At 40.0% G+C, this 72089-nt stretch overlaps 1 long non-coding RNA gene across 2 annotated transcripts; it reads left to right on the top strand.

The window, feature by feature from the left end:
* Nucleotides 1-28835: 28835 nt before the first annotated feature.
* On the top strand, nucleotides 28836-66608 carry LOC138314123 (uncharacterized). 2 transcript variants are annotated; one of them, XR_011207335.1, is made up of 4 exons: nucleotides 28836-29120; nucleotides 49350-49499; nucleotides 53802-56200; nucleotides 66357-66608. It is a non-coding gene; the product is annotated as an uncharacterized lncRNA (long non-coding RNA). The 2 variants fall into 2 exon arrangements; XR_011207336.1 differs by lacking the exon at nucleotides 66357-66608 and adding an exon at nucleotides 59217-59663.
* Nucleotides 66609-72089: the final 5481 nt, after the last annotated feature.

Genomic DNA, 72089 nt, shown 5'->3' with positions numbered 1-72089 from the left:
TATTCTGCTGGGCTATTCCATTGACGTAACAGTTATAGTAGCGTGAAGCCTAGTATTCTGCTGGGCTATTTCATTGACGTTACACTTATAGTAGCGTGAAGCCAGTATTCTGCTGGGCTATTCCATTGACTTACATGTATCAATTATACGATTGTGAAGACAGTATTCTGCTGGACTTTTCCATCGGCGTAACAGTTTAAGTAGCGTGAAGCCAGTATTCTGCTGGGCTAATCCATTGACGTAACAGTTTTAGTAGCTTGAAGCCAGTATTTTGCTGGGCTATTTAATTGACGAAACAGTGTTAGTAGCGTGAAGCCAGTATTCTGCTGGGCTATTCCATTGACTTACATGTATCAATTATAGGAGATTTCAGAAAAGATGGCGATGACGTCACACAAAGGTACATCCGGGCGCTCAAAGGTACAACTCTTATATCTGTACACATAAACATTGTGTGAACACAGCCGCTTGTGATGTTTGTTTACATTTTATTGTAATAAATAGTACGCCAATCCGAGAACTATTGCGTTATTTACATTTCAAAAAGTGTAAATAAAAATATTTTACAATAATATACAAATTTAAACATATAGTATTCATATATTTTACTCTGTTTATACTCCATTTTCTACCGCTACGAGAACACACGGTCGCCATTACGTATAAACATTGACAGATATATTGCAAATATCAACTTGAAATTTCAAATTAGATTCAAAGTCCCTCAAAAAATAATTATAAGCAATTACTGTTTTCAAAGTATTTCTTGATAAAACACTTTACGATGTGTGATTAGTGCAAAATTAAACATTTGCTTTCGTAGATTACCCCAAGCCCACGGCAGCCATTACAGTACAGCCGAGAACCCGAATTTCGTCCATTTTCAGTGTCATTAAATTACGTATTTTGGTTATTTTTTTGTCATCAATTTTGGGATTTAGTTTATAACATACAAATGAGTCAGTTTGTAGGTTCTTTTTATCATATTTTTAAACAAAACTTTGAGTATTTAGGATTCTCGAAGCCGTGCTCAATGTATCGGCATTTACAGTACTACGATCTGTAATTTATATCAATTTAAATGAAGTCTACCTAATATGTATTCCAATTATCTAAAAGTAATACCACTTCAGTTTGAGACTTAACATAGCAGTCCATGGCATAAAAGCGGCTGAAAATAAAATATTGAAAATGAAATCTGCAGCATGAAATTCACCATATTATTTTACGAGATCGGCAGCCATACGTGTACGTGTAAAACAGTAGTTTAATTACTATTCGTAATTTTGTTATGATACAAGAGTATTCCATTAAAACAACATGTACATATTAATTAAATAACGAATATATATCTTAAACAAGTACTTTTTGAGATAAAAGTGTTGGTATTTATAAATATGATTTATTTCCCCAACAATGCTGTGGCCTGCGGTGATCTACCAGCGACGAAGCCATACACGAGCGGCCGTAGTCTGGTCAGTTGGTTCACGTTTTGTTTATATCATATCGTATTGTGAACAGTTTTTCATGTATAACAGAAACATTATACATTGAAATAGATCATACACCTTTTCACAACCTGAATTTATACGTATGAACAAAATCAGGTAGGCCTACGTGTGATGGCCCGGCAGCGCTTCGATAGGTGGCTTCGACACTAAAATTTAGCAATAAACAAATGAAAAAATAAAAATGTTAACATCCGTAACCTGTGAAACAATAAGAAACCATTTCAAAATCAGAATTTGCAAGTATGAAAGTATAAACTTTTGTCAAAGTATCGATTATGAAGCAGGGATGTACGTATTTGTTATTGTTTTTATCAGTCGCCATACTGTGTTTGTACCTTTGAGGACCCGGATGTAAACTTTCTGTGACGTCACGCCATCTTTTCTGAAACCTCCTATAAGAGTGTCAAGCCAGTATTCTGCTGGGCTATTCCATTGACGTGACAGTTATAGTAGCGTGAAGCCAGTATTCTGCTGGGTTACTGGGTTATTCCATTGACGTAACAGTTATAGTAGCGTGAAGCCAGTATTCTGCTGGGTTACTGGGCTATTCCATTGACGTAACAGTGTTAGTAGCGTGAAGCCAGTATTCCGCTGGGCTATTTCATTGGCCTTACAGTTTTAGTAGCGTGAAGCCAATATTCTGCTGGGCTATTGGGCTATTCCATTGACGTTACATTTTTAGTAGCGTGAAGTCAGTATTCTGCTTAGACTGGTTCCCTTCCCTTAGTTCTCTACTCTCCGCCAGGCTGCGCTCCGCTCAGTGAAGCGTACGCAAGGGAGGTAACTGAGGCGGGAACCAGTCTATATTCTGCTGGACTTTTCCATAACGTTACTTTTATTGTAGCGTGGACCCAGTATTCTGTTGGGCTATTCCATTGACGTAACAGTTATAGTAGCGGGAAGCCAGTATTCTGCTGGGCTTTTCCATAACGTTACTTTTATTGTAGCGTGGAGCCAGTATTCTGCTGGGCTATTCCATTGACGTAACAGTTATAGTAGCGTGAAGCCAGTATTCTGCTGGGCTATTCCATTATAACATTTTCTAGTGCTTCACGCAGTGTATAGTACATGTGCTGTATTTTATATAGCATAACCACAACACTTTAATAAATATCTAATCTACTTACTCCAATTGTGACTCTCTTTTATAATGCTGTCTCACTAGGCCGTGCTGTCTAAGACAGAGAGCGCCACACTCCACCCGACCATATCATACTGACAACGGAAACACTAGTCGTCCCTCTCCAATTACGCTGAACCCAAAGAAGAGGCAGGAATACCACTTTTATAAGATACGGGATGTCTCATCCAGGGAGCAGAAACCAGATATCAATGGAGACGTTAATCATTAAGGTCAACGAAACCCAAATCCAAAATGTGTTTTTTTCATGAAAACAAACACCTGATATTGCAGTTTTGTATACTCCAAAAGTTTCACTAAATACACACTCTTTATATTACAGTTTGTATACTCCGAATACATGTATTACACTGAAAACACGGTCCTGATATTACAGTTTGTATACTCAAAATATTACACTGAAAACACACTCCTGATGATAAAGTTTGCATACTCTAAATATAACACTGAAAAACGCACTCCTGATATTACAGTTTGTATACTCCAAATATTACACTGAAAACACACTCCTGATATTACAGTTTTTGTATACTCCAAATATTACACTGAAAACACACTCCTGATATTACAGTTTGTATACTCTAAATATAACACTGGAAACACACTCCTGATATTACAGTTTGCAACTCCAAATATTACACTGAAAACACACTCCTGATATTACAGTTTGTAAACTCTAAATATAACACTAAAACACACTCCTGATGATAAAGTTTGCATACTCTAAATATTACACTGAAAACACACTCCTGATATTACAGTTTGTATACTCCAAATATTACACTGAAAACACACTCCTGATATTACAGTTTGTATACTCCAAATATAACACTGGAAACACACTCCTGATATTACAGTTTTCTATACTCCAAATATTACACTGAAAACAAGCTCCTGATATTACAGTTTGTATACTCCAAATATTACACTAAATACAAGCTCCTGATATTACAGTTTTGTATTCTCAAAATATTACACTAAATACAAACTCCTGATATTACAGTTTGTATACTTCAAATGTTACACTGAAAACACACTCCTGATATTACAGTTTTGTATACTCCAAATATTACACTGAAAACACACTCCTGATATTACAGTTTTGTATACTCCAAATATTACACTGAAAACAAACTCCTGATATTACAGTTTGTATACTCTAAATATAACACTGGAAACACATTCCTGATATTACAGTTTGTATACTCCAAATATTACACTAAATACAAACTCCTGATATTACAGTTTTGTATACTCCAAATATTACACTGAAAACACACTCCTGATATTACAGTTTTGTATATTCCAAGTGTAATGCTGAAAACATATATTTCGTGTTACAGTTATTGTAACCTCCAAGACGTATGCTCTTAATGTCCCGCTGAAAACATACTCTGATGTCATGTGTTTGTTATATACTTCATATGTATTTCGAAATGGATAATACGGGTAATACACTATCTGTTTGACAAACGCTTGATAATATTCCCGGTGTCAATAGGGCCGAGTGGTTAATATGATGACATATAACCACAAGTCGTCCACCAATTGATCGCGAGTTCGAAACCAATTTTTATTTATTTTTTTGTCTCCATAATGAAGAATACATAATAATACAACATAATACATTAAATAGCAAAATACAGGTACAAATTATATAACATTTACTGAGAATAAAATAAACCCATTCTCAGTAAATTAGATAATTAAATTACATTATATATAATAATAATAATAATAATAATAATAATAATAAGAGCGCAGCTCTCTGCGCGGCCGAAGGCCGCGTAGAGCGAAGTTCTACTAACCATAACACGTGAGTGAGCATATAGAATCCAATACATTCCAGTACCCCTTGGACTTTGAAATCGTGTCCCGCGGGAAAAGTCTCGCGCCTCCATGCAGGCAGCCATGTTTTAATTCTCGTTATCAGCACGACGAGATTTGAAATTTTCTCTATAGACAAAACGTGTCATCAGGTTACACTTTGAAATTACTGTTATTAGTTTTAGATAATTACACAAAGACAATAACTACACAATAAATGTACTGGTCAAAATGATATACTGTCTGTGTGTTGTCAAGCGCATAGACTGGTTCCCTTCCCTTAGTTCTCTACTCTCCGCCAGGCTGCGCTCCGCTCACTAGGGACCGGTAGCGGGTAACCATGATGATTTTTTTGATTGGTCAATCTACATATCCGGTTCGCCTGCATCACTTTTTTTAGGCGTGGGAAACCCCTTTACGCACGAAGCGACGGATCTTAACGTAAAGAATAAATAATTTATTTGAACGATATATAAACAAAAGTAAATAAGATCTTAAGTTTTGAAATCATTTCGTGCTAACAGAGTTTAGAGTGTTCATAGGAACGACGTTAATGACATTATTTTCTCTTAACGGAAGTAACCGTCTCCATGATGACATATCATGCGCAGAAATGATGCGCACTACTCTGGAGTTGGAATTCCCACGCAATATGGCTACTCGCTACCGGTCCTCAGTGAAGCGTACGCAAGGGAGGTAACTGAGGCGGGAACCAGTCTATCAAGCGCACGGCACCGCCAACCGTGACGTCAGGAAGCTTGGTGCCAAAGATGACGGCACATATTTCCCGCGTATTTTTGATACATGGCATGTTGCCAAGTTTTCCGCCTTTGAGAGATTACAGTGGACTATTTCTTTCTGACCTGTTATGGTGGCTGATTACGGCCATCTCGTGTTGTTGTGTTGTCGCCTTGTCGTGTTGTCGCCTTGTCGAGTTGTCGCGGTCTCAAACTGCGACAACCCGAGATTTAACAGTTAAAATGTCGACTTGTCGCGTTTTCGAACCGCGACAAGTCGACAACACGACAAGACGACAAGTCGACAACACGACAAGTCGACATTTCAAACACGCTAATTAGCGCGTACAGAATCTCGTGTTGTCGCGGTAAAATGTCGACTTGTCGTGTTGTCGATTGTCGACTTGTCGTGTTGTCGCCTTTTCGTGTTGTCGACTTGTCGTGTTGTCGAGTTGTCGACTTGTCGCCTTCCTGTTACACATGCGCAAATCATATGAAATAACCACTATCTTTGAATATAGAAAACTGAAGTCATTGCTTGTGAATATTTGGTGTGTTTGTAAGATATTCGATGTTCAAAATTGTTAAAAAATTATATTTTTCCCCATTGATAACTCTTTTGAAATGTATTATACTTAACGGAAATCATAATATTAAATTTATTGAATATTAACAAAACAAAGGATATTGTCAGAACACAGAACAAAAATGTTTGTACAATGAACAGTAACAGAGAGGACAAATGTACATGTATATTAACTTAATATTGTAAAATCTCCTTTACAAAATATTGTGTTATTAATCGGTTAAAACTTATTATTCAATTTGAAGAATTGAAGAGAACACGGATGATAAGACGAAATATTATCTATTATTACTAATTACTGTAATAGGTTATGTGTGCAGTACATCAAACAATAACCTTAATTTAAGATCTAATAAAGAATTTGATTTAAAACGATAAGAAAAAATCATTAAAACTTTCATTTAGTCCAAAGCGTTATAGAACAGATAAGGTGTTGTGCCCCATCTTTCTGGTAAATAGTTCATCTATTTTGATCATCTGCATGCATCACAACGTATATAATGTTAATATTCTTATTTATAAAATTTGTTTATTGTAATACAGCAAGATTTAACCCTCGAAAGTTTGATTGTGCATTTTGACTACAGTAATTCATACAATAGTAATCAAATGCTGTAGCATAGATACTTCCAGTAGACATTTAATATAATGGAACTCTTGCAAAAGAAAAGTACACAATTAGTATTTCTGGGTCTAGAAATTCCTAATACATAAAACGTGTTCATTTTACGAAATGAATATCATAATTATATAATAATCTTTCTCAAAGCGATCAATTTGTGGTTAAGAGAGGCTTGGCTAATTATGATACATCCAAGTATAATTGACCTGTGTTAATATGGTCCGAGTGCAAAGTCAATAAAAAGCAACTCAAGTTACATTACGCAAACATTGAGTTCTTCAGGGTGGTGTCCTATGGTCGATGTTTTTTCTTGTAAGTAACATGCACATTAGAGAATGCTTTGATACTTGCCAAAGAAAATAATATCTAGTATAAAAAATAAGGACCTCAGTTTCGGTTCATATGGTGTTATACCGCCCTGGTATAATTTAAAATAATGACCTCGGGCTACGGTCTGGGTTATTATCTATTCTACCAGGGCGGGACAACAACATATATACATCCTTATGCATGTATATCTGCAGTGCTTTTATCTTTATATTCGGTAATTCCTGTGTTATATTTGATACATTTACCATTATGCTCCGTCGTTATATCGAGATATTCGATGCCTTTTCCTTTATATTATGTAGCTAAAATTAAACTTTATATTCGGTACAAATTTCTTTAAATTCTGTACACAGCTTCTTTATATGATGTGCAACCTTCTTTATATAATGTGCAAACATTTATATAATGAAGATCAAATCCGGCTTATAATATTTGCATAATTTTTCGGCTGATTTCGTCTTAGTGACAGCACTTTGAATAGTTGTTTTTTTGTAGGATTTTGAAAAGGAATGTAGAATGTCCCCTGACTTGACAGTCGTGGTGTCCCCTGACTTGACAGACGTGGTGTCCCCTGACTTGACAGACGTGGTGTCCCCTGACTTGACAGTCGTGGTGTCCCCTGACTTGACAGTCGTGGTGTCCCCTGACTTGACAGACGTGGTGTCCCCTGACTTGACAGACGTGGTGTCCCCTGACTTGACAGACGTGGTGTCCCCTGACTTGACAGACGTGGTGTCCCCTGACTTGACAGACGTGGTGTCCCCTGACTTGACAGTCGTGGTGTGGTGTCCCTTGAGACTGGTGACAGACAGACGTGGTGTCCCAGTCTGACTTGACTTGACAGACGTGGTGTCCCCTGACTTGACAGTCGTGGTGTCCCCTGACTTGACAGACGTGGTGTCCCCTGACTTGACAGACGTGGTGTCCCCTGACTTGACAGACGTGGTGTCCCCTGACTTGACAGTCGTGGTGTCCCCTGACTTGACAGACGTGGTGTCCCCTGACTTGACAGACGTGGTGTCCCCTGACTTGACAGACGTGGTGTCCCCTGACTTGACAGTCGTGGTGTCCCCTGACTTGACAGACGTGGTGTCCCCTGACTTGACAGACGTGGTGTCCCCTGACTTGACAGACGTGGTGTGACGACAGTCGTGGTGTCCCCTGACTTTGACAGTCGTGGTGTCCCCTGACTTGACAGTCGTGGTGTCCCCTGACTTGACAGTCGTGGTGTCCCCTGACTTGACAGTCGTGGTGTCCCCTGACTTGACAGACGTGGTGTCCCCTGACTTGACAGTCGTGGTGTCCCCTGACTTGACAGTCGTGGTGTCCCCTGACTTGACAGACGTGGTGTCCCCTGACTTGACAGTCGTGGTGTCCCCTGACTTGACAGTCGTGGTGTCCCCTGACTTGACAGTCGTGGTGTCCCCTGACTTGACAGTCGTGGTGTCCCCTGACTTGACAGACGTGGTGTCCCCTGACTTGACAGTCGTGGTGTCCCCTGACTTGACAGACGTGGTGTCCCCTGACTTGACAGACGTGGTGTCCCCTGACTTGTCCCCTGACTTGACAGACGTGGTGTCCCCTGACTGACTTGACAGACGTGGTGTCCTCCAGACGTGACTTGACAGACGTGGTGTCCCCTGACAGACGTTGACAGTCGTGGTGTCCCCTGACTTGACAGTCGTGGTGTCCCCTGACTTGACAGTCGTGGTGTCCCCTGACTTGACAGTCGTGGTGTCCCCTGACTTGACAGTCGTGGTGTCCCCTGACTTGACAGTCGTGGTGTCCCCTGACTTGACAGTCGTGGTGTCCCCTGACTTGACAGACGTGGTGTCCCCTGACTTGACAGACGTGGTGTCCCCTGACTTGACAGACGTGGTGTCCCCTGACTTGACAGACGTGGTGTCCCCTGACTTGACAGTCGTGGTGTCCCCTGACTTGACAGTCGTGGTGTCCCCTGACTTGACAGTCGTGGTGTCTCCTGACTTGACAGTCGTGGTGTCCCCTGACTTGACAGACGTGGTGTCCCCTGACTTGACAGTCGTGGTGTCCCCTGACTTGACAGTCGTGGTGTCCCCTCCCTGACTTGACAGACGTGGTGTCCCCTGACTTGACAGTCGTGGTGTCCCCTGACTTGACAGACGTGGTGTCCCCTGACTTGACAGTCGTGGTGTCCCCTGACTTGACAGACGTGGTGTCCCCTGACTTGACAGACGTGGTGTCCCCTGACTTGACAGTCGTGGTGTCCCCTGACTTGACAGACGTGGTGTCCCCTGACTTGACAGTCGTGGTGTCCCCTGACTTGACAGTCGTGGTGTCCCTGACTGACAGACGTGACAGACTCGTGGTGTCCCCTGACTTGACAGTGGTGGTGTCCCCTGACTTGACAGACGTGGTGTCCCCTGACTTGACAGACGTGGTGTCCCCTGACTTGACAGACGTGGTGTCCCCTGACTTGACAGACGTGGTGTCCCCTGACTTGACAGACGTGTGGTGTCCCCTGACTTGACAGTCGTGGTGTCCCCCTGACTTGACAGACGTGGTGTCCCCTGACTTGGTGTCAGACGTGACAGTGTGTGTCCCTGACTTGACAGTCGTGGTGTCCCCTGACTTGACAGTCGTGGTGTCCCCTGACTTGACAGTCGTGGTGTCCCCTGACTTGACAGACGTGGTGTCCCCTGACTTGACAGTCGTGGTGTCCCCTGACTTGACAGTCGTGGTGTCCCCTGACTTGACAGACGTGGTGTCCCCTGACTTGACAGACGTGGTGTCCCCTGACTTGACAGACGTGGTGTCCCCTGACCCCTGACCCTGACTTGACAGTCGTGGTGTCCCCCTGACTTGACAGACGTGGTGTCCCCTGACTGACTTGACAGACAGACGTGGTGTCCCCTGACTTTGACAGACGTGGTGTGTCCCCTGACTTGACAGTCGTGGTGTCCCCTGACTTGACAGACGTGGTGGTGTCCCCTGACTTGACAGACGTGGTGTCCCCTGACTTGACAGTCGTGGTGTCCCCTGACTTGACAGACGTGGTGTCCCCTGACTTGACAGTCGTGGTGTCCCCTGACTTGACAGACGTGGTGTCCCCTGACTTGACAGTCGTGGTGTCCCCTGACTTGACAGTCGTGGTGTCCCCTGACTTGACAGTCGTGGTGTCCCCTGACTTGACAGACGTGGTGTCCCCTGACTTGACAGACGTGGTGTCCCCTGACTTGACAGTCGTGGTGTCCCCTGTGTCCCCTGACTTGACAGTCGTGGTGTCCCCTGACTTGACAGTCGTGGTGTCCTCTGACTTGACAGACGTGGTGTCCCCTGACTTGACAGACGTGGTGTCCCCTGACTTGACAGACGTGGTGTCCCCTGACTTGACAGACGTGGTGTCCCCTGACTTGACAGACGTGGTGTCCCCTGACTTGACAGACGTGGTGTCCCCTGACTTGACAGACGTGGTGTCCCCTGACTTGACAGTCGTGGTGTCCCCTGACTTGACAGTCGTGGTGTCCCCTGACTTGACAGACGTGGTGTCCCCTGACTTGACAGACGTGGTGTCCCCTGACAGTCTTGACAGACGACGTGTGTCCCCCTGACTGACTTGACAGACGTGGTGTCCCCTGACTTGACAGTGTGTGTGTCCCCTGACTTGACAGTCGTGGTGTCCCCTGACTTGACAGACGTCGTGGTGTCAGTCGTGGTGTCCCCTGACTTGACAGTCGTGGTGTCCCCTGACTTGACAGACGTGACACTCGTGGTGGTGTCCCCTGACTTGACAGACGTGGTGTCCCCTGACTTGACAGACGTGGTGTCCCCTGACTTGACAGTCGTGGTGTCCCCTGACTTGACAGACGTGGTGTCCCCTGACTTGACAGACGTGGTGTCCCCTGACTTGACAGACGTGGTGTCCCCTGACTTGACAGACGTGGTGTCCCCTGACTTGACAGTCGTGGTGTCCCCTGACTTGACAGTCGTGGTGTCCCCTGACTTGACAGACGTGGTGTCCCCTGACTTGACAGTCGTGGTGTCCCCTGACTTGACAGACGTGGTGTCCCCTGACTTGACAGACGTGGTGTCCCCTGACTTGACACTCGACAGTTGTAGTGCCCCTGATTTGACAGATGTGGTGTCCCCTGACTTGACAGTCGTGGTGTCCCCTGACTTGACAGACGTGGTGTCCCCTGACCAGACGTGACCTGACTGACTTGACAGACGTGGTGTCCCCTGACTTGACAGTCGTGGTGTCCCTGACAGACTTGACAGTCGTGGTGTCCCCTGACTTGACAGACGTGGTGTCCCCCAGTCGTGACTTGACAGTCGTGGTGTCCCCTGACTTGACAGACGTGGTGTCCCCTGACTTGACAGACGTGGTGTCCCCTGACTTGACAGACGTGGTGTCCCCTGACTTGACAGTCGTGGTGTCCCCTGACTTGACAGACGTGGTGTCCCCTGACTTGACAGACGTGGTGTCCCCTGACCTGACCCCTGACTTGACAGTCGTGGTGTGGTGTCCCCTGACTTGACAGTCGTGGTGTCCCCTGACTTGACAGTCGTGGTGTCCCCTGACTTGACAGACGTGGTGTCCCCTGACTTGACAGTCGTGGTGTCCCCTGACTTGACAGTCGTGGTGTCCCCTGACTTGACAGTCGTGGTGTCCCCTGACTTGACAGTCGTGGTGTCCCCTGACTTGACAGTCGTGGTGTCCCCTGACTTGACAGACGTGGTGTCCCCTGACTTGACAGACGTGGTGTCCCCTGACTTGACAGTCGTGGTGTCCCCTGACTTGACAGATGTGGTGTCCCCTGACTTGACAGTCGTGGTGTCCCCTGACTTGACTTGACTTGACAGACGTGGTGTCCCCTGACTTGACAGACGTGGTGTCCCCTGACTTGACAGACGTGGTCCCCTGTCCAGACTGGTGACTTGACAGACGTGGTGTCCCCCCTGACTTGACAGACGTGGTGTCCCCTGACTTGACAGACGACTGGTGTGTCCCCTGACTTGACAGACGTGGTGTCCCCTGACTTGACAGACGTGGTGTCCCCTGACTTGACAGTCGTGGTGTCCCCTGACTTGACAGTCGTGGTGTCCCCTGACTTGACAGTCGTGTCGTGTCGTGTGTCCCCTGACTTGACAGTCGTGGTGTCCCCTGACTTGACTTGACCCCTGACGTTCCCCTGACTTGACAGTCGTGGTGTCCCCTGACTTGACAGACGTGGTGTCCCCTGACTTGACAGACGTGGTGTCCCCTGACGTGGTGTCCCCTGACTTTGACAGACGTGGTGTCCCCTGACTTGACAGACTGACGTGGTGTCCCCTGACTTGACAGACGTGGTGTCCCCTGACTTGACAGTCGTGGTGTCCCCTGACTTGACAGTCGTGGTGTCCCCTGACTTGACAGACGTGGTGTCCCCTGACTTGACAGACGTGGTGTCCCCTGACTTGACAGACGTGGTGTCCCCTGACTTGACAGACGTGGTGTCCCCTGACTTGACAGACGTGGTGTCCCCTGACTTGACAGACGTGGTGTCCCCTGACTTGACAGACAGGTCGACTGGTGTCCCCCCTGACTTGACAGTCGTGGTGTCCCCTGACCCCTGACTTGACAGTCGTGGTGTCCCCTGACTTGACAGACGTGGTGTCCCCTGACTTGACAGTCGTGGTGTCCCCTGACTTGACAGACGTGGTGTCCCCTGACTTGACAGACGTGGTGTCCCCTGACTTGACAGACGTGGTGTCCCCTGACTTGACAGACGTGGTGTCCCCTGACTTGACAGACGTGGTGTCCCCTGACTTGACAGTCGTGGTGTCCCCTGACTTGACAGACGTGGTGTCTCCTGACTTGACAGTCGTGGTGTCCTCTGACCTGACAGTCGTGGTGTCCCCTGACTTGACAGTGGTGGTGTCCCCTGACTTGACAGACGTGGTGTCCCCTGACTTGACAGTCGTGGTGTCCCCTGACTTGACAGTCGTGGTGTCCCCTGACTTGACAGACGTGGTGTCCCCTGACTTGACAGACGTGGTGTCCCCTGACTTGACAGACGTGGTGTCCCCTGACTTGACAGACGTGGTGTCCCCTGACTTGACAGACGTGGTGTCCCCTGACTTGACAGTCGTGGTGTCCCCTGACTTGACAGACGTGGTGTCCCCTTGACACTGGTGTGACAGACTTGACAGTGTGTGTCCCCTGACTTGACAGACGTGGTGTCCCCTGACTTGACAGACGTGGTGTCCCCTGACTTGACAGTCGTGGTGTCCCCTGACTTGACAGACGTGGTGTCCCCTGACTTGACAGACGTGGTGTCCCCTGACTTGACAGTCGTGGTGTCCCCTGACTTGACAGACGTGGTGTCCCCTGACTTGACAGACGTGGTGTCCCCTGACTTGACAGACGTGGTGTCCCCTGACTTGACAGTCGTGGTGTCCCCTGACTTGACAGTCGTGGTGTCCCCTGACTTGACAGTCGTTGACAGTCGTGGTGTCCCCTGACTTGACTTGACAGTCGTGGTGTCCCCTTGACAGACGTGGTGTCCCCTGACTTGACAGTCGTGGTGTCCCTGACTGACAGACGTGGTGTCCCCTGACTGACAGACGTGGTGTGTCCCTGACTTGACAGTCGTGGTGTGTCCTGACTGACTTGACAGTCGTGGTGTCCCCTGACTTGACAGACGTGGTGTCCCCTCCTTGACAGACTTGACAGACGTGGTGTCCCCTGACTTGACAGACGTGGTGTCCCCTGACTTGACAGACGTGGTGTCCCCTGACTTGACACTCGACAGTTGTAGTGCCCCTGATTTGACAGACGTTGACAGACGTGGTGTCCCCTGACTTGACAGACGTGGTGTCCCCTGACTTGACAGTCGTGGTGTCCCTTTTTACTTGACAGTCGTGGTGTCCCCTGACTTGACAGTCGTAGTGTGTGACTTGACCCCTGACTTGTACAGACGTGGTGTCCCCTGACTTGACACTCGTGGTGTCCCCTGACTTGACAGACGTGGTGTCCCCCTGACTTGACAGACCGGTGTCCCCTGACTTGACAGACGTGGTGTGACCCCCCTGACTTGACAGTCGTGGTGTCCCCTGACTTGACAGACGTGGTGTCCCCTGACTTGACAGTCGTGGTGTCCCCTGACTTGACAGTCGTGGTGTCCCCTGACTTGACAGACGTGGTGTCCCCTGACTTGACAGACGTGGTGTCCCCTGACTTGACAGACGTGGTGTCCCCTGACTTGACAGTCGTGGTGTCCCCTGACTTGACAGACGTGGTGTCCCCTGACTTGACAGTCGTGGTGTCCCCTGACTTGACAGACGTGGTGTCCCCTGACTTGACAGACGTGGTGTCCCCTGACTTGACAGACGTGGTGTCCCCTGACTTGACAGTCGTGGTGTCCCCTGACTTGACAGACGTGGTGTCCCCTGACTTGACAGACGTGGTGTCCCCTGACTTGACAGACGTGGTGTCCCCTGACTTGACAGACGTGGTGTCCCCTGACTTGACAGACGTGGTGTCCCCTGACTTGACAGACGTGGTGTCCCCTGACTTGACAGTCGTGGTGTCCCCTGACTTGACAGACGTGGTGTCCCCTGACTTGACAGTCGTGGTGTCCCCTGACTTGACAGTCGTGGTGTCCCCTGACTTGACAGACGTGGTGTCCCCTGACTTGACAGTCGTGGTGTCCCCTGACTTGACAGACGTGGTCTATTGAAATATTACCCTAGTACATTCATATATATAACTGTTGCACAAACATAACTCTCGAATTCTGTTATCGCCATTCCTAATATAAGCGACCCTTCTGTGCTGGTATTTAAATTACGTAAACACCTCGATTTGAATTGAAATTTGGTATTGTTATCATCGTAACAAATACCTCATTTAAATACTTTAGGTGCTTGTATGTATATTATGGAGAATACGGCACTACAAAACTTTTTCTATAGTCATTTTGTTCGTCCGTGTAGATAATGTTAATTTAATTGTTCTCAGACTGAGGAATTGCTATATAACACTGAGGTAACGTAGAAAATAAAAAGGAATTGTTGTTACCAACTGCATGCAAAGTTTGTACTATTTGGTGTTCCCTTCCGAGTACCAGTGGATAGTGTTACAAAACTATAATTATGGGATATTATTAATTTTTTTCTTAATGATTTTTATGATTTTATTTTCGACGATTTAACGTTGATCAGATATTCAGTAATTGTTACTATATATTTATTCCATGCAATACAAGAATGCATGTATTATATATCTGCGTATGGATCAGTTATGTTGTGTTCTGCGTATGGTTGTGTTGTTGTGTTTTTTTGTGGTTGTGTGTTTTTGTGTTGTGTGGTGTTGATGTGTGTTGTTTTGCTGTTGTGTGATTTTGTGTTGTGTGGTGTGGTGTGTGTTGTGTGTTGCTCGTGGGGATTGTGTTGTTGTGTTGTTATTGTGTATGTGTTGTTGTGTGTGTGGTTGGCGTCATGTTATTTTGTAGTATGTCATTGGTTTGTTGTTGTGTGCTGTGTGGCTGTGTTTGTGTTGTGTTGTGTGGTGTTGTGTTGTGTTTGTTGCCTGTGTGGTGTTGTGTTGTGTGGTGTTGTGTTGTTGTGGTTGTGTTGTGTGGTGTTGTGTTGTTGTGTTGTGCTATTGTGTTATGTTGTGTTGTTATGTTTGTGTGGTTGTTATGGTGTTTGTTGTATGTTCATTTGGTTGTAGTTGTGTGTGTGCTGTGTGGCTGTGTTTTGTGAGTTGTGTTGTGTGGTGTTGTGTTGTGTGAGTGTTGTGTTGTGTGGTGTTGTGTTTGTGTGGTGTGTTTGTGTTATTTGTGTGTTGTGTTGTATTGTTTATGTGTGGTTGTGTCATGGTTATGGTTGTGTTGTATGTCATTGGGTTTGTTGTTGTAGTGTCTGTGTGGGGGTTGTTTTGTTTGTTTGTGTTTGTGGTTGTTTGGGTTGTGTGTGTGTGTGGTGTGTTGTTGTGTTGTGTGGTTGGTGGTGTTGTTGGGGTTGTGTGGTGTTTGTGTTGTGTGGTGTTGTGTTTGGGTGTTGTGTGTATTTGTGGGAGTTGTGTCATGTTATTTGGCGTTGTATGTCATGTGGTTTTGTTGTTGTGTGCTGTGTGGCTGTGTTTTGTGTTGTGTTGTTTTGTTTAGTGTGTTTGTGTTGTTGTTCCGTGTTTTGTGTAAATGTGTGTGATGTTTTTGTGTGTGTTGTTGTTTGTGTTGTATTGTGTGGTGTGTTGTTGGTTGTTGGATGTTGTTGTATTGTTGTTGCGTGGTTGTGTGTTGTGGTGTACTTGGTTGTGTTGTGTCGTGTTGTGTTATGTGATGTTGTGTTTAGTGTGATGCGTTGTTGTGTTGTGTGATGTTATGTTGTGTGATGTTATGTTGTTTGATGTTGTATTGTGTGATGTTGTGTTATTTTGTTGTGTTTTGTTGTGTGATGTGATGTGTTGTTGTGTGGTGTTGTGTAGTATTGTTGTATTGTGTAGTGTTGTTGTGTTGTTTGTGTGTTGCTGTGCTGTGTGATGCTGTGTGGTTTCGTGGTGTTGTGGTGTCGTATTGTGTTGTTTTATAAAAACGAGTTCATGTGGGGTCACTTTTCAACGGGGTCTATTTTCAACGGGTCGGTGTAAAAAGTGCGCTGAAAGTTCAGTTTTCAACGGTTTTCGGGGTCATTTTTCAACGTTGAAAAATGACCTAAGGTCAGTTTTCAACGGGGGTCCATTTTCAACGTTACACCGGCTTTTATCAATTACTTTGTTTATATTTACATTCATTAACCCTGAAAATATAGGTATAGAACACAAATTAGGACTCTTCATCATTCAGTTTTCAAAATACATGAATTAAGCGTTTGTTATTTTTTTGGCGGTCATTTTGAAAAATGGTCGGCATGGCCGTCAGCAGCAAGATCCGCTTGGGGTCGCGTTCTCAAATACCTTGTATTAGGTCATAGTCATGGTGTACCAAATTTCATACTTTTATCACAAAGTGACGATTTTATGCTCAACCTCTGGACAATAAAGTCATTTTATAATTCGATTTTTCTCCAGTGATATCATAAAAAATTGTATTTAAATATCAGTAACGTGTACAATACTACTTAGTACAAACTTGTTCAATACAATGCTACTACAGATGAGATGTATGCATGACCAGGAATGATTAATGCTTTTACTGGACCAGTAGCCTTTGTTTCGCGTCTCCTTTTCTGCTTCACGAGTGAGTATTTTAAAAAATAATTTATTGTTGTTTTGTGGGATGTGAAGAAACTTCTGTCTTCATTTTAAATGATCGCTAGCCAAGGGTGGTCTACGTAACTGAAACCCTTGGCTAATAATGTGTTACGAGACTCACGACTATTCGATTTTTAGGTCATCTGACCTATTATCAACATGCACCGTCCGTCGTCGTGCGCCGTCCGCCGTCCGTAAACTTTTCATTCAAACGACTTCTTCTCAATAACCGGAAAGCCCAGGGTACTCATATTCGGCCTGTAGGTTGCTTGGATAGAGGGCTACCAAGTGCGTTCAAATGAATGACCTTGACCTTCATTCAAGGTCACAGGGGTCAAAAAGGCTAAAATCTTTAAACGACTTCTTCTCAAGAACAAGACGGCCCAGAGTACTGATATTGGGTCATTAGGATGCTGGGATGGATGGCTACCAAGTTTGTTCAAATAAATGACCTTGACCTTCATTCAAGGTCACAGGGGTCAAATAGGCTATAATCATTTAAACAACATCTTGTGAATAATGAAGAGGTTTAGAGACCTGATATTAGGCCTGTGACATGCTGGGATGAAGGGCTACCAAATTTGTTCAAATGAATGACCTTAACCTTTATTCAAGGTCACAGTGGTCAAAAAGGCTAAAGCTTCAAACGACTTCTTCTCAAGAACCAGACGGCCCAGGGTACTGATATTTGGCCCGTAGGATGCTGAGATGAAAGGCTACCAAGTTTGTGCAAATAAATGACCTTGACCTTCATTCAAGGTCACATAGGTCAAATAGGCTATAATCATTTAAACAACATCTTGTGAATAATGAAGAGGTTTAGAGACCTGATATTAGGCCTGTGGCATGCTGGGATGAAGGGCTTCCAAGTTAGTTTAAATGAATGACCTTAACCTTCATTCAAGGTCACGTCAAATAGGCTTAAATATTTAAATGACATCTCAAGAACCAGAACGCCCAGGGTACTGATATTGGGCATGTAGCAAGCTGGGATGAAGGGCTACCAAGTTTGTTCAAATGAATTACCTTGACCTTCAATCAAGGTCACAGGGGTCAAATAGGCTAAAATCTTTAAACGACTATGTTGTATTGTACTAATAGTCAGATGGCCGTTTAAAAGGCCCATGGGCCTCTTGTATTACCAACGCTAACATAATTATCATAAGTACACCACGTGATAGAATACTGGATTCTGATTGGCTACACACATGGCTACTATTTGCAATAGTGCCCGGGCAAGTGGGCACTATTGAAGTGACGCGTAAATGAACGTGAATGTATTGTTACGTCATCATTACATGACGTCATTATAACTTTGCGCTGATGGCGGACAGGCTGTTGTGTGCGGGGATGGAAGCAAACTTGCTTTTCTACAAAAGACAGTTACTCATGTTCTGTATTGAATCTATTGATATAGTTTTAAATATTCGTGAATCTGAATCCCATTTTATAGAATCACAGATTTCTGCGACAATTCATCTGTTTTACTTTTAATGTGACAAAGTGGTGTGGAAATGAAAATAGCGTTGCCAGGTGTCGCTTGACGTGCTTCTGTTACGATGACATGATAACGGGTCTCATGTGAGGGTGATGTACTATACCCAGTATGGCCTGGTTGAGAGGGCACTATTGCCTCATAGTATTGTCTCGTGATGGGATTCCATCCAACGACAATACTGAGGCAATAGTGCCCTTTCAACCGGGTCATAATAGATAAATAAAATCTGCTTCATAAAATCTCAGACGAAATTACTTTTCTCAACCGTCACAAATTGTTGCTGTAGCCACTTTATAACATGTTTTATTTTTTTTTCCGTATCAACCGTATTTTTGCGTTAATGCTGTTTTGATTAGGTATTGATGGCAACCATTATAAAAGTCCAAATTTAATTTAAAGGCACTTTATCATTCTATCGACTTTCAGGAAACAACTAGATGTACCATATGTAGAATCGGACACATTGTATCGATCATGGCCAAGATGGACTGCTTTATTAGGTTACCTTCCATTTGAGTGGCCGGTCCGGTGGGATCTACAGAAGGTACGATGGAATGCATTTCCGATTAGGATTCACCAGTCAATGGTTTACACACATAACTAAAACTCTTTTGATATTGACGTATTTGTCAATCCACCATTTGAAGTACATCGTCTGACACACCGCCAGGGACACTCTTTGGTTATCACATTTTGATTTCTGCTAATGACAAACTAGGTCTCGTAAATGTGGTGGACGTGTCGCCCGATGAGAATACAATTACAGTAGACAATTTACAATTACAGTAGACAATTTACACAGATCTCTACCCAATATTCTCGCCAAACACGATATTTTCATAGAGCAATCTTGAATTATTGTTCTATCGTTTGCACTTTTTAAAATCAGGGATATTTTCCAATCAATTTTCCCCATCAATAATGAATGTGATATGTGATATGATTGTACTGTCCATGACATCCTTGACAGATACCCAGAATGACATATGCTGTATGATCCAAACATGTTTTAGAGTCCGTTATACTTTGTACTTACCACTGTTAACGCATGGTCAGCAAAGTTAAAGGTTAAAAGTCAATGATACGTACATAGATTCCCATGGTGATAGATGAGAGAACATGCATACCAATGATGACAGGATGAAGAAGTACTCGAAGGTCACGTTAGCGTTATAACGAATGTCATATATGTCCATGTTAACTTTATAGCGAATGTCATATGTGTCCATGTTAACTTTATAGCGAATGTCATATATGTCCATGTTAACTTTATAGCGAATGTCATATATGTCCATGTTAGAGTTATAGTGAATGTCATATATGTCCATGTTAGAGTTATAGTGAATGTCATATATGTCCATGTTAGAGTTATAGCGAATGTCATATATGTCCATGTTAGAGTTATAGTGAATGTCATATATGTCCATGTTAACTTTATAGTGAATGTCATATATGTCCATGTTAACTTTATAGTGAATGTCATATATGTCCATGTTAGAGTTATAGTGAATGTCATATATGTCCATGTTAACTTTATAGCGAATGTCATATATGTCCATGTTAACTTTATAGTGAATGTCATATATGTCCATGTTAGAGTTATAGTGAATGTCATATATGTCCATGTTAGAGTTATAGTGAATGTCATATATGTCCATGTTAGAGTTATAGTGAATGTCATTATGTAGTGAATGTCATATATGTCCATGTTAACTTTATAGTGAATGTCATATATGTCCATGTTAGAGTTATAGTGAATGTCATATATGTCCATGTTAACTTTTATAGTGAATGTCATATATGTCCATGTTAACTTTATAGTGAATGTCATATATGTCCATGTTAACTTTAAGGAATCAATTGTCCATAGTGAATGTCATATATGTCCATGTTAGAGTTATAGTGAATGTCATATATGTCCATGTTAACTTTATAGTGAATGTCATATATGTCCATGTTAGATTTATAGTGAATGTCATATATGTCCATGTTAGAGTTATAGCGAATGTCATATATGTCCATGTTAGAGTTATAGTGAATGTCATATATGTCCATGTTAGACTTTATAGTGAATGTCATATATGTCCATGTTAGAGTTATAGTGAATGTCATATATGTCCATGTTAACTTTATAGTGAATGTCATATATGTCCATGTTAATTTATAGTGAATGTCATATATGTCCATGTTAACTTTATAGTGAATGTCATATATGTCCATGTTAGACTTTATAGTGAATGTCATATATGTCCATGTTAAGTTTATAGTGAATGTCATATATGTCCATGTTAGAGTTATAGTGAATGTCATATATGTCCATGTTAACTTTATAGTGAATGTCATATATGTCCATGTTAGAGTTATAGTGAATGTCATATATGTCCATGTTAGAGTTTATAGTGAATGTCATATATGTCCATGTTAGAGTGAATGTTATAGTGAATGTCATATATGTCCATGTTAGAGTTATAGTGAATGTCATATATGTCCATGTTAGAGTTTATAGTGAATGTCATATATGTCCATGTTAGAGTTATAGTGAATGTCATATATGTCCATGTTAGAGTTATAGTGAATGTCATATATGTCCATGTTAGAAGTTATAGTGAATGTCATATATGTCCATGTTAGAGTTATATAGTGAATGTCATATATGTCCATGTTAGAGTTATAGTGAATGTCATATATGTCCATGTTAGAGTTATAGTGAATGTCATATATGTCCATGTTAGAGTTATAGTGAATGTCATATATGTCCATGTTAGAGTTATAGTGAATGTCATATATGTCCATGTTAGAGTTTATAGTGAATGTCATATATGTCCATGTTAAGTTATAGTGAATGTCATATATGTCCATGTTAGAGTTATAGTGAATGTCATATATGTCCATGTTAACTTTATAGTGAATGTCATATATGTCCATGTTAGAGTTATAGTGAATGTCATATATGTCCATGTTAGAGTTTATAGTGAATGTCATATATGTCCATGTTAGAGTTATAGTGAATGTCATATATGTCCATGTTAGACTTATAGTGAATGTCATATATGTCCATGTTAGAGTTATAGTGAATGTCATATATGTCCATGTTAGAGTTATAGTGAATGTCATATATGTCCATGTTAGAGTTATAGTGAATGTCATATATGTCCATGTTAGAGTTATAGCGAATGTCATATATGTCCATGTTAGAGTTATAGTGAATGTCATATATGTCCATGTTAGAGTTATAGTGAATGTCATATATGTCCATGTTAGAGTTAGGAATGTCATATATGTCCATGTTAATGTGAATGTCATATATGTCCATGTTAACTTTATAGTGAATGTCATATATGTCCATGTTAGAGTTATAGTGAATGTCATATATGTCCATGTTAGAGTTATAGTGAATGTCATATATGTCCATGTTAGAGTTATAGTGAATGTCATATATGTCCATGTTAGAGTTATAGTGAATGTCATATATGTCCATGTTAGAGTTATAGTGAATGTCATATATGTCCATGTTAGAGTTATAGTGAATGTCATATATGTCCATGTTAACTTTATAGTGAATGTCATATATGTCCATGTTAGAGTTTATAGTGAATGTCATATATGTCCATGTTAGAGTTATAGTGAATGTCATATATGTCCATGTTAGAGTTATAGTGAATGTCATATATGTCCATGTTAACTTTATAGTGAATGTCATATATGTCCATGTTAGAGTTATAGTGAATGTCATATATGTCCATGTTAGAGTTATAGTGAATGTCATATATGTCCATGGTCCATGTTATTTATAGTGAATGTCATATATGTCCATGTTAGTTATAGAATGTCATATATGTCCATGTTAGAGTTATAGTGAATGTCATATATGTCCATGTTAGACTTATAGTGAATGTCATATATGTCCATGTTAAGTTATAGTGAATGTCATATATGTCCATGTTAGAGTTTATAGTGAATGTCATATATGTCCATGTTAGAGTTATATAGTGAATGTCATATATGTCCATGTTAGAGTTATAGTGAATGTCATATATGTCCATGTTAACTTTATAGTGAATGTCATATATGTCCATGTTAGAGTTATAGTGAATGTCATATATGTCCATGTTAGAGTTATAGTGAATGTCATATATGTCCATGTTATCTTTATAGCGAATGTCATATATGTCCATGTTAGAGTTATAGTGAATGTCATATATGTCCATGTTAGAGTTATAGTGAATGTCATATATGTCCATGTTAGAGTTATAGTGAATGTCATATATGTCCATGTTAGAGTTATAGTGAATGTCATATATGTCCATGTTAGAGTTATAGTGAATGTCATATATGTCCATGTTAGAGTTATAGTGAATGTCATATATGTCCATGTTAGAGTTATAGTGAATGTCATATATGTCCATGTTAACTTTATAGTGAATGTCATATATGTCCATGTTAGAGTTATAGTGAATGTCATATATGTCCATGTTAGAGTTATAGTGAATGTCATATATGTCCATGTTAACTTTATAGTGAATGTCATATATGTCCATGTTAGAGTTATAGTGAATGTCATATATGTCCATGTTAGAGTTATAGTGAATGTCATATATGTCCATGTTAGAGTTATAGTGAATGTCATATATGTCCATGTTAGAGTTATAGTGAATGTCATATATGTCCATGTTAGAGTTATAGTGAATGTCATATATGTCCATGTTAGAGTTATAGTGAATGTCATATATGTCCATGTTAGAGTTATAGTGAATGTCATATATGTCCATGTTAGAGTTATAGTGAATGTCATATATGTCATGTTATTATAGTGAATGTCATATATGTCCATGTTAGAGTTATAGTGAATGTATATATGTCATGTTATTTATGAATGTCATATATGTCCATGTTAGAGTTATAGTGAATGTCATATATGTCATGTTAGACTTTATAGTGAATGTCATATATGTCCATGTTAGAGTTATAGTGAATGTCATATATGTCCATGTTAACTTTATAGTGAATGTCATATATGTCCATGTTAGAGTTATAGTGAATGTCATATATGTCCATGTTAGAGTTATAGTGAATGTCCATATATGTCCATGTTAGAGTTATAGTGAATGTCATATATGTCCATGTTAGAGTTATAGTGAATGTCATAGGAATGCAATGTCCATGTTAACTTTATAGTGAATGTCATATATGTCCATGTTAGAGTTATAGTGAATGTCATATATGTCCATGTTAGATTTATAGTGAATGTCATATATGTCCATGTTAGAGTTATAGTGAATGTCATATATGTCCATGTTAGAGTTATAGTGAATGTCATATATGTCCATGTTAGAGTTATAGTGAATGTCATATATGTCCATGTTAACTTTATAGTGAATGTCATATATGTCCATGTTAGAGTTATAGTGAATGTCATATATGTCCATGTTAGAGTTATAGTGAATGTCATATATGTCCATGTTAGAGTTATAGTGAATGTCATATATGTCCATGTTAGAGTTATAGTGAATGTCATATATGTCCATGTTAGATTTATAGTGAATGTCATATATGTCCATGTTAGAGTTATAGTGAATGTCATATATGTCCATGTTAGAGTTATAGTGAATGTCATATATGTCCATGTTAACTTTATAGTGAATGTCATATATGTCCATGTTAACTTTATAGTGAATGTCATATATGTCCATGTTAGAGTTATAGTGAATGTCATATATGTCCATGTTAGAGTTATAGCGAATGTCATATATGTCCATGTTAGAGTTATAGTGAATGTCATATATGTCCATGTTAGAGTTATAGTGAATGTCATATATGTCCATGTTAGAGTTATAGTGAATGTCATATATGTCCATGTTAGAGTTATAGTGAATGTCATATATGTCCATGTTAGAGTTATAGTGAATGTCATATATGTCCATGTTAGAGTTATAGTGAATGTCATATATGTCCATGTTAGAGTTATAGTGAATGTCATATATGTCCATGTTAGAGTTATAGTGAATGTCATATATGTCCATGTTAGGTTATAGCGAATGTCATATATGTCCATGTTAGAGTTATAGTGAATGTCATATATGTCCATGTTAGAGTTATAGTGAATGTCATATTGTCGTTAAGTTATAGTGAATGTCATATATGTCCATGTTAGAGTTATAGTGAATGTCATATATGTCCATGTTAGAGTTTATAGTGAATGTCATATATGTCCATGTTAGAGTTATAGTGAATGTCATATATGTCCATGTTAGAGTTATAGTGAATGTCATATATGTCCATGTTAGAGTTATAGTGAATGTCATATATGTCCATGTTAGAGTTATAGTGAATGTCATATATGTCCATGTTAGAGTTATAGTGAATGTCATATATGTCCATGTTAGAGTTATAGTGAATGTCATATATGTCCATGTTAGAGTTATAGTGAATGTCATATATGTCCATGTTAACTTTATAGTGAATGTCATATATGTCCATGTTAGAGTTATAGTGAATGTCATATATGTCCATGTTAGAGTTATAGTGAATGTCATATATGTCCATGTTAACTTTATAGTGAATGTCATATATGTCCATGTTAGATTTATAGTGAATGTCATATATGTCCATGTTAGAGTTATAGTGAATGTCATATATGTCCATGTTAGAGTTATAGTGAATGTCATATATGTCCATGTTAGAGTTATAGTGAATGTCATATATGTCCATGTTAGAGTTATAGTGAATGTCATATATGTCCATGTTAGATGTTATAGAGCGAATGTCATATATGTCCATGTTAGAGTTTATAGCGAATGTCATATATGTCCATGTTAGAGTTATAGTGAATGTCATATATGTCCATGTTAACTTTATAGTGAATGTCATATATGTCCATGTTAACTTTATAGTGAATGTCATATATGTCCATGTTTAGAGTTATAGTGAATGTCATATATGTCCATGTTAGATTTATAGCGAATGTCATATGTGTAAATGTTAAATTTAAAGCGAATGTCATATATGTCCATGTTAACTTATAACGAATGTCATATATGTCCATGTTAGATTTATAGCGAATGTCATATGTGTAAATGTTAAATTTATAGCGAATGTCATATATGTCCATGTTAACTTAATAGCAAATGTCATAAGTTTCCAGGTTAGCGTTATAAAGCGAATGTCATATATGTCCATGTTAACTTTATAGCGAATGTCATATATGTCCATGTTAACTTTATAGTGAATGTCATATATGTCCATATTAGCGTTATAGCAAATTTCATATATGTCTATATTTATAAGCGTTATAGCATATGTCATAAGTGTCCATGTAAGCGTTATAGCGAATGCATATGTTTCCATGTTAGCTTTATAGCGAGGTCATAAGTGTCCATGTTAGCGTTATAGCGAATGTCCTATGTGTCCGTGTTAGCGATAAGCGAATGTCAAAATGTGTCAATGTAAGCGTTATATAGCGAATGTCATGTGTATCCATGTTAGCGTTATAGCGAATGTATAAAATGTCCCATATGTCCACATAAGCGTTAAAGCGAATGTTATATATGTCCAGGCTAGCGTTATAGCGAATGCTATAAGTGTCAAGGTTAGCGTTTAAGCGAATGCATGCAATGTAATATATGAACAATTACCAGAAATAAGAATTTCATGTCATAATATCTTTAGCTTTCTGGGTGTATTAATAGACCTTTTAACTAATGACTTGTGTTAAATTTGTTTAAGCTGATAAATTGAGGGCCCATTTCAGTAAAAATAATCATAAAATGATTATTATTAAATGTGTATCGTTTGTTGTTGTGGATTGAAACATATTTGGAAAATGTAATTTCACTTACAATAAAACAGATATTTTTGTGATGATCTCACATTTTGAACCTCCTATCTAAATGACCCATATATTAATGTAACTAGAATATAGGGACCACGGCCGGAATATATCAATTTTATAAAGTATATTTATTTCACCGTATTTAATGCCTTATCTGTATGATAAGAGAGTCACCAGTTATGTGTAGAATTAATTAAGTTAATGATGCGAGATACCATTCTGGAGTTTATATCCACGACTCAAGGTCATGCAATATACTTGAGATTTCCTCGAATTGGAGCCCATCCCTTTCTACTCTATCGAACAGTTTCGGATTTTCTGAAGCTGATGAACATGTCACCTCCTGAACGTCATTATTTTATGTGTGCTATTGGAGACAAAAAGTACAGATATAAAAATGAAATATCAAATAAGTAATGATCTCCCTCATATAAACATGCCCACCACTATGGATCTGACAGGGGCCATTACATTGTACGCTACACGTATGGTCCATGTATTCACATTTCGTTATAATTACTGAACGTATCTATAACTTTAATGTTGATTTTACTGCACAACATATTATACAAGATTCGGGAGTGAATTGATAGTAATCTATTCAAAGTCTTTTCTAAAACTTCCACGTTCGTATGGATGTTGTATTTCGTTATGCTAATAGAGGACGATCAAATATGACTTCATGTGAGATGCATTAAAGTTATTAAAATGTTATTTTAGTTCATTTTTTGAGATGCATCGTTAATGAAATGCTATTTCTAGTCCATCGTGTATAGTGTTTAGATAATAAACTTTTCGATCGTTGATAATTTTTTTATCTCAAAATATGAAAGACTTTACTTTATTACAATTAGACAGACACACAAGCGACATTTTATCTAAAGACCAGCCAAGAGATCAATAATTACTTCATCCGTCATAATAAAGTGACGTAAATCATTGAATACAAACATAGCAATAAACAAAGTACAGGGTGATGTTCGTAGAGAAACTTGGAACGACAAATCTGAAATGTTGTGGAATAGGGAGGTAAACCTCATTAAAATCATGTTGAATTCCACTTGTGATAAATACATTACCCATGTTTGCCCAATTTGAATATATCTAGACAGCATATTTATTCCTCTTAAGCTACCATCCCTCTTCATACCCTTATCCCTCTTTACCTCCTTGACCTCTTAATCATTCTTCTTTCTTTTTCTTTTCTTGCAATGTACCTTCCTCCCCATTTTCATTAATGAAAATAAAAAACGATACAATTTCTAGTGTAGGGGAAATGCCAGAATGGAAGGAAATTGGAATAATGTACATGTATATTTGGCAAATGTAGTTTTTGTTGAAATAATGTTTGGAAAATAAAATAAAAGAAAATTGCCCAATTTGCATTAGTGGATTTCCCTGGTAATGATTGACATCCATGATCTAGTACATGTCCACGGTCCACCACTTAGGTCTCGCCGTCGAGGGAGGCGCCAGTGTCGACGGAAAGGTCAAATCCGAAACGAAATCCAGTAATCGTTATGCCTGAAACATTAAATGTAAATACATACATATGTATTTTGAATTCCATAATTTAAAAATCTCTGATTTTTCGATACTTTTAGTATTTCCTTACTATATTGAATACCATACAAAAGCATCTTCAAAAGTACTACAATGTAGCACACGACTAATACTAACAGACACCGTACTACAATGTAGCACACGACTAATACTAACAGACACCGTTATATCATTTCATTAATAATACATGCACGATGATAGGAACATTCTATTATGTATCGTGTGGGAGAGGAAACTGAGTTGTCGCTATAAAATGGTCGGTAGTTCTTGCTCCTGTTTGGATTTCAGTATAAATGAGATGTTGTACGACTGGTTTGTTCATTGTCCGTATAATGTGCCTGGGTGTGATGTACTGTTCTGTGCTAGCTGCAGCACTATATAAAGGACAATTGTTCCACTATTACAAACAGGCAAAACATCAAAATACTGCAGTCTCTCAAAACATGCATGCACTTCACATGGGCAACGCAATGCATTTACAGAAGGCCGACCTGGCTGTCAATAGGATGATATTCTAAACAAAAATGACCAACCATTCTATCAGTAGCCGTCCACCTCTGAGCAGCACTGGCCAAGTAATGAAAATGTCAGGCATTCTACCGCTAGCCCTCCACCCGCGGGCCAAGTCATGAATTTGTCTGATATTCTAACACTAGACCTTCATTACTAGGCTGGGGTCAAGTGATGACGGTATCTGCCATTCTACCACTAACTAACCCTCAACCTCTACGACCAAATTATAATATTGGCTCAGTTTATTTAGACATTACTACATATTCTCAAACTCGAGTAGCTGTGGCCAATTTAAGCAGTATTCGCCTATAGTTACCACCTCTGCACAATGGCCGACTGACACATCGTCACATGATCTTAGTTTTAAATAAGGCAACATGATCCCCAAAAAGAAATAACAAACAGTAAAGCCTAAATATAGCTGCGTACTGAAGGCATCACATAACTATACCAAACCTATATTAGTCTGGTTTCAAATGGAAAACAGTTAATTTTAAGTCGTTGTGAATAGGAGGGTACACTGAGTAAGAATGATGCCAGCTGCACATGTATTATTCATCGTCAGCAGTTAGAGAGGTCTCCGGGGATCCAGTTGGCCTACAGCGGGGTGACACATAGACCCATATAGAGAAACGTGACTGATAGATCGATGTGTAGAATTAATAGATAGTACTACAGGTTATGGGGATCCACTTCAAGTCTGCGGCCGACTTACCGACATACACAGACTGGTTACTGTCAATACAAGGTAAGATAGCATTAAAGCATGTCTCATCACCCACGTATCAACCCAAACATACATTGTATGTTATATAGGACCAGCGTTATCAGCTATTGATGGCAGAACATACTGTTATTGAGTAGTAATTATTATCACATACTTGACTATCAAAACAAATCTTTTAATCAATTGCTTTAAGCCATCAGTGAATATCTTTATTTTTAGTGGGACATAGACTCGATCAATAGAAGTATTAATCCGCGTGAGGCGACGGCACGTGGTGATATTGACGAGCTGGGATGTATGACTTGGTCTTCCACACACGATGAATCCTTCAGGCATACTTGTCTAAAGCGTATACATTGTAGTAATTATAACAATATTGATATACAATATAATTGATTTGGATTTATCATATGTATTTAACATTAATAAAATATATACACGAAATCAAGATCTAAATACTGCTCTGTAGATTCTTGGTTAGAATGTACTTGCTGCCCTCATTGCATGATAGTAAAAGGCGACTAAATTAGGGATATTATATTTTATCATTCTAGCACACGTTCTGATACTTCCATAATGTTTCCCTTGACACCAACTTTTTTGACCTTTAGATGAGCGTTTGACCTGTGAGGAAGGCTTTGGGTTTTGTCCCTTATCGAGATACGCCAGGGTTTATATTATTTGTAGTTTCCGCTGTTCCTCTCTTGCGCTCAGCATAAAGGGAGTGGGACTACTGATTGGCCCGATGTCAGTGTCTGACCGGGTAGGGTGTGCTGTACGGTGTCTTTAGCAGCACGGATGAGATAATAATCTATAGGGTGGCAGTCTAACTATTACTACGATACCCAGCACGAAGATACTGCAGCAATGCTTTCTCAGGTTCCACCAGCAGGTTGAGGATAAAATTGCCTGGAGTAATATTGAGAAAGTCCGGACCAAAATGCTGTTTTTTATTGTCGGTCTGCAATCAAGGATTATCACCACACACGTCATATCAAACATTATAATCTTTTTCTCAAGTTCGACGGATGAGACTGAACTAGCATTGAATGGTATTGAGATCGCCATAGAGATGGTTATTTTTGGAGGTTGGTTTGAATTCCAAGACGGTAACCACATCCTCTCTCGATTACCCTGGTTAATAATAAGGCGTAAATATGATAAACCAAACATTCGAAATAGGGGAAATAGAGGTAAATCCTATAAATCGCTACTTGTCCTAGAGTTCTGCATGGATTGTAACCAAATTTGGCCACAAACATCCTTGGGGAAGGGGAACAGAACTTGTATAAAGTTTGGCTCTGAACCCGTTGGGGCAGGAGGGGCGGGGCCCAATAGGGGAAATAGAGGTAAATCCTATAAATCGCTACTTGTCCTAGAGTTCTGCATGGATTGTAACCAAATTTGGCCACAAACATCCTTGGGGGTAGGGGAACAGAACTTGTATAAAGTTAGGCTCTGACCCCCCGAGGGCAGTAGGGGCGGGGCCCAATAGGGGAAATAGAGGTAAATCCTATAAATCGCTACTTGTCCTAGAGTTCTGCATGGATTGTGACCAAATTTGGCCACAAACATCCATGGGGGAAGGGGAACAGAACTTCTATAAATGTTGGCTCTGACCCCCCCGGGGGCAGGATGGGTAGGGCCCAATAGGGGAAATAGAGGTAAATCCTATAAATCGCTACTTGTCCTAGAGTTCTGCATGGATTGTAACCAAATTTGGCCACAAACATCCTTGGGGGTAGGGGAACAGAACTTGTATAAAGTTAGGCTCTGACCCCCGGGGGCATGAGGGGCGGGGGCCCAATAGGGGAAATAGAGGTAAATCCTATAAATCGCTACTTGTCCTAGAGTTCTGCATGGATTGTAACCAAATTTGGCCACAAACATCCTTGGGGGAAGGGGAACAGAACTTGTATAAAGTTTGGCTCTGACCCCCCGGGGGCAGGAGGGGCGGGGCCCAATAGGGGAAATAGAGGTAAATCCTATAAATCGCTACTTGTCCTAGAGTTCTGCATGGATTGTAACCAAATTTGGCCACAAACATCCTTGGGGGAAGGGGAACAGAACTTGTATAAAGTTTGGTTCTGACCCCCCGGGGGCAGGAGGGGCGGGGCCCAATAGGGGAAATAGAGGTAAATCCTATAAATCGCTACTTGTCCTAGAGTTCTGCATGGATTGTAACCAAATTTGGCCACAAACATCCTTGGGGGAAGGGGAACAGAACTTGTATAAAGTTTGGTTCTGACCCCCCGGGGGCAGGAGGGGCGGGGCCCAATAGGGGAAATAGAGGTAAATCCTATAAATCGCTACTTGTCCTAGAGTTCTGCATGGATTGTAACCAAATTTGGCCACAAACATCCTTGGGGGAAGGGGAACAGAACTTGTATAAAGTTTGGCTCTGAACCCGTTGGGGCAGGAGGGGCGGGGCCCAATAGGGGAAATAGAGGTAAATCCTATAAATCGCTACTTGTCCTAGAGTTCTGCATGGATTGTAACCAAATTTGGCCACAAACATCCTTGGGGGTAGGGGAACAGAACTTGTATAAAGTTAGGCTCTGACCCCCCGAGGGCAGGAGGGGCGGGGCCCAATAGGGGAAATAGAGGTAAATCCTATAAATCGCTACTTGTCCTAGAGTTCTGCATGGATTGTGACCAAATTTGGCCACAAACATCCATGGGGGAAGGGGAACAGAACTTCTATAAATGTTGGCTCTGACCCCCCGGGGGCAGGATGGGTGGGGCCCAATAGGGGAAATAGAGGTAAATCCTATAAATCGCTACTTGTCCTAGAGTTCTGCATGGATTGTAACCAAATTTGGCCACAAACATCCTTGGGGGTAGGGGAACAGAACTTATATAAAGTTAGGCTCTGACCCCCCGGGGGCAGGAGGGGCGGGGCCCAATAGGGGAAATAGAGGTAAATCCTATAAATCGCTACTTGTCCTAGAGTTCTGCATGGATTGTAACCAAATTTGGCCACAAACATCCTTGGGGGAAGGGGAACAGAACTTGTATAAATTTTGGCTCTGACCCCCCGGAGGCAGGAGGGGCGGGGCCCAATAGGGGAAATAGAGGTAAATCCTATAAATCGCTACTTGTCCTAGAGTTCTGCATGGATTGTAACCAAATTTGGCCAGAAACATCCTTGGGGGAAGGGGAACAGAACTTGTATAAAATTTGGTTCTGACCCCCCACGGGCAGAAGGGGCGGGGCCCAATAGGGGAAATAGAGGTAAATCCTATAAATCGCTACTTGTCCTAGAGTTCTGCATGGATTGTAACCAAATTTGGCCACAAACATCCTTGGGGGAAGGGGAACAGAACTTGTATAAAGTTTGGTTTCTGACCCACCGGGGGCAGGAGGGGCGGGGCCCAATAGGGGAAATAGAGGTAAATCCTATAAATCGCTACTTGTCCTAGAGTTCTGCATGGATTGTAACCAAATTTGGCCACAAACATCCTTGGGGGAAGGGGAACAGAACTTGTATAAAGTTTGGCTCTGAACCCGTTGGGGCAGGAGGGGCGGGGCCCAATAGGGGAAATAGAGGTAAATCCTATAAATCGCTACTTGTCCTAGAGTTCTGCATGGATTGTAACCAAATTTGGCCACAAACATCCTTGGGGGTAGGGGAACAGAACTTGTATAAAAGTTAGGCTCTGACCCCCCGGGGGCAGGAGGGGCGGGGCCCAATAGGGGAAATAGAGGTAAATCCTATAAATCGCTACTTGTCCTAGAGTTCTGCATGGATTGTAACCAAATTTGGCCACAAACATCCTTGGGGGAAGGGGAACAGAACTTGTATAAATTTTGGCTCTGACCCCCCGGGGGCAGGAGGGGTAGGGCCCAATAGGGGAAATAGAGGTAAATCCTATAAATCGCTACTTGTCCTAGAGTTCTGCATGGATTGTAACCAAATTTGGCCACAAACATCCTTGGGGGAAGGGGAACAGAACTTGTATAAAGTTAGGCTCTGACCCCCCCGGGGGCATGAGGGGCGGGGCCCAATAGGGGAAATAGAGGTAAATCCTATAAATCGCTACTTGTCCTAGAGTTCTGCATGGATTGTAACCAAATTTGGCCACAAACATCCTTGGGGGAAGGGGAACAGAACTTGTATAAAGTTTGGCTCTGACCCCCCGGGGGCAGGAGGGGCGGGGGCCCAATAGGGGAAATAGAGGTAAATCCTATAAATCGCTACTTGTCCTAGAGTTCTGCATGGATTGTGACCAAATTTGGCCACAAACATCCTTGGGGGAAGGGGAACAGAACTTCTATAAATGTTGGCTCTGACCCCCCGGGGGCAGGAGGGGCGGGGCCCAATAGGGGAAATAGAGGTAAATCCTATAAATCGCTACTTGTCCTAGAGTTCTGCATGGATTGTAACCAAATTTGGCCACAAACATCCTTGGGGGAAGGGGAACAGAACTTGTATAAAGTTTGGCTCTGACCCCCCCGGGGGCAGGAGGGGCGGGGGCCCAATAGGGGAAATAGAGGTAAATCCTATAAATCGCTACTTGTCCTAGAGTTCTGCATGGATTGTAACCAAATTTGGCCACAAACATCCTTGGGGGAAGGGGAACAGAACTTGTATAAAGTTTGGCTCTGACCCCCCGAGGGCAGGAGGGGCGGGGCCCAATAGGGGAAATAGAGGTAAATCCTATAAATCGCTACTTGTCCTAGAGTTCTGCATGGATTGTAACCAAATTTGGCCACAAACATCCTTGGGGGAAGGGGAACAGAACTTGTATAAATTTTGGCTCTGACCCCCCCCCCCCCCCGGGGCAGGAGGGGCGGGGCCCAATAGGGGAAATAGAGGTAAATCCTATAAATCGCTACTTGTCCTAGAGTTCTGCATGGATTGTAACCAAATTTGGCCACAAACATCCTTGGGGGAAGGGGACAGAACTTGTATAAAGTTTGGCTCTGACCCCCGGGGGCAGGAGGGGCGGGGCCCAATAGGGGAAATAGAGGTAAATCCTATAAATCGCTACTTGTCCTAGAGTTCTGCATGGATTGTAACCAAATTTGGCCACAAACATCCTTGGGGGAAGGGGAACAGAACTTGTATAAATTTTGGCTCTGACCCCCCAGGGGCAGGAGGGGCGGGGCCCAATAGGGGAAATAGAGGTAAATCCTATAAATCGCTACTTGTCCTAGAGTTCTGCATGGATTGTGACCAAATTTGGCCACAAACATCCTTGGGGGAAGGGGAACAGAACTTGTATAAATTTTGGCTCTGACCCCCCGGGGGCAGGAGGGGTGGGGCCCAATAGGGGAAATAGAGGTAAATCCTATAAATCGCTACTTGTCCTAGAGTTCTGCATGGATTGTAACCAAATTTGGCCACAAACATCCTTGGGGGAAGGGGAACAGAACTTGTATAAAGTTTGGCTCTGACCCCCCCCGGGGGCAGGAGGGGCGGGGCCCAATAGGGGAAATAGAGGTAAATCCTATAAATCGCTACTTGTCCTAGAGTTCTGCATGGATTGTAACCAAATTTGGCCACAAACATCCTTGGGGGAAGGGGAACAGAACTTGTATAAAGTTAGGCTCTGACCCCCGGGGGCAGGAGGGGCGGGGCCCAATAGGGGAAATAGAGGTAAATCCTATAAATCGCTACTTGTCCTAGAGTTCTGCATGGATTGTAACCAAATTTGGCCACAAACATCCTTGGGGGAAGGGGAACAGAACTTGTATAAAGTTTGGCTCTGACCCCCCCCCCCCCCCCCCCCCCCCCCCCGGGGCAGGAGGGGCGGGGGCCCAATAGGGGAAATAGAGGTAAATCCTATAAATCGCTACTTGTCCTAGAGTTCTGCATGGATTGTAACCAAATTTGGCCACAAACATCCTTGGGGGAAGGGGAACAGAACTTGTATAAAGTTTGGCTCTGACCCCCCGGGGGCAGGAGGGGCGGGGGCCCAATAGGGGAAATAGAGGTAAATCCTATAAATCGCTACTTGTCCTAGAGTTCTGCATGGATTGTGACCAAATTTGGCCACAAACATCCTTGGGGGAAGGGGAACAGAACTTGTATAAAGTTTGGCTCTGACCCCCCGGGGGCAGGAGGGGCGGGGCCCAATAGGGGAAATAGAGGTAAATCCTATAAATCGCTACTTGTCCTAGAGTTCTGCATGGATTGTAACCAAATTTGGCCACAAACATCCTTGGGGGAAGGGGAACAGAACTTGTATAAATTTTGGCTCTGACCCCCCGGGGGCAGGAGGGGTAGGGCCCAATAGGGGAAATAGAGGTAAATCCTATAAATCGCTACTTGTCCTAGAGTTCTGCATGGATTGTAACCAAATTTGGCCACAAACATCCTTGGGGGAAGGGGAACAGAACTTGTATAAAGTTTGGCTCTGACCCCCGGGGGCAGGAGGGGCGGGGGCCCAATAGGGGAAATAGAGGTAAATCCTATAAATCGCTACTTGTCCTAGAGTTCTGCATGGATTGTAACCAAATTTGGCCACAAACATCCTTGGGGGAAGGGGAACAGAACTTGTATAAAGTTTGGCTCTGACCCCCCGGGGGCAGGAGGGGCGGGGCCCAATAGGGGAAATAGAGGTAAATCCTATAAATCGCTACTTGTCCTAGAGTTCTGCATGGATTGTAACCAAATTTGGCCACAAACATCCTTGGGGGAAGGGGAACAGAACTTGTATAAATTTTGGCTCTGACCCCCCGGGGGCAGGAGGGGCGGGGCCCAATAGGGGAAATAGAGGTAAATCCTATAAATCGCTACTTGTCCTAGAGTTCTGCATGGATTGTGACCAAATTTGGCCACAAACATCCTTGGGGGAAGGGGAACAGAACTTGTATAAATTTTGGCTCTGACCCCCCCGGGGGCAGGATGGGTAGGGCCCAATAGGGGAAATAGAGGTAAATCCTATAAATCGCTACTTGTCCTAGAGTTCTGCATGGATTGTAACCAAATTTGGCCACAAACATCCTTGGGGGAAGGGGAACAGAACTTGTATAAAGTTTGGCTCTGAACCCGTTGGGGCAGGAGGGGCGGGGCCCAATAGGGGAAATAGAGGTAAATCCTATAAATCGCTACTTGTCCTAGAGTTCTGCATGGATTGTAACCAAATTTGGCCACAAACATCCTTGGGGGTAGGGGAACAGAACTTGTATAAAGTTAGGCTCTGACCCCCCGAGGGCAGGAGGGGCGGGGCCCAATAGGGGAAATAGAGGTAAATCCTATAAATCGCTACTTGTCCTAGAGTTCTGCATGGATTGTAACCAAATTTGGCCACAAACATCCTTGGGGGAAGGGGAACAGAACTTCTATAAATGTTGGCTCTGACCCCCGGGGGCAGGAGGGGTAGGGGCCCAATAGGGGAAATAGAGGTAAATCCTATAAATCGCTACTTGTCCTAGAGTTCTGCATGGATTGTAACCAAATTTGGCCACAAACATCCTTGGGGGAAGGGGAACAGAACTTGTATAAAGTTAGGCTCTGACCCCCCGGGGGCAGGAGGGGCGGGGCCCAATAGGGGAAATAGAGGTAAATCCTATAAATCGCTACTTGTCCTAGAGTTCTGCATGGATTGTAACCAAATTTGGCCACAAACATCCTTGGGGGAAGGGGAACAGAACTTGTATAAATTTTGGCTCTGACCCCCCGGGGGCAGGAGGGGCGGGGCCCAATAGGGGAAATAGAGGTAAATCCTATAAATCGCTACTTGTCCTAGAGTTCTGCATGGATTGTAACCAAATTTGGCCACAAACATCCTTGGGGGAAGGGGAACAGAACTTGTATAAATGTTGGCTCTGACCCCCCGGGGGCAGGAGGGGCGGGGCCCAATAGGGGAAATAGAGGTAAATCCTATAAATCGCTACTTGTCCTAGAGTTCTGCATGGATTGTAACCAAATTTGGCCACAAACATCCTTGGGGGAAGGGGAACAGAACTTGTATAAAGTTTGGCTCTGACCCCTCGGGGGCAGGAGGGGCGGGGCCCAATAGGGGAAATAGAGGTAAATCCTATAAATCGCTACTTGTCCTAGAGTTCTGCATGGATTGTAACCAAATTTGGCCACAAACATCCTTGGGGGAAGGGGAACAGAACTTGTATAAAGTTTGGCTCTGACCCCCCGGGGGCAGGAGGGGCGGGGCCCAATAGGGGAAATAGAGGTAAATCCTATAAATCGCTACTTGTCCTAGAGTTCTGCATGGATTGTAACCAAATTTGGCCACAAACATCCTTGGGGGAAGGGGAACAGAACTTGTATAAAGTTTGGCTCTGACCCCCCCCCCCCCCCCCCCTCCGGGGGCAGGAGGGACGGGGCCCAATAGGGGAAATAGAGGTAAATCCTATAAATCGCTACTTGTCCTAGAGTTCTGCATGGATTGTAACCAAATTTGGCCACAAACATCCTTGGGGGAAGGGGAACAGAACTTGTATAAAGTTAGGCTCTGACCCCCCGGGGGCAGGAGAGGCAGGGCCCAATAGGGGAAATGGAGCTAAATCCTATAAATCGCTACTTGTCCTAGAGTTCTGCATGGATTGTGACCACATTTGGCCACAAACATCCATGGGGGAAGGGGAACAGAACTTCTATAAATGTTGGCTCTGACCCCCCGGGGGCAGGATGGGTAGGGCCCAATAGGGGAAATAGAGGTAAATCCTATAAATCGCTACTTGTCCTAGAGTTCTGCATGGATTGTAACCAAATTTGGCCACAAACATCCTTGGGGGAAGGGGAACAGAACTTGTATAAAGTTTGGCTCTGACCCCCCGGGGGCAGGAGGGGCGGGGCCCAATAGGGGAAATAGAGGTAAATCCTATAAATCGCTACTTGTCCTAGAGTTCTGCATGGATTGTAACCAAATTTGGCCACAAACATCCTTGGGGGAAGGGGAACAGAACTTGTATAAATTTTGGCTCTGACCCACCGGGGGCAGGAGGGGCGGGGCCCAATAGGGGAAATAGAGGTAAATCCTATAAATCGCTACTTGTCCTAGAGTTCTGCATGGATTGTAACCAAATTTGGCCACAAACATCCTTGGGGGAAGGGGAACAGAACTTGTATAAAGTTTGGCTCTGACCCCCCCCCCCCCCCCCCCCCCCCCAGGAGGGGCGGGGCCCAATAGGGGAAATAGAGGTAAATCCTATAAATCGCTACTTGTCCTAGAGTTCTGCATGGATTGTAACCAAATTTGGCCACAAACATCCTTGGGGGAAGGGGAACAGAACTTGTATAAAGTTTGGCTCTGACCCCCCGGGGGCAGGAGGGGCGGGGCCCAATAGGGGAAATAGAGGTAAATCCTATAAATCGCTACTTGTCCTAGAGTTCTGCATAGATTGTAATCAAATTTGGCCACAAACATCCTTGGGGGAAGGGAAACAGAACTTGTATAAAGTTTGGCTCTGACCCCCTTGGGGCAGGAGGGGCGGAGCCAAATAGGGGAAATAGAGGTAAATCCTATAAATCGCTACTTGTCCTAGAGTTCTGCATGGATTGTGACCAAATTTGGCCACAAACATCCATGGGGGAAGGGGAACAGAACTTCTATAAATGTTGGCTCTGACCCCCCGGGGGCAGGATGGGTAGGGCCCAGTAGGTGAATTAGAGGTAAATATTCGAATTCCTTCAGAAAAGAAACAATGAACCTGTATTTAGAACATTACTTGGCATTACAAACCAGGTGAGCGATACAGGCCCTCTGGGCCTCTTGTTCAGTATCATAACGGAATCTTGACTACATTTGTTATCTTTCATTCAATAATCCCTTTCATATGGGATTAATTTCAAATTAATACGTCTCAATGTAAAACAAAATACATGCATAGTATGTGTTAGGAATGAAATGTGTATATTGTTTGTATGTTATATAACTTTATGTATATTTGGAAAAATCTTTGGAAAATTATTATCCATTGGAGTACACCCATTGAGTTTTGTAACTATGTCGAATCCCACTCTATTTGAGATCAAAATATGTATGTTTCAGGTACCCCTACCTACCCTAGTTTTTACCTCCGACCCTAGCTATTTTATCACACTTTTTCAAAACAAAAATGTTGTGTGTGAAGTTGTCAACTTAGATTTTTACGCATGCTTTAAGTTTATCCAGACAAAGTTTAATTTCGAAAACGATAATGAGAAATAAAAGACTAAAGCCTGAATGATAAATTACATGTATTATTAAATGACTTCGTAATGTAGTAATAAAGCCACTCAACTCCTCCCCCACCCCTCCTAAAAAAAAAAATAAAAAATAAAATAAAAAAAAATCTCGACCGACCTACCCTATATTTTTCAGTCATGTAACCTGAAACATGCATATAATTTTTTTTGGCCTTAACTACAACATAGTGTTCAAAAGTCATGTCCACTATTGGTCACTAACGCGTGCGTTTTGTAAGTATATCTTCATTGTCTGTTTTACGACGACTTTTAATAGTTTCCTAGAATATTGGAAGTAACCTTCCATTTTACTGCCTTATTGCTAATGTGGACTTGTGTAACATACATGGTAGTAGTATCACAGTGACAACATATACACACTGTACCTATCATTTTACAGATTCCCATACTGTTTTCTCATAATAAAAAAAGGAAGAAAAGAAAACGAAAAGTAATAACAATGAATAATATTGTTTTCTTTCGATTGTTCACCTCAAAATATAATAAGTGATAAGTTGGGTTCTTTTTATATATCGTGATAATTAGTTTAAATATATACATACACACAACCTTTGGCGTCATTATCATTTTGATTCACAAAAAAAAAATATATATATATCAGTTCACAAGAATTATTAAGACCTAAAAACTTATTACGATTTTGATATGCTAAAACAACACATTGCGATAATTTTGGTACCTTTTGGTGGTAGGAGCTTGTTGGAATTCAGAGTATAAAACAAATCCACCAACATCAATTTGAATTCTTGATTTATAAGATCTAAGAATAACATACAGTTGTATCGCACCATCCACATGGTGGTGGTATTTTGATAATCAAATCCCGTCATAAGTCATGGTACTTTAGCTGAACTTATTTAAGGTGGGTATTATAGGTAAAATGAATCAACAAACATGAAAAGTGCGTGTGGTTTGTGAGAGTCACAATTAATATTCTGTTTGATTTATAAACACGTACCTATACCATATACACTGGCTAAATGAATACGTAAACAAATTCCGGTCCTGGATGGGTGGTTCTAATTCCAGCGCTGTAATAAACGAGAGAAGATTATCTTTGGGGCAAATGCTATTTACAAAGAAATCATTCGTACATTCGTACAAGAAAATCGTACATTCACATAAAAATGCGGTCTATTTAATTTTATTCAATCATCCTCTGTCCGATATGAAAGTAAATAGCTCTCTGATAGTGACAGGGTTGCCGATAGACAAAATTACCACAGGGAAATGAAAGAAGTTGATTTTATTCTCAAAATAAAAATGTGTTATATTAACGAAATAGACAGTCTTCAGGTAACAAGAATGGTATACTACCTGCATACTTCATTAATATCTTCAATTTCATTGATCTTTGTTTGATATTAATCTATTTTTGATACAGTAAAGACTAATTTCACCATCCCAATTTCTTTCATATTGTAAAAATACACGAATACACTGATGTACCTGGAAGATTCACATTATTGTCACAGATGTTATTTATCATATTTATTTCTATATATATACATGGCCTGTGTTTGTATGTGTGTATTGTCCTAGACTATCAACCGCTGTTTACATAAAGCCTCGCCTCTACAAGCTGTTGCCGGCTTACTTGTGGAATATATGAATTGATAAATATCATTGTGTGACATTAAAAATAAATCATATCATTTTAAAGACACTAAATCTAAAAAATTTTGTAAATAAGTACATAGAACCTGTAATGGTTGCTTTATGAAATCTGAACTATTACATCATGACAAGAGGCGATGACCCGCATTTTGTTGGTACTTAAAGTTGTATGGTCTATCACTTTCGCTCTTTTTGTCATAGTGAAAACTGTTTAAGTGTTATACACATTTTTCCCCGTTTGTCCGAGGTTTAAACTTTCTACTTTTACCACTTTTTATAAAGTTGCAGCACTGGAAGTATTTTTAATTATAGAAGTAAAAAATCTTTTTAACGTGTACACGTCAAAAATAAACTCGAAAGATGCCGAATCATTCCGAACTCTTCCGAACATCGTCGCGACAATCTCGAAGTAACACGAGAGTTGTGAAACCAAATGTCAACAATTTTTTTTCATAAACAAAACATGCGGTCGACCTCAGCAGACTGGATCTACAAAGAAAATAATGCTTGCACATTACAATATTTGATACACACAATATTGAATTACGGCAATGTGTGAATTAGATGTTTCAAATACTCGCTCTGTGGACATATACCAGCACGATTTGCTCATATTAGCCAGAAGGAAAACGTAAACAAACACATGTGTGCTTACGCTAGTTACCTGGATCACCACGTGCAGGACGTGTAGACATAAGTCACCTGGTACGATTCGGAATGCCGACAAAAGCCGAAGGTACTGAACATGGCGGTGATTGAAGGTGCTGTATTCAAAACCAGGAATATATGATCCCTAGATTTTGGCGCTCTTATAGGCCGAAATATTCTTTTGGGGAGCTTAATCAATAAGTTACATGTGCATGTTCAAATATCAAATGTTTAAGCAATGTATCGTTACAGTGAAAATTACCAGAAATACAACTTTATGGTATCTATTGTACTCTCGCCCATTTCTATTTGATATTAACGATAGTGAAAGCAAGCTTTTTGAAAGGTAACAATAAGGTTAAATTAATTGTCTAAACTCCTATTTAAAGTGCAACACAAAAACACAATTCTGTGTGTGGTATTTATCTGTAGTTAAGGAGCCCGCGAAGGGGCACGGGAGTACATTTATTAATCCGTCCACACTGTTTACAAATCCGTTCGCACGGTTTACCAAACCGTTTGCATGGTTTGTGAATCCATTTGCACTGTTTGCTAATCCGTGCACACTGATTGTCAATCCATTCGCACGGATAAGTAAACTGTGCACACCGCTTGACAAACCGTGTACACAGATTAGTAAACCGTACGAACAGATTCGTAAATCGTATGCACGGATTAGTTTGTTGTATGTGTTATTTTGGTATACTCTGATGTAAGCATTAACAGTCTGTAGTATTTTCGGTATTTACAATAAGATGTGATAATTTGCAATTTACATTAAGATTTAATATTTTGCAATTTACATTAAGATTTAATTATTTGCAATTTGATCTGTTGAGACGTTTACAGTGTGATGCATTGATGTGTTACAACAATATGTATCATTGCTATATTTGAGGCGAGTATAAACGTTAGTTGTCTGTAATTTGTTGGTATTTACGGTAAGTTGTCTGTAATTTGTTGGTATTTACGGTAAGTTGTCTGTAATTTGTTGGTATTTACGGTAAGTTGTCTGTAATTTGTTGGTATTTACGGTAAGTTGTCTGTAATTTGTTGGTATTTACGGTAAGTTGTCTGTAATTTTACGGTAAGTTGTCTGTAATTTGTTGGTATTTACGGTATCCAAGATCATGTACTCTATTGTTTTTTCCATCTGTATCGTGAAAGCGGGTCGAAAGTTTTCACGTTCGTCTTTACCAAACACAAGCTTCATTTATTAGACTATCTTTGATCTGCACATGAATAGTGTCTATGACATGTTGTTTTATAAACGACTGTTTTGTCAATGGCTAGTGTGGTGAAACAATGGGTTACATTTATATAGTCATGACAGTAGTATTGACTGGAGGTGCGGGCAGAAATACTTGTTTGTATGTTTGATTTAGTCAAATAAACAGCCAGGATCATGTAAGGACGGCCTCTCATGTATGCAGTGTGTCGCGTTTATGAAGTATGTGGTGCTTGTTTTGGGAGACTGCGGTATATTCTTTTTGTGTCTTCTTGTATAGTGGAACTCTTGTCCTTTTATAGTGCTATATAATTGAAGCATGCCGCCGAAGATACCAAGCAACACTCTCTACCCGGTCACATTATACAGACAACGGGCGAACCAGTCGTCCCACTCTCTAATGCAGAAACTACCACTTTCATAGACTTTGTTGTGTCTCGGCCAGGGGACAGAAACCAAAGCCACCTCATAGGGGCTAGCGCTCAACACAAGGTCAAAAGTGAGGTGATGTCAAGGGAGATGTTAAGAGAAATAGTCAGTTAGGAAGAAGAAAAGAAAATATTCTAAATTTCGTCGCCTTTTACGATCATGCAATAGGGGCAGCAGATACAATTCTAATGCCCCACCTGCTGAAGAAATACTGTATATGAAGTATATGTTTCTATATAAATGCTTTCATTACAATTTTCAATTTCTCTTACATCTCATGTTTTATATGGAAGACGAATGTTTTATTTTTGAGGAAGAAGTGGCGAGGTCAAGAATTAGAGTGGCCTAATGGTTAACGTGTTACAAATTCCACCATCAGATCTTTGTATCGGGAGGCTGAGTAGTTTTATAATGTGTTTACAATCATGTTCCACTTCTGACGTATTGGCCATAGTGCTATAAACGGCTGTTTGCTTCTACCAAAAGATTTTAGAGTTGGACGTCTAAGTAGGTTAATTCCAAGGTAGTGGCCTTATTAAACATCAAACAATGAAACCAGAATGTTCACCACCGACATATATATGATAATGAGGATTTGATCAATTAAGAATTTACAGCGACAATTATGGATGGAGGAAATCACAATACACCTTGATGAATGAAACTATGCTGTAAAATTTACATTGATATCGACATTAAAGTATAATTGAAACAGGACGGCAATGAACAGATACAAAACATCGTAGGTTTGTATTAACACTAATGGAACAGTAAAAGGAGAAACGAATTAGGTATCCCGTAGCCCGAGATACTCTGGCCCTGACACAAGACTTAAACATTATGACAGATAGATGTCTGGTTTAGGGCCAGAGCACACTGCTATATCAAAACGTGGAATAACCCCACACCGTTTTTTATCGGGCCAGGTCATCTCCGATTCAGACTTCTTACGAAATACTACCACCGAGAATCGCTACTAACCTTTGTCTTTTCAACAAATGAATAATATTATTATAGCCATCCATTTCATCACGCATGCACGTTCTATTGTGTTATAACAGTAGTTTCTTTTCCGCAAATTTAAATTTCCCTCGTCGACGTCGCCATTTTCTAGTAGTATGAAAATCACCTTTAATCTCGACGGATTGCTATATTTGGGTAGATATAATATTAATTTGTTGAATAGACTAAGGTTAGTGGTGCTTCTCGGTGGTCAGTCTGAATCGTCGATGACCTTGTGATTAAACAAATTACTGAAGTCATACATGTTGTAAAATCGCATGGTTCGCCATTGATTCCATACCCATTATACAAGCACAGCTCATACAATGAATACAATATTTCGTATTATACATGGGCAATACGGAATGTTGTATTCACCTACATTATACTATAGCCAGAAATGCCCTCGTTATTGAAAACTTTTCACAAATTTGCATTGGTATACCGTTAAAAATAACGTTTGAATATCATTAGACTTTAACCATCAATTTTAAATTTTATTCATTTTTAGCTTAAAACAAAGGGAAGAATTATCTTTGTTCTTAATGTTTTGATCAAAGTAGAAATACTAACGTTGTTTTCGCCCACTCATGAATATCGTCGTGTGCAAAATTCACTCGTGCTGTCCGATTCGCAGGACAGCAGTGGCAAGTGTTTGGTCTTGCATATATATATATGTAATACTTCAGGAAATCTAATATGCCGAGGTTCTGATGTCTATAATCACCAACACGTATGTATCATCGCAAACATGTCCTAGAATCCATTGGAGTTGTCACAATACTGTGGTTACCATGATAATGGTATGACCATTAGACGATCCTCGTAATGTGACGGCCTTATGTGCCAAAAGAACTTGTTTATAAAAAGATGAACATATCGTGCGTATCAAATGCACAATTTCTCTTCTGTCCTGTGGGTGTAACGTTGGTACAGTATTTGAAATGACTTCTCAATCTGTATTTTATCGGCTTACTGTCATTGTTAAATATGTTAGATACTTTGAATATACAAATGCTGTTTTCATGAGCTTGCTTTTTTTTTAATCTTCAAATTACATTTGTGTTTCAAATCCCTTTTGAAAACAATGGCAATAATATTGAAAGAAACATAGATACCGTCCATTGTCCATTATTTTGTATAAATTATTATCAAGAGGACGGAATAACCAATGCAAAAGTGTACATGAGCGGTAACGTAAAACGAGTTTAAAAAATGCACGTATCAATTCATCTGCTAATTATTCTTCGAACAAGAATGAATTATGAAGTTGGAAGAAAAGCGTTTAAAAAGCTAAGTGATTGGGAGATAGAGGAGACTGATGAGGGGATGAATCAACTTGAGCAAACATATAGGAACGGTTGGTCCTATCAGACGCTTTATACAACAGTAAGGAAGGTCTGTGAGCTCCTTGTGGCCATGATAAGTGGCCGCGGTATGTCTGTAATAACCAGACTGTCTGCCCCATGTAGTCATGACAATAAATGTTATTATACGGACGTAACAACCATTATTAATACATATGACATAATATAACGCATTGATCTGCCGTCTTGTTTCTTGAGTTCATATTAGCTACGACGGCTAGACATCGAACCAGTATAGTGATATACGAAGTGGTCGTGATAACAAACGAATTAATATATCATTGAATCATTCAATAAAAATTGAGTAAGTATATAAAATTTAGATATAATATGGTCCTCTATGGATTTTATGTTTCACTACTTTCCTTTCACCTTTGGGAATGTGGTGGTTGAATGGTTTAAGTTACACACACTCTTGATCTACCTCTAGCCCTTGTCCTCTTGGAAAGTAGCCGAGTGGCAAAGGATCCTGACATAACTATCATTAGTTCTCGGTCTATTGATTATAATTTCAAAGACCGCTAGCTACTGACGGTATTTTTTGACGTTTTCACGTCAACGCAGGCCACCGTTCACCACCACAAATATGGCTTTAAAGATCCATTGCTGTGGTATAAGAACTGAATTGTAAGTACAGCGAAGTCAGTGCATGATTGAAATCATACATTTTATGCAATTGAGGCAAATAGAGAAAGAATGTGAAAATTAAAATAAATGGTGACTGAAATAATTTAACAATGTTTGACACTGTAAGTGGCGATTTGTATGCTAGCCACGGAATTGCAGCGGGTCCCTGTCTAATAGAACCACTGTGGTAACCAATTTTAACACCTTATGTGGTGTAGAATAATTCCACGTGTAAAAGACAGATTGTCCATTCCTCCATTCTAATCACTAGGGTAGGATTACATCACCAGCGTCTATTGATTATTGTTATCAATTAAACCACCGGAAGTTGGAGGCGTTCGTTACCGGAAGTAGCTTTAAGGGAATAGAAGTAGACGTATGAGGAAATCTAAACTGATGTGCTGTTCATTCATCACGTGTTAGTGACTTATCAGGGAAGGAAATTAGCTTTATTGTTGCATTTATATCGAATCATTGAACAGGCACAATATATATATATATATAAAACGTGTGATTTGAAAGACAATGTCCTTCTAATGTGTGCTCTTTTCTAACATTATTGATTCTTTGTGCTTTAAATATTTTGCAATGTACGTTTAGTACAAAACTTGATATGATGTCAATACGTCTGTTGACTTTCTTTAATTGATCGTATATTAGGCAAGACCGAGGCTTGCGATATAATGATAAACTCAGACGCGTACATTGTTTTATCTCTGTTGAAGCTATTAGGCCTCAGCAATGCTTTTAGGTAAAACGGCACGTCTTAAGAACGTTTAAAATCTTTTGATCATATAATGATTGTAGTTTAAGATAATTGGAATTTGTAGCTTACGATTGGATCAATTTTGGCATTAATTCAAGATTTTATTGATACATTTATACATGTCTACCACGAGGATATATTTGATGAAGACAATCGCCGCACTGATTTCTTTGCATTACAATAAATCAACGCGTGGGCGTGAACAATTAGCTTTGCGGCTTTATGCAGAAGCGGATGCAGACAGATTTTCATGGGCTTCAGTAACCCCTACATCATGAAAACATTTCTTTAAAATCGTGGTTTTTCCTTAATTTTAAACTCACAGAAAAACAAATGTATTTTCAAAACGAATACAGCTCCGAGGATCTGCCTAATTGATTATTAATAGTGATTTCATAATCTATATACTCAAATACATATTACTCATTTTTCTCCGATTGAGTTCTTTTCACTGATAAATTTGCAAAACTCGTAAAATTCATCGCACATGAGACTCTTTGGATCGCAGTTAACGCTATATATATTCTCTAAAGCTACACAAGAAGCCATTTTCAGTGTTTTGAGGTGAGGTTTCCTTCAGATTGCGTGACACCCATGGATTACGACACACAGATCTCGCAGTTTTCTCCAATTTTAGGTTCTGTGCAATGCTGATGAATTCGCTCTCTAGTCAATTAAGTCGAGCCCCGTGAGCTATCCATCTTTGTAGAAAAATCAGTGTTAGTGTAGGCGTTTAGCAGAACAGGTCGACCTTTCCACCAGCACCATTATAAGCGGCAGTATGAGTCTACCTGGATAGTTTCAGCGCGGCTGCAGGACGGAAATCGAATTAGGGAAACTCCTTGTATCCAGGCTGTATTTCTCTTTGTATCGATATGGTAGATCCTAGTGCTATGATACAGGTTTCTTTCACTATAATTGAAATCATCGCAGACAGTCGAGCCTATTGGCTAACACGATAAGGCAACCCGCCATTATGGATATTACTCTTTTGTATGGAGGTAGAAATATCGTTACTGCCGCGTGCGTGGGAAGGTTAATTGCGTAGAGAAAATACATGTCGCAGTGATTCATGCATTGCATTTTTACAAAAATACATTCCGACGGCAAACACACTAGAATATTGAGTGCCTGTTCTATTCCATCCTTAAATATATAGCTATATAGGCTAACACCTGCAGAAAAATGAGCTGTTGTTCACCTTCGATATATATAGGCCAACACATATTTTAAAATTTAGCTTTTGTATCCTTCAACCAGCATTGGTGTTGTCGAAATACCCATGCCACATATATTTTTGCTATAAATTGGACACTGACGGAAAACTACTGTATTTCAGAATTTCAGCTCGTGCTGATTCGACTGACCTACTTCCGAGCAGAAACATTGCTTGAAAAACGGACACATTTCCAGCAATGTTGGTTCCTTTCAGCCTAAATCTGTGTGTTTTGAATGTTGCAGGATAAAAAGTAAAAAATGAATAATGTATTTAATCGGAGGACAATGCGGCTAATGTGTCTGACATCCCTCCACTGAGCTTTTACGTCAAGGGAGTGGTTTTCAATGGAACAACGAGAAGCTTTTCACCTTAGACAGAAGTGACTAAGTGAACTTGTTAAAGTTGCATTATACAATGACCAAATAATATTTGATAATAGAATTATGTTATTTTGTGTCTCTAGTAATACCATATATTAATTATGCGGACTTATATGGTTATATTTACTTCCATCTTACTAATCTAGGTCACAGCGACAACCGCTATGTGTTTCTAGGTCGTCCAAATTTCTGTAGTCCAGGAATTTTTCGAGACCTCTGTGTGATGATAATTACGATTATGAAAATATATCTTATCAACCTTAGATTATGAATTCATGAGTCGTTACAAATGCGTTGGAATCGGAATGGTAACAATACAATTTGGAGAAAGTTCTAACATAAGTTGTAATGGACGGATAGACTTGTTATTGATATGTTTGTGAATGAAAACAATAATACTTTTGTAGCCAGCAGACTTTTTTGTCGTTACTTACAATGTAGCAAAAATAGTCTGTCACATGATTTATTTGAAACCTTACAGTTTACTCATAATATAGTCGATAATGACACTTATTATACACAAAAAGTAGACATTCCACAGGCTTAACCTTCTGAAACATTATTCTTCTGCACACCTTGTGCCTTTCTATCCCCTTACAGAACACGACAAAATATACTTTTCCGATAGCAAAATGCATGAGAAAAAAGAGAAAAGAGAAATCCGTGTAATCCGAGCCATCACATGACTAGACACATATTGTACCAGCTTTCATAGAGCATATTTGATGTATTGCCAACGTCAGCCTTACACCTATCTGATGTTGTAATGAATGTATGCAGATTAAATGAATGTAGTTATTGTTTGCAACAGGTTGATGGTAGCTTGGACGTCTACCTGTGTAGACAGAGCGTCTCTAGTACATATTTGACGCCCTTGCTTGCCTACAGAACTCCTGAACTCTGACAAGTCCCGTAATCACTGAACTTACACTTCTGGATCACACTAGAGGACAATCACCAGGTATACGACTTGATTTTTATATATCATGTTATATTAAGAAATTATAAAAAAAAAAAATTATGTTCGTAAACATGGCAAAGGGCATATAAATAATGTATATGGGAAACATTTGTACATATGTTAAATGAATAGTGTTTTATAAACTTTACTTAAATATATACGTTAGTTAGTTTTTATTTTGATTATTGTGTGGATATCGAATGTTACGAGATTGTGAATATAACTATCGAAAAAAATGAAACATTACAAACAGTTGATAATTAACAATTCCTAAATTCCGACACTTAAGCTTTATAGAACTTTTTATTTTTGTCAGTCAATACGAATATGAACGACCAGTTTTAATAATATTGGTTTTCATAAAATATAGTTGAAAACTGTAGTCACACGATTACGACATTGTTAGTCAGGTTTACGACATCGAACGTCGTAAACCGTTTACGTTGTCTTTGTCAAAAGTGATTAGGTTTATAGACTGTGTATTTTATGTATTATGTATGTTGTATTTAGGTAGGATTATGTGGAATGGCATTTGATGAAGATAAGGCAATAAATAAACAATTGAAATATAAGAAGTGTGACGTAAGTTTGTTTTTCTAAGAAACGAAACAATTAGAAACAAACTTGTTTATTGACAGGTAAATGAGTTTGAAATAATGAATAACCTCGATTTCCATATCAATACTTCCGCGCTGACCTAATTACAAAATCACACGTGAAAGTATCATAATTGATAACAGTGCTTTATCGAATCAATAATTAATTCGTAGAAATTTTCCAGTATGTTTGCTTTCAAACTCCTAAGTGAATACGATTATTGAGAAAACACCCAACTCTCCTGTGAACAGAAATAAATTTGGAATTTAGATTCGAGATTATTTGACCAGAAACAATATTAAAATACTGTTTTCCTTGTGCAAATGATATGCGTATGTTTATAGAATGCTTAGTGATTATACATCTACAGTCGATTCCACAACATTTCAGTTTTCCCTCCACAACATTTCAGTTTTCCCTGTGGATTTGTTCTTCTGCGCTTTTAAATAAACATGCTTTTGGCGTACTTAAGTAAAGTAGCGCGGCTATGTAGACATGTATATCGCGTGCTGCACGACACGCAAAATGGCTAATCCATTAAAATACTATTGGGGAAAACGTCGTTGATTCTAAAGACAATCACCACTGAACTGACCTTAGTAACCATCTGAGACAAGGTGCTTAATGTCAGATGAGAATATCACCAATATAATTTCACAATTCATAACTCTTATCTAAAGTGGTACGAAGTTTAATATTGGGTATATCTATCATTTGTTTCATTTCATAGCATTACGGGGACACATCAATGTCTCCATGGAACTGCTTCCTATTTACTATATCAAATCTCTTACACTATCTAAATATTTGGTCAGAATCTCAGCAATAGATTTCTTTCCTACGAGGTATTATTTTTTAATTCTTTTTTTTATTTTCTATTTAAAAAAATATTCTAATTAAAGATGCTCCACCGCTGACAGAGCATAAATGATATTCATCACTTGAACAATAATTGGTGTTCAATCGTATATATATATATGTATAATTAACACAGAAAATAATATAAAATAATTTATTTTGCCTTTGGTGCATGCGCAATCAGTACTTCATTCCATATAGGATATAGTTCCTCGGAATTTTTTCGGGATGCAATTAATTATTTTTCATACTTTTAACTTCAATTAAAATTAGAAGCTCAAACTTTTCAATGGTGGTAATGGTGTAAAGTAAGTAACTTTTGTAACTGAAGAAAAATACTTCTAGTAATCGTCTGCTCTTGTTTTAGATCGTGAAAAGATACCATTTGTCAGCGGTGGAGCATCTTAAAATTGTTCAGAAGTTGATGATGAGTGTAGTATTAACTTTCAAATGTTATCTTCTGATGCTTTTCAAAATTATCAATCTCGTTTTACATTTCCATTATAAAAACAGAATCGTTTCGAAAAGGTAGTGGGCCATCGTATGGACATTTAGAGTCAATATTGAGTTTAGCAGAAGTCTTTTCGTTAGTAATATTGAGTTTAGCAGAAGTCTTTTCGTTAGTAATATTGAGTTTAGCAGAAGTCTTTTCGTTAGTAATATTGAGTTTAGCAGAAGTCTTTTCGTTAGTAATATTGAGTTTAGCAGAAGTCTTTTCGTTAGTAATATTGAGTTAAGCAGAAGTCTTTTCGTTAGTAATATTGAGTTAAGCAGAAGTCTTTTCGTTAGTAATATTGAGTTAAGCAGAAGTCTTTTCGTTAGTAATATTGAGTTAAGCAGAAGTCTTTTCGTTAGTAATATTGAGTTAAGCAGAAGTCTTTTCGTTAGTAATATTGAGTTTAACAGAAGTCTTTTCGTTAGTAATATTGAGTTTAGCAGAAGTCTTTTCGTTAGTAATATTGAGTTAAGCAGAAGTCTTTTCGTTAGTAATATTGAGTTTAACAGAAGTCTTTTCGTTAGTAATATTGAGTTTAGCAGAAGTCTTTTCGTTAGTAATATTGAGTTTAGCAGAAGTCTTTTCGTTAGTAATATTGAGTTAAGCAATGGACATTTAGTTAGTAATATTGAGTTTAGCAGAAGTCTTTTCGTTAGTAATATTGAGTTTAGCAGAAGTCTTTTCGTTAGTAATATTGAGTTTAGCAGAAGTATTGAGTTTAGCAGAAGTCTTTTCGTTAGTAATATTGAGTTTAGCAGAAGTCTTTTCGTTAGTAATATTGAGTTTAGCAGAAGTCTTTTCGTTAGTAATATTGAGTTTAGCAGAAGTCTTTTCGTTAGTAATATTATAATTCTTAATAAGTCTATAGTTTTAACATGGATGTGTTAGAACTGAATTAATGATTGTTTATATGTCCAAATACTTTGTTTTTTCATGTATCGATGATTAAGCCTCAGGCTTTTGAGATAAAAAGCTTTGTTCTAATTGTCGCTTACGTATGTATATTTACTGGTTTTTCAGCTGTCGATATTTATATCTCTGTTTCGTATAGGTAGAGAAGCACAATTCAAGCCTACCATAGTATTGAATAGTTGTGATCACAATATGAACAGCCGTTCCACATCTTTATTGCGTCGGTCTATATTTTAATTAATGGGTTTTATAAACGCTAAAGTGACATTGCGTTAGGTCCATAAACAAAAAGTGTTTTTTAACATTATTTATTACATCTGTGGAATGACAACATAAAATGATATTTTATATTTTCTGGTACATTTCGATCATCAATTCATACTGGGATCTGGTCCAGCTTTGACCAGGATTGAAATGCGGGGAAATGACAATGTGGGACGTTACCTATTCCAAAGCATCCCATATATTCGTGTCTCCCCTCGATGGCATATTTTGTTTGAATTTGCAATTTGTTTTATTGAGTTGCGGATACGGTTGATATTTCATCCATGCTGTATACATGACAGACGTTTATTTATAAAATGTTGCCCAGAGCATACTTATCAAGCTAACAGATATGGTTTGTTCTTTTTAATGTTTAGTTTAAAGGTTACTTCCGCAGAAGCATCTAACGTAAATAACATATTTGAACCGTAGGGTTATTATCAAAATGTTCAAGATAAAACAGAACGCTTAGCTATGTTTGAAATATTTAAAAAAAAATTCTATCTTGCTTGAAACAACAAAAGCTTACACAGGTAGGTTATGAGCTCATCGATGTTGTCCTCTGTAACGTCGCTTCTGGCTGAAACAACACCGCCATGATTTCATAGAAAAAGTACCTCAAGCAATTAGGGGTGTTACGGATTTAGATTGCTCGAAGTTGCTTGTTTAACGTCTTCATACCAGTCATGGTCAACAAAACGTTAACGGCGGAAGATACTGTGGTCTAAGATTCAGAAAATAATCGAAAGTTGATAACAAGCAACTGTTCATGGAATTTTAACTCGAGTACTAGCGATTTAGAGTAAGGGCACCTCAGCCACATTGGCAACAGTATCAAACAGGGACCCCCTCCTTAACGAATTATTTTTTAATTATTGATTATTATTTATTAATTATCGAAATATTGTTATTTCAAAGCGAGCGAGAGCTATAGAATGAACAGTAAACATTCCCGGCTAAATCCATGACACCCTTAATCAAAATAAAGTTGTGATCCTGATTTAAGTGACAATCTCTAAACGAAAATAAATGTTAGCGGGAATTTACGTTCAGGCATATTCAGTTGAGGCGAATTGAATTCAATAATAATTTGCTAGATTTATATTTGATAGAACATCGTCGAAGGCGCCACAAATGAAATGTTAATTAAAAGGAACATTTGTTTTATATTGCAGGAATCCAGTGCGTTTGCGACATGCACAAGACATGATCGGCTGTGATGTATTACCAATTTCTGAAAAGTGACAGATATCTGGAAAAGGAGTAGTTTTAAACAGGAAAAGGCGTAGTCCGTATGCCCAAGAGGTATGATCATCATTTGTGATATCGGAAAACAACAGTAAATGTTTCTAATTAAGTGGAAAGGCGTGGTTAGGAACACACGACCAGGCTCTACTGAACATTGATTGATGAAATTTGTACAAGCCTCTAATCTATAATGCGTTGTCAATGATAAGCGCTCTGGGGCAAATCGTGTACTAAAGTCCTGTACAAGGTGCTAGAAAATAGCTGAACCGGCCGCTGCTTTAAACCAGCATTACTCTCAGAAATGTTGATAGCATGAGACATCAGTCGTGTCAGGGGCAACGTAGGAGACATTTGTGTAAGTGACAGCGATCGTAGATCTCGACAGGCACGGGAAGCCACTATAGACTCTGTCGTCTGTTGTATTTCATGGAGAACGTGTTCATGGTAATCACAAAGACAATCTGGTTCTGTCTGACACGACATGCTGCGTTACTGATCTCACGTTATTGTTTCTTCATGCCATTCAAGTCTGTATAATCTCACAATATTTTTCAATATTTATCAAACATCAATCAGAATTAATCGGCTTATTTTGACAGTTATTCAAAATGACAAGTGTTTATAAGCCTTTCAGCTATTAAAATTTTATTTCTGCGATGAAAAAAATCCGGTTGCAGTATTTTGTTAATGCATTTCCTTTCGATTTAGGTTCGGAATTCACGCGAATTGTTTCCCTTAATTAAGGTATTGATGTTTTAATCCATAAAACGAGAGAATCCATTACCGTTATCCGCAGACTTCTGCAGCTGCAGGCTTTTAGAAGGATTTACGATACGTATTACATCAGGCTGTGCCAACATAGTGTAGTGATTGTTGACAAGAATATTTCTACGTCACCTTGGAAACAGCACGCAACGTGAATTCCGGAAGGAGTCTAACACTATTTCCGAATCCGGAAATTCATGTTCAAATTGGTTTTGTTAATTAGCTCGAATTCTTCGAGTAGACTTTCTTTTTACATAGCTAAACTGAACAAATATAAAACATCCTTCTGGTACATGTAAGGTCAAACGGTATTGTTTTACGCAAACATTCTTCGTCTTCAAGGAGACAACAATACATCATTTGACCACATATTGTGGATAACTCAAACCTGTGTTTTATTTGTGAACGTAGACTTCATAATATCGAGACATCATCAACAACTTCGTAAACGGAAAAGAAAATTAATTTACGAAGGAATGTTCTATTAATCTGCTGTTTCCTCTTGCAGATCTCAGCACCTTATAGTGTAACAGGTTTTTTCATTACTGTCCGCTAGGATTATTATTAATGATCTCGTGAGCCAGTGGAACTATACACAGGGATTTACCACGAGTTTGATTGGATCCAAGACCGGAGATTTACTCGGATACCCATTAGACAGACAAGCGTTTATTTTCCCGACTTGACACTATTTGCGCTCCAGTGGATCTGGCAGTGTTACCATACGTCCAAGGTCATTGTGATTGATGTCACCAGTGGACTTACTCGAGTGGTGCCGTGAGTCGCGTCACCATTCTTGGCATTCTTTCCACGTCATTTTCGTCAGATAGGCGTAATTTAGCTTTGAAACGATTGGAGCGATCTTATCGGCGTTCTAGTTATATATAGGTTATTCAATAGAATAAAAATAATGGTGTGATTGTCATCGCCTCACAAAGTGTAGCACGAAATATTGATTATAAAATTGACATATCGGTCATTAGCAATATTGTGTTTTGCGATTTTCAGATCTTACCTACAATTAAAACTCCCGTTAGCATATACAGCCTTGCACAATTTTACAAAAGACATAAACGCAAGTTCATCAGTTTGAATTAACGTCCTGCAGGTATCTGCTAAAGGTCATAACATCATTTCGACACAAACAAAGAACCTGATGTGTTCTCTACACTAGACGAAGGTTCTCTGCTGTTCGGTCTGTGGGCTATATCTCATTGGCCTTTACACAGCATCTATATACTTCTAAAAACCAATTCTATGGCCAGCTGTTGTGGAAACGATTTGCGTTAAACCTGACAATTCACTTGATTTGTATTGTAGTCTACACTACCGAGTCATCTCGTATTGGCGTTCATCTTCTGTGTTGTGTCAGTACACAACATTACAGTAGTCTCTAAAGGGCAAGAGAGACAGGCCTGCCTCTAAACTGAAATTACTGTTGGTGTACATTTCTATTGGATTTTATCGGGAGATATACCCAACACGAAAATCTAAAGCGCCACCTTGCGGCAAAATGACGGAATCAGCACGAGAGAACTCGTACATCTTGGAGAAGAGCCAGGTAAGGATAAGTTATTAAAGATAAAACAATTAAATTATTGAATGTGTGTATTTTGACTATGTAATCCCTTAAGGCAATCTTACCATACCAATCAATTAAAATTCATCATTCTCAAAATGTATGCACCTAACATATGCTATATCAAATGTAGTTGTATGTTGTATGCATGTTTCCCGTTGAACCAGAAAGTGACTTGATCTGGTTTTAGAAGGTACATATGAATTTGGCACGTAACAACTTAATGTCTTTATGATATTATTACCGCTTTACGAGTTTGGTGACGTTTGTCCGTTTGTTAATTAACATTTACAATTCTCAATAATGATTTAAATATCGTGTATACTTTCTGAAATAACTGACGATTCCTTTCACTCTGTCAAAACAATCATTTAACTGATATTAATCTTTGCGATACCTGGTATTTTTATCTTTTATTGAAACGAGCTCCTTGTAGAAGTCTGTTGCAATGAGTGGTCTCTTAAAACCTAGATTTTATGGTTAGTAGCATAGAGCATTGTGGATGCTGTTCAATCGAGCTTAAAATAGAACAAACGTATAGAATCAAAAGGTAATGCCGACCGACCCTGCAGCCAAGTACAGTCAATACTCCGTACCGCCGGTTCGTACGACAAACTGTGATATTATTGGTTTCGATCTGTTTCAATGGGCGCTATGTGATATTGTAATCATTGCGTCACTTTCCTTGGTCGTTAATGGTTAGGTTTCAACACACGTGAAATTATGATGCATTCATGGCAATCCGATAAGCAGTTTTTTCCCCATATAATCTACCAGCAATCTGATGAATTTTGTCTCGTATAATATAATTGTGAAGAGGCCTCCGCTATATCGTGGGAAGTCGTTGGAAAAATATGTATTTTTCAAGATATGGAATAAATGATAAAATAATTTTCCAATGCTATCAATAATACTTTGAGCAGGTAATGCTACCTCAGTAGACATGGCAGTCTTACCGGCAGTCAATGAGTAGACATGGCAGTCTTACCGGCAGTCAATGAGTAGACATGGCAGTCTTACCGGCAGTCAATGAGTTTACTGTTTCTATCTTGTCAATCTTTAAGATGAGTCAAATATGGATACAGAGTTATCCGTATATTAGCGTTATGATTCCGTTTCTCAATCCTTTATTATTGTCTCTTTATCTCTTATCTGAGATATTGACAATTCTAAATTCTAAATGTTTGAATACTATTGTCCTCTACCAAATATAATATCGAGATTTGACATATTCTGCTTTTTCGTTATTTCAAAGAAATTTAATGATCGACGTTATATCCTTGCATGAGATAAGGTTTTATGGTGAAAATATTAGTAGGAAGTGAAAATATAACTATTAAAATTTTCACTCGCTTTTGACCAATTAGAATGCAGCATTACCGGTGAGAATATTATTTTGACTGTAACGTCATTAGTTTGTGTAAAAAATGACGTCATATGTTTGTATAGAAATATAACGTTGTGCTCACAAAAATACGACGTAATAATCGCAAAGGAAACATAACCTTTAGCTGGACTAGTAGTAGTGATGGTCTTCTGTAACTGAAAGCGAGAAAACTTATACTCGTGAAAAAATATAAAAGTTTCCACCTCACTCGATGCGGTTTGACTTGTAAAGCATAAATTGATCAGAGGACGGTTTCTCTTCCAGCACGCACGGATCTATTATACTTGTCAATTACAGAGGTTACAAATCTCTGTCGTTTATTAATACTAGATTCTGTATTTATTATCATTGTCATCGGAACTGTAATTTTCTATATTGACTGGTACTTTTCTATGCTTTAACCCTATACATTCCTAAACAGACTCTTTTATTTCCAGTTTCTCTACCATTGTGATGGTATATCTATCTAACTAAATCTTGTGTTTCCATCCATACCATATCCACATTCCTTCCAGTTTTAATTGTGTTAGCAATGATACAACTCTGTCTGGTTTATATCTGAGGTATCAAGATTCCGCCAGATTCTAGGAGCGTCCCGCTCCACACCATAAAAAGTGACGCGAGCATCCCGCTCCACACCATAAAAAGTGCCGCTCGATCGGGAATATAAAATAATGTTTGAAATTTCCATGATGGGCGCTGTTGAAGCGACGATCTATCATGATGTCGGTGGTAGATATAGAGTATAATTCCCGAGATAGCTATTAATTGAACACGTTTTAAAACGTTCGTCATGAATATGTAATGCAGTGTATACATTAACGTGGTTACAGGCTTTCCTTAGGGTAGCTCTAAGCATGTTATGAAAGGATATATCATCAAGAAAATAAAAAATATTAGACAGTCCTTTAGCTGAGAATTTGTGTCTACAAAAGCGAAATTTAGATTTATGCTATAAAAGAAGGTGGTCAATGTTAGTCTGTGAATCTCTTTTCATTTGCAAGATCATGGTAATTTGTCTTATCGTCAGCCTTATATCTACGTGATGATAATGTCCTCTAAGTTCATCTTTTAATTATCATAAGACATTTACTATCTCCTTGATTGTTCTTAATTTTGTCTGGATACGACGGATAACTTAATTTAATGGAAGACCTTTTCCGGGAGTACATGGGAGTACTCGGGAGTACATGTTGACAGAGGAAGGACTGTACAACAGTTATTGTTGTTTGTGAAAATTTCAGTGTAGAGTGTTCCATTCTGATGTTTCAACAATGTTGACATTGTTTGACTTATAAATAAAAATGTGCATTTTAATGTACAGTATCACTATAAACTCACTCTCAGAAATGCAACAAGTGCACTACAAAATGTAGTACTGAATGAGTATTAATTAATTTAACCCCTCAATACCAAATAACCGCGACTGATTGAACGAAAACACAATAGGTACGCCAGTCAAATATCTAACACGACATTCATTTGAGTGTAAATAAAGGAACACATTTATTTTGCTTTACACAATTTCAGCTTTAAATGTCTGCATATATCAAAGGCGTTCTTAAACCCGTGAATGGCAATCTTGAACTGGCGTTCTCTCCTTTCCTTCAGTTCTCGCCTTGGTTTGGACTCATCCTCGGAAGTAATGATCGCTCAATGATGTTTCGGTAACCTTCCAGTCATCCCGTTTATTGCGGAAGAAACGGTTATATCGATGGATCTCGCCTATTCAAATATCCTAATGGATTTTCTATAAAACTCTGGTCCCCTAAGGGAATTCCCTCGGAGACCGGCGTTCCGATCCGGATAGTGTATCAACAGTTTCTGAGCGAGCTATCAATCAACACATGCTGGCGATGATCGCTAAACTCCACAAAAATGTCGACTTGGGAAGTGAAACCCCGATATAGTACATCCACAACCAGGTATCTGGTGGGTAGGGAGAAATTCCATCGCTCCACACTGATATTTTATCAATATAACACCTATAAAATACATAATGACGAAGATTTATAACATGTTGCTACGTGATTGCCTTTTTCATAAAACGAAGGTTGCACGCCCAGTATTGTTTTGTCTTTCTGGTTTCGAGTATGCAGGCTCTATAATCCACCGTGAGTATGAAGGCTCTATAATCCACCGTGAGTATGAAGGCTCTATAATCCACAGTGAGTATGAAGGCTCTATAATCCACCGTGAGTATGAAGGTTATATAATCCACCGTGAGTATGAAGGCTCTATAATCCACCGTGAGTATGAAGGCTCTATAATCCACCGTGAGTATGAAGGCTCTATAATCCACCGTGAGTATGAAGGCTCTATAATCCACAGTGAGTATGAAGGCTCTATAATCCACAGTGAGTATGAAGGCTCTATAATCCACCGTGAGTATGAAGGCTCTATAATCCACCGTGAGTATGAAGGCTCTATAATCCACAGTGAGTATGAAGGCTCTATAATCCACCGTGAGAATGAAGGCTCTATAATCCACAGTGAGTATGAAGGCTCTATAATCCACCGTGAGTATGAAGGCTCTATAATCCACCGTGAGAATGAAGGCTCTATAATCCACCGTGAGTATGAAGGCTCTATAATCCACCGTGAGTATGAAGGCTCTATAATCCACCGTGAGTATGAAGGTTATATAATCCACCGTGAGTATGAAGGCTCTATAATCCACCGTGAGAATGAAGGCTCTATAATCCACCGTGAGTATGAAGGCTATATAATCCATCGTGCGTATGAAGGCTCTATAATCCACCGTGAGTATGAAGGCTCTATAATCCACCGTGAGTATGAAGGCTCTATAATCCACCGTGAGTATGAAGGCTCTATAATCCACCGTGAGTATAAAGGCTCTATAATCCACCGCGAGTATGAAGGCTCTATAATCCACCGTGAGTTAGAAGGCTCTATAATCCACCGTGCGTATGAAGGCTCTATAATCCACCGTGAGTATGAAGGCTCTATAATCCACAGTGAGTATGAAGGCTCTATAATCCACAGTGAGTATGAAGGCTCTATAATCCACAGTGAGTATGAAGGCTCTATAATCCACAGTGAGTATGAAGGCTCTATAATCCACAGTGAGTATGAAGGCTCTATAATCCACCGTGAGTATGAAGGCTCTATAATCCACAGTGAGTATGAAGGCTCTATAATCCACAGTGAGTATGAAGGCTCTATAATCCACCGCGAGTATGAAGGCTCTTTAATCTACCGTGAGTTAGCTGCAATATTGTAGCTCAAAAGACTTTTGTCGTCTTTAGAGCTACAATTGGTGCCTATTACTGCTAATGGAGCAAAGTAATGGTTATGCAAACCATTATTTATACGTTTGCATGCATTTTATCTTACTTGTTTTATATCGGTTACCTTCTAGGCAATAAAACTGAACCATATAAAATATCAAATTCTCAGCGAGACATTTTGTTTTTCATATACACATATGAAGACCTTTCCGCAGTGAATTTATACAGCAAGTCTACAAAGTATAAATTTGACGTTTTGTGAGCGGTACGATAGATATTAAGAATGGTAGTTATGTTTGTTTTCGACAAAAATAATATATAAATGCTTGTATACGCACAAAATAATTGGAAACCTATAAAAAGTATAGAAAATTGTGCCCGAGTGATTTCCCGAGGCACTGCTCCACTAGGACACATAGGGACCAATTCGTACCCGGCCGAAAGGTATAGTAGGCCGGGTACGTATATTCGTTCTAACCGTGAGTATATAGGCTCTATAATCCACCGTGAGCATGAAGGCTCTATAATCCACCGTGAGCATGACGGCTCTATAATCCACCGTCAGTATGAAGGCTCTATAATCCACCGTGAATATGAAGGCTCTATAATCCACCGTGAGTATATGAAGGCTCTATAATCCACCGTGAGTATGAAGGCTCTATAATCCACCGTGAATTTTATAAATATAATAACATGAGTTACATACTACTGATAGACTGCAATCCTCGAGATTTTTGTAAAAATAACCATCACGTCTTGTTTCATTAGACTCGTGAACAGGTATCTTTTCTGTCGAAATTATATCGAAATTATAACACGATAAAGGAAATGTCTTTAGACTGCCTTCTACTCTCGTTTTGTAGCTTGAGTGCGCTCTAACCTATACATCATTTAGCACATATTTGTAATTTCCTATGCAGTATTTTATCCTGATCATCGCCAAACACGACTACTGTTTTTCAGATTTATCAAGGACCAGTATCTGATGAGATGCGGAAGCCATTCGAAAATCACCTTTTCTGTCTGTCTGTCCGTCTGTTTGCTTGTCTGTGCTCTAGTCGTGCCCGGGGATTTCCTCATTAACCAGTAAACCTACTCATTTCATATTGCACATGGTTAAAGCTGATACTACGTATACGTGTGTGTCTTTTGAAAAATGCAAGATGGCCGTCATGACTCCAAGAGAGGTCAAAATTGAAAAGTGGTCCGATTTCATTTTTTTTGGATAAAGAAATATCTGAAAGTAACGATTATTTGGAATATTCTATACAATCCTTTCAAAAACACATTTTTTGCAGATTCATACCAGTTGTATTGATACGAATCTGTGGTATCTCAAATGGAACGCGATGTACATGTACCAGTCGAACCGAATCGGTATAAGTGGTCTCGTGAAGCGTACGTACCACTTGAATATAGTTAAAATAGCGGACTCGATATCTGTCATTTGGCAATGAAATTATTCCTTTGTTGAAAATACTTAGGTTTTATTTTCTAAGCGTAACTTTAATATGGGTGCCGACATCACGATAAAATCTGGCAAACGCGTTCCTTTAGGCGGTGCAGTATCAATTCAGCACAACTGGTATAATTCCGTTAAAGGAACGCTTATGTTACATAAAAGTCGGGATAGAATCAGTGATTGATTAATATAATAGTATATACCATACTTACCAACCAGAAGAAAATGGTGGTGGAAATTAATAAATGGACTTCACATATTGCACACGTTTTGTACTCAATTACTTGTAATGGAAACAATTTGGAGATGTACCATGTTAAATATCGATGTCAATTTTGGCGTGACAATAAGAATTAAAACAAATCATACGAAACGAAAATCTGCTGCTGAATTGAACAGGTTTGGTCAGTACGACAAAAGATAATCGAAATTCGATTTCCATTTTTTTACAAAGTCCACTCGAAAATTTCGACTGAATACTGTGAAAGATTATGTAAAAACTTTTTTTCAATTCGGACACCTGGCATACTGGCTGCCATTATTTTTACATTGTAAACGTCAGTATATGTGGGGTCAATAGGGACACTTAATAACGCTAATGTTATTAAGATTTGAATCTGTTTCCATGGGGAAATTCTGTTCTTGCTTAATCTTGTTTTTGTGGATCGAATAACAAATGACTTTACCACGGAAATGACCAAGACGCGTATAGTTTATCAGACGATATCGCGAAACTAACCTCTATCAAAAATGGACATGATTGCAGTACGCTTTCTCATATGTCTTAAAAACTAGCAATGGCGCCATGAAACATAAATCGACACCATGATGTTAGAACGTTATTATGCAGCCTTTGAGTATGAATGTTTTCATCAATAAATGCAATACTATAATATTTCGATTGTAAACAGTGATGTAACGTAATATTTATTTATTCTGCCTGCCCGAGAACCAGAATCGATGGTCACCGCCAATCCATCGAGACCCCATTATCATTTCATTCCGTGAAATGAAGCTGTTCAAATTTTCAATTCTATTCAGACGTATCCTATTTGCATATTGGCTGCTTTGAATTCTCGTTACAATTGTTATTGTCTGGAAAGAAATAAAAATTATATATTTTAAGGCTGCTTCACTGATTTATGGGGCGATCGAGCGAGCACGAGACTGCTCAAACACTCGTCAAAAAGGAATATAACGGTATCCCGAGTTGCATGATTCTGGTGTGCTTCTCTCCGTGTGAGAAGATTCAATATTAAGATTATTTTGTAGATCACGTTCTGAGCAACCCAGTTTATTTTGAATCAACACATCCGGGTGCAATCTTATTTATAAATTCAATACGGTAACCATAGCTACAAGAAAAAATAAAAGGGTCACGAGTGTAATGTAAATCGGGTCAGATGAGCAGCATGTTTTCTGTTTGTGAATATAAAGTTGACGTGTATGTTAGCTTTGGTAAAAGTTTGTAAAGACTGGATGGGATCGATAGGGTAACGATGATGTATTTAATATTTCAAACGTTTTTATTTGATTTTATATTTATGCAGGCACAAACAGTTCGGTTTTCGGCTCTCCTTTAGCGTGAGAAGGGCCATGTTTCACACAGACATGTGGAAGCATGTAGTAAAGGAAATGGCAAAATATTAACCAGAAATAATGTAATTTTGCAGACTGAGGCATTTCATCAAAAAATGTATTGTTTCCTAAACTTTAAATTCATTGTAGCATTAGAAATATAACTATATGTCGACTAACCAGTGGCAAATAGAAACACTTTATGTAGAGAATATCAAACACTGAACAAACAGAATAGGTCAAAGTGTTTCTAGAGCGTGAGTACATGTATACAACTGTTGACAAGAATGAGTTCTACAACACAGAGCTTAGAAAGGACACTGGTAAAAAGCGAGAGAATAAACTAGCTTACATCTAATACAACCTTATTCAATTGCTCTACTTTGTATGCAAGGAAGGCCGTCCTTAAATGTTTAACCAACTAACTAGAATGTTCTATAAAGAGAAAATGTTCTTCAAAGCAAATGAGAATGCAAGTGCAACATCTGCAACTACATGCCATTTTCCGTAGAATTTGAGATAATCTTTTTTGTAAGAAAATTAACCCTAGCTTAACTATGTATCCTTTCTGCCCTCTGGGTTACGCTTGTTGCTTAGAATGCTATAACTACACTATAGAATATTTGTTTTTTAGAGTGATAGGAATTGGATATGGAGTTCTAAAGAATACAGCGATCGATCATACTGTTTTGACTGTATAGCCCCAAGAGAGCCATACATTCATAAATAAAAGTTTTATGTTTTATAGACACACAGCAGGATTTTAATTTGATAAATACTTCGACACAAATTGATTTTAAATATTTTCTACAAATGCTGGTTTCAAATAATATCCGTAACATTATTGCACTGGAAGATATTTAAAGCCAAAATGGCATACTGCCGTCCATAAATGTGTGTTATGTATTCACTCTGGGATATTGTTGCCCTGGTAAAGGTCTCGCATCAGAGTAGGAATCTATCCACCATTTTAGAGTGATACTTTTCAGGCAACCTATCTTGATTTTTTATGTTGTAGAGGGTCTTTCACCTTTTAGACCTTTCAATCTATGAAGAGTACCTGGTACTTGATTCTATTACATCTTCAAGTAGAGAAGATGATTTTGACATTTAGTCAATTTTACCCTCTATGGTCCCTCCCATACCTCGTTGGGGTCGGGGGCCATATAATTCACAATTTTGATCGATCTATGCCTTAGAAGATTTGTGCAAAATGTCATTGAATTTGCTTAAGCAATTTTGGAGAAAAAGTAGAAAATGTCAATTATTTACGGACACACGACGGACAACGCATGACGCACGACGGACGACGACAGACAAATGGCGATCAGCATATAGGTCACCTGCTCAGATGACGAAAAAAGAAAGAAATCCGCAAGGCAATTCCATTTCAGAATGCTTAAAAATAAGCACATTTCATAATACACGTCATACATGCATTATCAAACTTTCGTTTATAATCTATGATTGAGTTGACTATATTTTAATGAACATTCTTTCTAGAGCCACTCCTTTTTGATAGCGAATTTATTTTATAGATGATTTCCCCATAATTTTTCAGGGAGAGCTGTATATTCTATCAGATTACTGTAAATATTGACGACCTGTTTAATTTTCCAAATACGATGAAGTTCGTGTTTCTAACGCCCGCCTATCCTTTCCTATCGATCGCGCTCACACGGATGTTTGATACACTCCAATCTTGGTCTCTAGGGACCTTGAACCTGATACAGTGGTCTGCAGCATTTCTCTGATTACTGTTTCGGTTTCGAGGGAGACTATTTCTATAAAATATCAAATGCTATGCGTACAATTGATAAACAGTTCATAGTAAAGTCACTTTCATTTTGATGTCTTTATCGTTTTACTGTTTTCAATATGTGTACTATATGCCATTTAATGGAAACAATCGAATCTGTCTTGTTGGAACAGAATTGATTTTACCATTTGTTCAAGAAAAGACAATTATACAACAATGCGTTATGAAGTGTAGGCGATATGCTTGATATGGAAATATCTATAGTGTAATATTTGTGACAAATCAATATATAGTTTGGTTATTAGGTAAAGAATGGCAAGTCATAATCAACATGCTATGTTGTATAGTAGTCGAAAATTCTATAGTGTTGTAGTGAGTGTTGTGGAGTATGATTAAAAGCATTAATTCACAAAATATTTATCTATATTGATGTAAATAATAAAGACTCATTCCGCCAAATTCTACTGCGTAAAACCGAAATATTGAAATGAAACAACTGGCTAACAAATGAAACAGTTGGCTATAATACAATAATACTGTTTTATGTGTAACAAAACACAAAAGACATACTGTTCTAAAAGCCAATGCCATCAAACTGTTGTTTTGTTCTCCGAAATTGAATATGATAGAGTCCGACCCCGTATTTTGTGAGGCAAGGCTATGATTGAGAACCTCAATGAGGCTTTGTTGCTTAATTGCAGGTCCCTTATTGAGACACACAGGTAACAATGACAGTAATCCAGCATTCCAACCTTTTCGGGAAGAATCAAGGACGAGGAAAGACGGTATCGCTTCATCCTTTATGATGATAAGCAGTAAGGCTACTTTCCACATGGAATGTTTCTCCGAGAGGAAACTCCGAGATATCATTTATCATTTGGTCATCATCCATTAATCACATATTTGCAAATTCTTGAATGTCTCTTGTTTCAGTCTTGTTACCAAGGATATTCTTTTGACTTATGTTGAAATTCAGATTACGTCGTCCTTCCCGAACAGTGTTCTGCATTGGCTTAGTTTATTATATTAACTTCCTTTTGATAGCCATTGTCATTCTAGGACGGCCTCTCGTGCATGTGGAACCATTATCACTTTAGGACGGCCTCTCGTGCATGTGGTACCATTGTCACTTTAGGACGGCCTCTGGTGCATGTGGTGCCATTGTCATTCTAGGACGGCCTCTGGTGCATGTGGTGCCATTGTCATTCTAGGACGGCCTCTGGTGCATGTGGTGCCATTGTCATTCTAGGACGGCCTCTGGTGCATGTGGTGCCATTGTCATTTAAGGACGGCCTCTCGTGCATGTGGAACCATTATCACTTTAGGACGGCCTCTCGTGCATGTGGTACCATTGTCACTTTAGGACGGCCTCTCGTGCATATGGTACCATTGTCACTTTAGGACGGCCTCTCGTGCATATGGTACCATTGTCACTTTAGGACGGCCTCTCGTGCATGTGGTACCATTGTCACTTTAGGACGGCCTCTCGTGCATGTGGTACCATTGTCACTTTAGGACGGCCTCTCGTGCATGTGGTACCATTGTCACTTTAGGACGGCCTCTCGTGCATATGGTGTCTTTGCCATTTTAGGACGGCCTCTCGTGCATGTGGTACCATTGTCACTTTAGGATGGCCTCTGGTGCATGTGGTGCCATTGTCACTTTAGGACGGCCTCTCGTACATATGGTGTCTTTGCCATTTTAGGACGGCCTCTCGTGCATGTGGTACCATTGTAACTTTAGGACGGCCTCTCGTGCATGTGGTACCATTGTCACTTTAGGACGGCCTCTGGTGCATGTGGTGCCATTGTCACTTTAGGACGGCCTCTCGTGCATGTGGAACCATTATCACTTTAGGACGGCCTCTCGTGCATGTGGTAACATTGTCACTTTAGGACGGCCTCTCGTGCATATGGTACCATTGTCACTTTAGGACGGCCTCTCGTGCATGTGGTACCATTGTCACTTTAGGACGGCCTCTCGTGCATGTGGTACCATTGTCACTTTAGGACGGCCTCTCGTGCATGTGGTACCATTGTCACTTTAGGACGGCCTCTCGTGCATGTGGTACCATTGTCACTTTAGGACGGCCTCTCGTGCATATGGTGTCTTTGCCATTTTAGGACGGCCTCTCGTGCATGTGGTACCATTGTCACTTTAGGACGGCCTCTCGTGCATGTGGTACCATTGTCACTTTAGGACGGCCTCTCGTGCATATGGTGTCTTTGCCATTTTAGGACGGCCTCTCGTGCATGTGGTACCATTGTCACTTTAGGACGGCCTCTCGTGCATGTGGTACAATTGTCACTTTAGGACGGCCTCTCGTGCATGTGGTACCATTGCCACTTTAGGACGGCCTCTCGTGCATGTGGTACCATTGTCACTTTAGGACGGCCTCTCGTGCATGTGGTACCATTGTCATTTTAGGACGGCCTCTCGTGCATGTGGTACCATTGTCACTTTAGGACGGCCTCTCGTGCATATGGTGTCTTTGCCATTTTAGGACGGCCTCTCGTGCATGTGGTACCTTTGTCACTTTAGGAGGGCCTCTCGTGCATGTGGTACCATTGTCACTTTAGGACGGCCTCTCGTGCATGTGGTACCATTGTCACTTTAGGACGGCCTCTCAGTGCATGTGGTGTCCAGGACGGCCTTTGTCATTTTAGGACGGCCTCTCGTGCATATGGTGTCCATTTGCCATTTAGGACGGCCTCTCGTGCATGGTGCTTGTTTTAGCTTTGCATTTTGACGGCGCTCTCGTGCATGTGGTACCATTGTCACTTTAGGACGGCCTCTCGTGCATGTGGTACCATTGTCACTTTAGGACGGCCTCTCGTGCATGTGGTGCCATTGTCACTTTAGGACGGCCTCTCGTGCATATGGTGTCTTTGCCATTTTAGGACGGCCTCTCGTGCATGTGGTACCATTGTCACTTTAGGACGGCCTCTCGTGCATGTGGTACCATTGTCACTTTAGGACGGCCTCTCGTGCATGTGTCGCATTAGGACGGCCTCTCGTGCATGTGGTACCATTGTCACTTTAGGACGGCCTCTCGTGCATATGATGTCTTTGCCATTTTAGGACGGCCTCCCGTGCATGTGGTACCATTGTCACTTTAGGACGGCCTCTCGTGCATGTGGTACCATTGTCACTTTAGGACGGCCTCTGGTGCATGTGGTGCCATTGTCATTTTAGGACGGCCTCTCGTGCATGTTGTACCATTGTCACTTTAGGACGGCCTCTCGTGCATATGGTGTCTTTGCCATTTTAGGACGGCCTCTCGTGCATGTGGTACCATTGTCACTTTAGGACGGCCTCTCGTGCATGTGGTACCGTTGTCACTTTACGACGGCCTCTCGTGCATTTGGTACCATTGTCACTTTAGGACGGCCTCTCTCGTGCATATGGTGTCTTTGCCATTTTAGGACGGCCTCTCGTGCATGTGGTACCATTGTCACTTTAGGACGGCCTCTCGTGCATGTGGTACCATTGTCACTTTAGGACGGCCTCTCGTGCATATGGTGTCTTTGCCATTTTAGGACGGCCTCTCGTGCATGTGGTACCATTGTCACTTTAGGACGGCCTCAGGTGCATGTGGTGCCATTGTCATTTTAGGACGGCCTCTCGTGCATATGGTGTCTTTGCCATTTTAGGACGGCCTCTCGTGCATGTGGTGCCATTGTCACTTTAGGACGGCCTCTGGTGCATGTGGTGTCTTTGTCTGTGTGATGTGCGAGGTGCTTGTTATAGGAGACTGCAGTATGTTCGTATTGCGTCTTCTTGTATAGTGGAACTTTTGCCCTTTTATAGTGCTATGTCACTGAAGCATACCGTCAAAGACAACAAGCAACACAACCCTCCCGTTTACATTTTGCTGACAACAGGCGAACCAGTCGTCCTACTCCCTTTATGCTGAGCGCTAAGCAGGAGCGGAAACTATCAATTTTATAGACTACGGTGTGTCTCTGACAGGGGACAGAACCCAGAGCCTTCCTCAAAGGGACAGGCGCTCAACCGAAGGCAAAATAACGAGTTGATGTCAAGGAAGGCGTTAGTAAGAAGAAAGGAATTTAGGAAGAAAAAAAATAATATCCTGAATTTAGTCTCCTTTACAATCATGCAATAGAGGCAGCAGACGCAGTTCTTACATCCTTCAAGAAAATCGGTCAATTTAGTGTATAGAGAAGTGGTATGAGTCAGTGCGGTGTACTGCAGTGTTATAGGACTTCTAAATAATACGCCACTTAGACATATCAGCACAATTACTCATCTAAACATCGCTAAATTAGACCAAAAAGATACTGATGTCGTATTGATATTTTAGATCATTCGGGAGCGGTCTTCTCTATATGAAATATGATGGCTATCTGGTTTTTTTTGTTTTTTTTTTTTTTTATTGGGGGGGCTGCGGTATTTCGTATCGTGTCTCTTTGTAATAGTGGGAGGGAATCTTTTCCTTGTAAAAATGTTATCTCACAGAAACATGCCACTATAGGTATTGAACTCATTTCCTCAACTGGTCACATTATACGGACAACGAGCAAACCAGTCGTCCCACTCCAGTCGTTATGAACGCTGTGAAGGAGTAAGACTACCATTTTTATAGGCTGGTGGCGAGGGAACGGGACCTAGTGATTCCATTACAGAGGCAAACGCTCAATGCAAGGCTATAAATGAGATGTTGTCAAGAGAGATGTTAGGGAAGAAAGAATCAGTAAGGAAAAGGTAAAATGCTAAATTTAGCTGCCTTCTACGGTGATGCTATGGGGGCAGTATGTAACACCTTACCTGCAGAGCAGTGAATCATCTAAAGTTCTTCTATTGAATGTTTCTATTTCGTCCTTCGATGTTTCTAAGGGTATGCTTTCATCCTCTGCTGCATTGAGGCAAGCGAGGTTTCTAAGTCCTAGTTTTTAGGGTTGTCTACATTTCTCTTTACACTATGTCAAACATGCGATATCTGCATATGGTGATGACCCTTTTGACGGTTTCCTGTCTTTTCTCTATTAAACCTTGAAACTTATTTGAATGACTGTGGATGTTGATGTTCGAAACCAAAGCAAACAAATCAAATGTACGACAATTTGTGAATGTACGTAACAATGGCGTTTATTAATTGTTCCTATATTATATATATACTACCTGCATTAGAGGGTGACAGTGCCTAGTGTCACCCCTCGGAATATCACTGTCACCCTCGGCTTCGCCTCGGGTGACAGTGATATCCTCGGGGTGACACTAGGCACTGTCACCCTCTAATGCAGGTAGTATTTATTTTATTATACCAAAAGTCTAGAAACAAAATTGCTTTTCAAGTATTTGCAATATATTGAAACATTTTAACTGATTTTAGCAAAAGTCGAACAGTCACCGTCGGCAGTAGAATAGCATATCAGCTTCTACTCAGTAGCGCTAACTATCACTGCATTATAAAAAAGAATACTCACAATAAGCATTTAGTGAAAATTCTTGTTGTCTTGTCTCCTGCGTTTGTTTAAATCTTAACGTTTTTATGAATCTCAATGAATTTTGGTTTCGTCCCGTCGTCTGCTTACAACATTAGCAACGTCAAGAAGACGCTTGAAATCGCATGTCTTCCGTTCACCTAATCACCGACGGGTTCATAAAAACCAACCTATAACACATGGGCGGTAAGCGAAAAGGTGTAAACGGAAAGCTCCGTCCTTAATTTGAAAAAAAAATATATCAATAAACAGACTAATTTGGCAAAACTATTACTAAATAGCTCCAGATAAATTTTGAAGCGTCGCTTAAAAAAAACAAAGATGACGTCGAAAAAAGAAACGAGTGCGCATCTTTTTCGGGCGGTTAATATTTTGCACTGTCAAAAATACACTATCACCCGTTGCTAGGGGGTTGCTACGAACGTGTCTATTGTTTCCTATTGTTCTAATGTTTGATAGTATAAAATACCAAATATCTCTCGACCAATCAGAATGCAGGATTTTCACTTGAGGTATAATAAAGTATTTTATATACCATCGAATATTGACTGAAATACAAAAGATCAAATGAAGGCGATTGATAGATGTGTATTTGCTCGTGTGAGTACATGTGAGAGAGAACATTATAGGAGGGACTACATTTACTTAGTGCAGTATTAATCTTACATTTGTCGCGAGCTCTTCCGTCCAGCTTGGATATATACTCCGGAAATTCATACAAAATGGGGTGAAGCCATTTTATTTAGACTTGTGTAGGAGCCATTGTCTTACCGTGTCTATATGCATGTGGAACAGCGTCTCAGAAATCGTGACAATCCCATATTCTTCTACCGTTTTGCCTTGTTGCCAATCTCAGCAGCAGATCACGTGACAATCATTTCAGACCGGAATATAACTACCCATAATGCACCAAATCATCAAAAGTTGACCTCCTGAACGGCTCTTACGACACAAGACATTTAGCTGTAT

This window comes from Argopecten irradians, chromosome 2 (assembly GCF_041381155.1).
Source record: "Argopecten irradians isolate NY chromosome 2, Ai_NY, whole genome shotgun sequence".
NCBI classification, from domain to species: domain Eukaryota; kingdom Metazoa; phylum Mollusca; class Bivalvia; order Pectinida; family Pectinidae; genus Argopecten; species Argopecten irradians.
This window is presented reverse-complemented; position numbering and strand designations above follow the sequence as displayed.